Genomic DNA, 71,695 nt, shown 5'->3' on the forward strand with positions numbered 1-71,695 from the left:
ACCCACACCCCTAACCCCAGTCCAAGTCCCTCCCAACCCATTGTCTGTCCTTCATATCTCCTTCCAGAATCCACCCAGCATAAAGTGCATGGTGTTAGACCAATTTTTTTTTATCTTGATCCAAACTCCACCCTCCCCTCCACCCACCTTCCACCCATAGCTAGCAACAGATAGCTGAACTTTGCTCTAGCCAATACAAAACACAAACATTTATTCACTTAAAAATTCTCTTTTAAGTAGGACATAATTTTTCAGTTCTAAGTTTCTCTAAATTTCCTGATATAGTGACATAGTTAGTCAAACACTTCCTCTTCCTATTTCCATCTGAATCCCTCCCACAGCAGTTCTTTGGCTTCTTTCTATAACTCTGCTTTAATTAATCCCAATGAACTTCCTTCCTTCCTAGATTGTGTGATATAGAACAAGCTGTTTCAAGTTTTTATTGTATATCTTTGTAAGTTTTCTACTATGTCCCTGAAAATATCAAAAGACACTTCTACTCAACAACGGAAACAAAACAAAGCAAATCAGGAGTTTCTGGGCCTAATTATTCTGAAGATCTTATGATTCAAACAAGTTAGAAACATTTTCACAAGTGAACTACTGTTATATTTGTCAGGTTTCTGGGTGCAGTCCAGACCAGTGAGAGGTTGCGTTACCACCTGCCCTATAACTCTGGGTGCCTTAAATGCTTTGCTACTGTGGTTCACAGTTGGGTCATCAACAGTCAGCAGATGAGCATGCAGTTCCCTGAGTGTCTGTATGCCATGCAGCCCTGGTTCAGCACTTCTGAACACAGAGGTCTACTCACAACACAACATCCCCACTGAGGTCTCCAGAAGCCTTTGTTATACCTGCAGGGTGACCCCAACACACACCCTGTCCTGAATTTCCCCCAAACCATCTGCCCAGAAGTGTCCAGCCCTTTCCTGGAACACTCAGAGAATTAATAAGGTTGTTCCTCATCTAAAGAGACAAAAGCTCAACTTATTACTTTAACTGGAGTTACCAATCACTTCAAATAAGAGTAATATGCTTTCTAGTGGCTAAGACTTAACTTAACAAGCTACTGACTTGGTTCAAGATAGATTTCTTATCAATCTTTCTTCTTTCTAGCCATGGCTGACTTTCTCTCAGTCAGGTCTTTCCACAGAAGTACAAGGTGCTGGTTTTCTTTGTTTTCTTAGGTGAAAGGTCTTTGCCTAAGCAAGTTTTACATACATTCAGTTCCCAGAGACTTCAACCTCCATGACTGAAGGACCCATTGTTCTCAGCTTGCAAGAGGTCTGGCCCCTTGTGCCTGTCAGTTTTGTTCCCAGACTCTGGATGACCTCATGATGTTCTTCCCTTCCTGTGGACTTCCCGTGCCACTGAGGATTCATATGTAAATGGGAATTCAATTGTTTTTGGTCACACCTTGCTTAATTTCACTGAAGACAGGTAGTCAGCTGCCTTCCCGCCTGTCTGGGAGAAAACCTGTTTCTCCTTTTGTTGGACACACAATTTAAAGCATAATATCAGTGAATATTCATAATTCCTCATATAGTGTTAATACCTGCATTTTACAATGATATTAATCACCTGTGTGTCATTAGCTTCCATAAAACACCTTATCGGATACACTTTTATAATACAGTAATATTGTATACTATCAGATGATTCAATTTTTTGTCATCTGAGGTTAAGACCCCTATCTTTATAGTCCAGCAAACCATTTTCTCCTTCTGGGAAGAGACTCCATGCAGTCTGGTGAAGACTATGCTTGTTCCTCCCCTGCTGGTGATAGCTGAGTTTCTTCTTCCACTCCTTATTAGCTTGATGGCTTTGTTTACCTTCTATGTAAATGCGCCTTTATTGTCTCTGTATGAGGACCTAGATAGTCAGCCAAGCAAATACACATCCCATTGTCTAGGGCAGACTGGTCTTATGCATTTGTTGCCTGTGAAGGGACATGCCTTCTCACTGGCTGGGAGGAGGCTAAGGAGCTCCTCTGGGCCTGTACTGTACTAACAAGGTACACCTGCACAGCTTGTTCCTCCTCGAGGAGGAGGGTCTTATAAGGGGAAGCCTACCATAGGAAGGGGTGGTGACCAGGAAGAAAGCTGCTTCATGCAGAGACTGTGAGTTACAGAAGCAGGCCAGGTGAGGACAAGAAAGCCATGTGGACCACACTGCTTCCAGATTTCAGAGTAGCAGCCGTGTTAGTCTGTATCCGCAAAAAGAACAGGAGTACTTGTGGCACCTTAGAGACTAACAAATTTATTAGAGCATAAGCTTTCGTGAGCTACAACCCACTTCTTCAGATGCATATAGAGTGAAACATATATTGAGGAGATATATTATATAATATATATATAATATATATATATATATTGGCTGCTTCCAGAGCCACCCCAGCTAACAGCCAAGTAACACACCCCAGGAAGAGGGGTAGGAGGTAAACACCACAAAGGAGCAATAGACTTTCAGAGACTGAGCCTGTAAAGCCCTATCCAGGGGGCTTTCTGAGACACTGACTTCTGTTCCAGCCAGACCCTCCTCTCTAACAAGGGACAGGGAGAAAGAAGAACCAAGCCTCTGCCAAGAGGCAATTTCCCCAGGAAACTCCCCTGATTGCAGCCACTGGGGGAGTAGAGAAGGTGAATTAAGGACAGTGGGACCTGGGTGGGAGGGTTTAGGGAGTCCCACTACCTCCTACATTGCCCACATTTTAAGAACATAACACTAGCACATACCCATAACTCTTTGTACATACATCACATAAGAATATTGATAATTGAGTTATTAGTTTTCCAGTCATATATAACACACCACCTTTTGGGTATATATCATGACAACAGTGTGCTAGGTGTACTGAGTATGCCAGAGTTGCTGACACAGAACTGTGAACCACCAATAGGCCTCTGTGTCACAATATTGTAAAAACAAGATAACATTAAAATTAATTTTCTTATTTTTGCCACACTACACAGACATGCTTTACTATGGGGTGACATGTTTCATGGTATTTCAGGGAAATGGGTTTTCTTTTGAGGGAAGTGTAAGTGGGGTTCAATAATATGGTGTAAAAATAAAGCTATATTCAACTTTTAATATAAATTAGTTCCCACTATTCCATAAAAAATAACTCTTCACTTCAGTGACACATTCTACAACCTATTTTATCTTTCAGATAGTTAAAACTAGTCAAAATAAACCACTATATATTTGGTATATTTCAATAGACTTGTCTATTAAATGAGGGACATAAGTAACAATGATTACAAATTAAGAGGTATTCTTTGGGCTAAACAATGCCTTCCACCATGTTACCAATTTATTAATGTACACATTTCAATATATTTGTAACTTTCCAAGTCATGTAAAGGTGCATATGGGTGCAAAAATGAAGTGCCCACTTTAAAACTACAGCTGAGTAAATGCTTTGCATTGATAAAATGTGAAATGATATATATTACATTTCCACATGAAGGATGCAGAGAACTGTACAAATATATACATTTATATATTAGCCAAGGACAAACACTCTCACCTTCGTCTCTATTTCTCAGATGGAAAAGCAATACAGGGCATACAAAGCCCAAACCACACTATGTAAAGTGGCAGACTCACCTGAAAAAGTGGCTGATCCCCATTGCTCAAACTCAAATCCTCCGACATGAGGACGGATTCCTTTTTTTTATCAATTGACTGACATGTTAGGGTACTTGAATAGTTCAGTTTTGGTAGGGTAAATTGGCTCTTTCTGGAGTCCGTGGTTAGAGAAACCTCATGTGAGTAGGAGTGAAGAAAAGCTCTGACTCCATCGAGCCCCACAAACTGCGAGGCCGGAACCCCACTGAAAGTCACACTCGAGGAGTCAAACAGCTGCGAGTTTCTCCACCGGCGGAGCCTCAAGGCCAGTAACACTATGATAAAGGTAAAGAACAAGCAGGAAACGGAAGCCACAGCGATCACCAAATACAAGGTGAGGCTGGACTGGGGGTCTGCAGGAGCTGAGAGGCTGCTTAAATCGGAGAGGATTTCGGGGATGCTGTCAGCCACCACCACCGTGACAGTGGCCGTGGCAGAGAGAGGGGGCTGCCCGTTGTCCTTCACTAAAACCACCAGACTTTGCTTGAACGCATCTTTGTCGAGAAAGTAGCGCGCTGTCCTGATCTCGCCGCTGTGGAGTCCCACACAGAAGAGCCCCGGCTCTGTAGCCTTCAGCAGCTGGTAGGAGAGCCAGGCGTTCTGCCCGGAGTCTGCATCCACCGCCACCACCTTAGTGACCAGGTAACCCGGCTCGGAGGAGCGAGGGGCCAACTCCACTCCCGTGGAGCCATCGGTGGGAAAGGAGGGGTGTAAGATGTGCGGAGTGTTGTCATTCTGATCCAGTATAAAGAGAGTGACGGAGACATTCCTGCTGAGAGGTGGGGAACCCCCATCCTGAGCCTGCACTTGGAAACGAATCTCCCGGAACTGTTCGTAATCGAAGGAGCGCAGAGCGTAGAGGGCCCCAGTCTCGGAGTTAATGGAGATGGAGGAAGAGAGTGGAGCTTCCTGGATCTGAGTTCCAGTAATGGAGTAAGTGACTCTGGAGTTCTCCCCCCAGTCGGGGTCATTCGCTTTCAGGGAACAAAGGGAAGCTCCTCTAGGATTGTTCTCTGTGATGTACAAAGTGTAGGATGTCTGGTTGAAGATGGGAGCGTTGTCGTTTATGTCTGAAAGTTGCACTAAAATTGTTATTTTGGAAGCCAGATTTGGAGTCCCTCGGTCTGTGGCTGTGATCGTCACATTGTAATCCGAGACCCGCTCCCGGTCCAGGGGTCTGTCAGTCACCAAGCTGTAATAATTGTCAAATGATTTCTGTAACCGGAATGGCAGGTTGCCGGGTATGGAGCATGTGACCTCTCCATTCTCTCCAGAATCTTTATCTCTGATGTTTAATAGAGCAATCAGAGTCTCTGGAGGGCTGTCTTCGCTGACTGAGCTGAAGAGAGAAGCGATTGTTATTCTGGGAGCATTATCATTAACATCAATCACAGTAACCAGGACTTTAGACCTGGCCGAGAGGTCTCCAACGTCCTTTGCTTGAACCTCCATTTCATATGATGCGGCTTCCTCATAGTCCAGGTTTCCCACAGTTGATATTTCTCCCGTTTTAGAATCCACCTGGAATATCTGGGACGCTTTGTCTTTCATCTTCCGGAGTGAATATGTGACCTCCGAATGTATCGCTTCGTCCGGATCTGTGGCGTTTACTGTCAGCAGCAGAGACCCGACGGGCACATTTTCCAAAACACTCACTTTATAGACAGGCTGACTGAAAACTGGTGCATTGTCATTTGCGTCAAGGACGATAACGCGGATCTGCGCAGTGCCGGACCTGACTGGATCTCCCCCGTCAGTGGCTGTGAGGATTAGATCATGAACAGCTTGTTCTTCCCGGTCTAGAGATTTTTCCAGCACCAGTTCCGCATATTTGTCCCCGTCAGTTCCCGTTTGCACATCCAGAGAGAAGTGTTTGTTACTGCTGAGATAATAGCCCTGCACAGAATTGGCTCGCACATCTGCATCCTGCGCCTCCTCAAGAGAGTATCGGGTTCCCACAGCGGCTAACTCACTGATTCTAAATTCCAATTCATCTTCCTGGAAGCGGGGCGCATTGTCATTAATATCTGTGATTTCAAGTTCAACTATGAAAAGCTTCACTTTATCCTCAACAAGAACCTCAAGATGTAACAGACATGTCACTAGCTGGCCACAGATTTGCTCTCTGTCAATTCTTTCTGTGTTGATTAAATGACCGCTCTTAAGATTCAGAGCAAAATACGGAGTCCTACCTGTGGAAACAATGCGGACTCCCCGGTCTGAGAGTTCCTTTAGATCCAGCCCCAGATCCTTTAAGATATTCCCCACGAAAGAGCCTTTCTGCATTTCCTCAGGAATCGAATAGCGAATTTCCCCAGAAACTGTCTCCCAAGCGGAAACCAATGTAAAGCAGAAGAGAGCTAGTCCTTTGCAGCCGCGGAGCCTTGCTTTATCCGCCATTTCCAGATCTTTGAAGTAGAGGTGCAGGATCCTAATCTCGGGACGCTGTAGTTTAGTGTAATATTTATTGTTTTCTTTCCTGGGATACTAGTTTATATAATAATTATACTGCGGATATCATTCATGCAACCGTTTGTATGAAGGCTGAGTTACAGACTGTTTGAGCTCTCTGTGTTTTGTGCTGTGAAACAGACGGCTGGGCTGCCTGAATCTCTGATTGCATTTCTCTGCCTCACTGGTGAACAGCGGCACCCAGAGTCTCAACCGATAACTGCAACAGCTCCGATAAATACTTTTTAAATTGGCTTTCAATATGTTCTGGGTTTTTTCGGCACCATGTGCTTTATCGAGTCTTAAAACTACGTAATAAATCTACAAATTAAACAAATATTGCTGTGATGGCGTACTTACTGTTAGCTAGACTCCTCATCTTGATGCAATAATTTTATAAAAATGTGTCAAACGAACAAAACCATTCCGTTCTCTCTCTCTCCCCAAATTGGGGATAATTCACGACTATGTTTCATACTGGGACAAATCGACCTTGAATATAAATCATACTCGAATAGGACGAATCATTCCTATTTTTGTTGTTTTCTTAGACATTACTGCACATACGAATGCGTAGAGTACATTCTTTCATTCTCGCTCCATAAATATTTTTCTCCGACCTTCTTTTCAGAATGCAACATGCATTTATTTACTTTTTATTTGTATTTTATTTTTTCACGAGAACAAAAATGTCTATGCATCGCTCTAAGGAATTTTGCACATGTAAAATTCAGTATAAATAAAATCAAATCCAGCAGCCTGTCTCCTATCCCCAAGAGGAAGACTCGTACTCTCGGGAAATTAAAATATTGATAACGCTCCACATTCGTCAACAACAACAAGGTTCTTTCCTAAGAGCTCCTGAAAACAGATGTTTTTTGCAGCATGCCCTAAAGATCATCAGAGTTGGAGATTGATACTAGTTTCCAAAGTTAAGGACACTCACAGTAAAATACCCTGCCATCAGTTTCCCCCCTTCTCTAATTTACCCCGTTGTGGCTCCAGTTCCGGTGTTTCCGCCTATTCCAATTAGGCCAGTATATCACATGAACATAGGGGGAGAAAAGATTTCTCAGGTAGACTGGTCTCAAGTAATATAGGAATTTATAGTTGATTTTGAGCACCTTAAACTTCACTTAGAAATCAAAAGACAGCCAATGTAGATCATGGGGCACTGCTGATCCCATCTGAGACGAGACAAAAAATATGATCATATAGACTATTGTTGCAACCACTGTTATACATTTGCAGCAAATATTATAGGAAGGTAGTCCAGTGAGGTGTCTATGAAAAGGTTATGATTTGCTGGTTATAATTATGCTATCTGTATGCATGTATCATTTTTGTATTTAAAGTTATAAGTATTGGCTCTATACTTAGATTTCAAATGTTTGCTCCTGGGGTAATGCCCACAAGGTAACGCCCAGCACATCTTGGAGGGACTATTCAAATTAAGTGGCTCATCAAGAAACACTTGGTTGACAATGAACCATGGGAGATGCCCATCTAAACTGAGTGGACTATCATGAAAATGTGCTGTCTGTAGTGTAGGTAATAGCTTCCTGCAATAACTGAGGGAAATCGGGCATAAACATGTGACTTGCGCATGTGACTCCAAACTTCATCTTGTTGCTGTAATTTTCCACAGTAAGAACAATGGGATGTCCTCCACATGGCAAAAACTATAAAAGGCCCTTGAAACACCCCCATTTGGTCTTCAATTCTACTTCTTACCTCTGAAGGAATTTTGCTACAAACTGAAGTTCTGAACAAAGGATTGAATGACCCATCCAAGCTGTGGATGTATTCCAGAGCCTTTACCTAAGTCAGCAGTTTATTCGATAGCTGCTACAAGCCTGAACCAAGAACTTTGCCATTACTGTATGTAACTGATTCCTTTAACCAATTTTAACTTTCACCTTTCTTTCTTTTTATAAATAAACCTTTAGATTTTACATACTAAGGGATTGGCATCAGCATGATTTTTGGGTAAGATCTAATTTATATATTGACCTGGCTGTGTGGTTGGTCCTTCGGGATCAGAAGAACCTATTATTTGATGAGACTGGTTGTAAAGAACCACTCACTTCTGAATCCAGTGTTTTTGGTGGTGATAGAAATACTAAAATGCCTGAGGAAACTGCCTTTATGTTTTCTTGTTAGCCAGTGTGGTAAAACAGGAGTGTACTTTTGTGGCTGGTTTGGTATATCTTATAAAAGAATAACCACCAGTTTTGGGTTGTGTTTGCCCTATTTCTCAGCAGTTCATTGTGAATTTGACATCCTCAGTTGTGACCCACTGAGGCATGGTTACACTCCAGTTCTGGTGTTTCCGCCTATTCCAGTTAGGCCAGTATATCACACGCACATAGGGGGAGAAAAGATCTCTCAGGTAGACTGGTCTCAAGTAATATAGGAATTTATAGTTGATTTTGAGCACCTTAAACTTCACTTAGAAATCAAAAGACAGCCAATGCAGATCATGGGGCACTGGTGCTCCCTCCTGAGACAAGACCAAAAGTACCTTATTTATACAGGTGGGGATATTTAGTTATTGTAACTTAGCATTTCAATTTACTTATAAATCAAATAGTTTTTAATGATGTGTGAAAATGAAATACCTGTGAAATCATGTTATTGCATGGAAAAGGAGATACAGAAAATGTCTCCTAAAGGACTATAAAATAATATCTCATAGGTTCTGTTTACATCTCTTACCTCTATATGCAAAATTTGTGTCTTATTCCTTTGGGGTGACCAAGCATTTATCCCTAGTTGCTTTGTGTTAGATATGCTATTAATGCTTCAATCCTCAGAGACTGATGAACAGAAGGAAGAAGGGCAAAAGAAAGACAGGAATGAGAGGGAGAGCAAACTGTGTATCAGCCGAGAAATTAAAATGTTACCCTAGAATAATTTTTAATGTTTAGGGAATAATTTAATCATATTATCAGGAAATTTTCTATTTATGTAACTATTTTTATTTCTGTGCCACTTTATTCTCCCATGCTATGGATGAGGCACATTAAAAATATCTTTATGTTTATATTTATATTAATACCCATTCCATGTCAAAGGGAGAGAAAGATATAATAATGTGGAAATAAAGTAATGTCTTAACATGACAATTATTATAATACATTGAAACTACTTAGTGCTAGTCTATATCTCTTTTCGTATTTGTGCATCATGACATATTCCACACTTATCAGAAAACTATTGCTTTTCAACTTGTCTCATCAATGAACTTGGCACCAGAACATGAAACCACTTAAAAAAAAAGTTCTTTACGGAAAGCAAGCTGCATTATAGAAAATAAAATAAAAATGTACTCATAAGATAATTAGTCAAGCAACGCTTATAGCAAATAGTGTATTACTAAAAAGGTCCAAGAGCTCTAATTTTGACTAGAATTTAAACTGTTTCAAAACGCAGATACACTAGCGCTTCACGACAGAATCTCACCTCATGCAGTGTGTCGGCCTCGGACTTTGGGTCTCCAGGCGCAGATTTACTGCTCATAGGTAGCATTACAGAGTTGTCTCTGCAAAGAATGTTCTCTTCTATGAAATTCTGACCATTTGATTTTAGGAGACTAAACGCCATTATGCCAGAGTCTGCGGCTGAACGTTGATTATAGCTATACGGTAAAGTCCCATCGCAGTAGCTGGGGGTCAATCCGGGACCCGACTTGGAATAATCAGAACCGAGACATCGCAAAACTGGGGGATTCATCGACCTTCCACATTTCATCACAATGGCCAGTGCAACTGTCAGTAGGAACAAAAATGAGATCAAGGCTAAAGCCAACATCAAGTAAAACTGTAAATCAGACGGAGGTGCCGAGTCACCGGATTGGTCGCTCATTTCCGGAAGAGCCTCTTGGAAGTTCTCGGCAAACACCAGGTTGAGAGTCACTGTGGCTGACAGAGGCGGCTGCCCGTTATCCTTCACCAGGGTGACCAGCCTGTGCTTCACAGCATCTCTGTCCGCAAAGGCGCGGGCTGTCCGGATCTCCCCGGTGTGCAGCCCCATGCTGAAGAGCGCCGGTTCCGTGGCCCGGAGCAGATGGTAGGAGAGCCAGGCATTGTGTCCTGAGTCAGCATCCACCGCCACCACCTTAGTCACCAGATAACCTGCCTCGGCCGAGCGAGGGACCATCTCGAACAAGGCGGAGCCATCGGCTCCGAGGGAAGGGTACAGGATGCGAGGGGCGTTATCATTCTGATCCAGAATAAACAGCCTGACGGTGACATTGCTGCTGAGAGGCGGGAACCCGCCGTCTTGGGCCTTCACTTGCACTTCAAACTCCCGGAATTGCTCGTAGTCGAAGGAGCGCTGCGCATAGATAGCTCCGGTCTGGGAGTTAATGGAGATGTAGGAGGAGACAGGCAGCTCCCGGAGGTTGCTGCTCAGGATGGAGTAAGTGAGTCGGGCGTTCCGGTCCAGATCCCGGTCTGAGGCTTTTACACTGAAAATAGAGGCCCCCGAGGGATTGTTCTCTGGCACATAGGCGGTGTAGGAAGGTTTTTGAAAGACAGGGGCGTTGTCATTGATATCCGAGATCTGCAACAGGATGGTTTTCTGGGTGGAGAGAGGGGGAGAGCCTTTGTCTGTTGCTGTGATTGTGATATTGTACTCCGGGGTTCTCTCCCTGTCCAGGGTGCTGTCTGTGAGAATTTTGTGATAATTATTAGAGGACGACACTATTTTAAAAGGCAAGTTGTGTTGAAGATGACAGGTGACGTCTCCATTTTCACCGGCATCTCGGTCATAGACTTTGATCAGAGCTATCACTGTCCTGGGCACTGAGTCTTCGGAGATAGGACTGGACATGGATGTTACAGTCACTTCTGGGGCGTTGTCGTTCTCGTCAATAATTTCGATCTCTACTTTGCAGTGACCTATCAGATCACCGCCATCTCTGGCTTCTATCCCCAACATGTATTTATTTTTCTTTTCAAAATCCAGAAGCTCTGTACTTGTAATGTCTCCTTTCTCTGGGTCTAGGCTGAATAATTGGCGCCCTGTGTCTTGTATGTCGCTGAAGGTGTAGGTGATCTTTGCATTCAACCCTTCATCCTTATCCATGGCTTTCACCTGAAGAACAAAGGAGCCTTTTGGTAGATTTTCCCTCAGTCTGACCTTGTAGATCTCTTCAGTGAATATTGGAGGATTGTCATTGGCGTCAGAAATTTTAAAGTTAATTGTAACTGTCCCCGTTCTAAATGGATCTCCCCCATCCACAGCCGTCAGAATCAAGTGATGAGAACGTTGTTGCTCTCGATCTAAAGGTTTTTCTAAAATTATTTCCGCATGCTTACTGCCATCTGGGGTCTCCTTCACGGATAGGATAAAATGGGGGTTTTTACTGAGCTGGTAACTCTGCAGCGAGTTGATTCCAACGTCTGGATCTTGTGCAGATTCTACTGGGAATCGCGCGCCTGACAGTGTCGATTCACTGATTTCTAAATCAACGCTGTTTCTTTTGAACCGCGGGGCGTTATCATTAATGTCCCGTATTTCGATGTTCACATGATAAATATTTAAAGGATTTTCAACCACCGTTTCGAATGTCAGGACACAAAGGGGTGTCTCCCCGCATATTTCCTCCCGGTCTATCCTGCCATTCACATACAGGTTGCCGTTTTCCCCATTCACACTGAAATATTGCTTTTCCGAACTGACACGGAGCTTCCGCTGCTGCAATTCTCTGACATCCAACCCCAAATCCTTGGCGAGATTCCCCACAAGGGAACCTTTGGCCATTTCCTCCGGAATCGAATAACGAATCTGCTCCGAGACCGCCCGACAGAACAAAGAGAATACAAAGGGAAACAACAGTACCTGCCTTGTGACTGCCCGGCTCAGATCTCTGTGCCCGATTTCCATCTCAGTCACTTTCCGATACGATTTCCTGGCCTGTCTGGTCTGAATAGATTCTTTGTCTTAAATTCCCGTTACATTGAAAGGTTTTCCAGACTAGTCACTTTAAGGTAAACAAAATGAACTTCTCTGCCTAGTAACACACCACAAGTCCCGGAGAGGATTTATTTTCTCAGCAAGTGTGTGAGAGCTTTGCCCTGCTTTGTTTTCTCTCGGATCTGTGCTGTGTTACTGAGCAATCGCACTGCAGGAGACTCCTATGGATCTCCAGCAGCGGCTCCCGCACCGCGTTGGCCAACAGCGGCACTTTCAGTCTCGGCCGCAGAACTACAGCTAAATTGATCTCGTGTAAGAGAAAGTAGAATCGTAACTCATTTGGCAAATATAAACTGCATAATCTATACGAAAATGTAGAAACTGCTTGGCGTCAATTTTAATTTCGTTTTCTTTTGTTTTCTGTGAAGTTTTGTATGTTCAGGTTCCACAACTGTTTGATTCATTTTTTTAAACGACATTGTGTAGGATTAGATAGTCTCTCGTCAGGAAGAAAAAGTTTCCCTGAATTCCTAGATTTTGTGACCTATAGTAGCTGTATAGAGGGAGCCAGATTCTGATCTCAGTTACTGCAATGTAAATCTGGACACAGCTTGATCCAGTAAAACACGGTAGCGAGAATCATTAAACTGCGATTATATTCCACCTCGCCGTTGATTTGCTCCAGCCTTTGTCCAGTCACTTAAGCCCTCTGTGTTTCAGTTTTCCATTTTTGAAAGTGGTAGATAATATTGGCAACGTTACCTTTGCAAACTATTTGAAATGTCTGAATAAAAAGTGCTATTTAAATTATAAGTATTATTACTCTAAATTCGTATCTGTATAAATAAGAGCAGATTCTGGCCCAAAGAACATTATTTTTTATGTACAAAATGCAAAATATCAACAATTGAATGTGTTGGAACTGAAATTAAATAAGCAACTGTAAGTTTTGTTTAATGTATATGACCAATCAGTCACAGGCCTGGTCTACACTAGGCGTTTATGTCGAATTTAGCGCCGTTACATCGAATTAACCCTGCACCCGTCCACACCACGAGGCTATTTAGTTCGACATAGAGGTCTCTTAAATTCGACTTCTGTACTCCTCCCCAACGAGGGGAGTAGCGCTAAATTCGACATGGCCATATCGAATTAGGCTTGGTGTGGATGGAAATCGACGCTAATAGCTCCGGGAGCTATCCCACAGTGCACCACTCTGTTGACGCTCTGGACAGCAGTCCGAGCTCGGATGCTCTGACCAGCCACACAGGAAAAGCCCCGGGAAAATTTGAATTCCTTTTCCTGTCTGGGCAGTTTGAATCTCATTTCCTGTTTGGACATCGTGGCGAGCTCAGCAGCACTGGCAACGATGCAGAACTCTCCAGCAGAGATGGCCGTGCAATCCCAGAATAGAAAGAGGGCCCCAGCATGGACTGATCGGGAAGTCTTGGATCTGATCTCTGTGTGGGGCGATGAGTCCGTGCTTTCCGAGCTGCGCTCCAAAAGACGGAACGCAAAGATCTATGAGAAGATCTCTAAAGCCATGGTAGAGAGAGGATACAGCCGGGATGCAACGCAGTGCCGCGTGAAAATCAAGGAGCTGAGACAAGGCTACCAGAAGATCAAAGAGGCAAACGGACGATCCGGATCCCAGCCCCACACATCCCGTTTCTACGAGGCACTGCATTCCATCTTAGGTGCGGCCGCCACCACTACCCCACCACTGACCGTGGACTCTGAGGATGGGATATTGTCCACGGCCGGTTCCTCGGACATGGTAGCGGACGGGGAAGATGAGGAAGGAGATGAGGAGGACGAGGCAGTCGACAGCGCTTACCAAGCTGATTTCCCCGACAGCCAGGAGCTCTTCATCACCCTTACAGAGATCCCCTACCAACCCTCCTCAGCATTTAACCCGGACACAGAGTCAGGGGAAGGATCAAGCAGTAAGTGTTTTAAACATCTAAACATTTATTTTTAACAAAACTGGAATATTAAGAATAATAACAATGTGTTCTTCATGATTTCTTTACCCTGGGCGCTTAAGTATTCAGTTCCAACTATTTAAAAAAATCTAACAGTGTCCGGTTGTGCATGATTCTGCTGCCCAAGCTGCTCCACTCTTTAGTCCCTGCCACTGCAGCTATATTAAAATGCGGTCTATATGTCCGGGGATAGAGCTGAAATCCTCCACGGACATCTCGAGGAAGCTCTCCTGGAGGTAATGGGAAAGCCTGTTCATCAGGTTCCTGGGGAGAGCGGCCTTACTGGGTCCTCCGAAGTAGGAGACGTTCCCGCGCCAGGAGATCCTCAAGTACTCCGGGATCATTGCCTTGCACAGCATGGCGGCATAGGGCCCTGGTCTTTGCAGGCTTTCCCGAAGCATCCTTTCCTTATCGCTGTCCGAGATCCTCATTATTGTTATGTCGCTCATGATGACCTGCTTTAAATTAGGTAGGGGACTGTTAGTATTGGGACTGCTTGCAAGTTCCTTTACAGAACTGTAACTGCTGGTTTACAGCCACGCGGTGGAGGCGGGAGAGGGGCAGCATACAGGGATCTTTCCCTGGGACATCCGCGAGGGGGTGGGACAGGGCCAGAGTTCATGCTTGGCTGATTGCTGGCAGCAGAGACTGGCATTGCTTTCAATGTGAAAGGAGGCCAGTGGTACTACTAAAGTTTTAAGCAGCCACAAGTCTATGGCTTACCATGTTTGCCTGCTACAGAAATTCCGGTGTCCCGCTTCCCAGATCGGCAGTGCAAGACCCCAGGCACTGAAGGCGAGGTCCGAAAATTCGACCTTGTCCTGAGTGCGCATGTGATAGGTGCGGTGCATGGTCTTGTTCACAGAGAAAGACTATGTTCTTTGTTCACAACTACATTTCTGTTTCGGAGGAATTCACTACCTTTTTCTCATTCCCACAGCCACATCTGCAACTGTCTCCCAACCCAGCCTGGCATCACACTCCCAGAGGGTAGCGCACATTAGGCGGAGGAAGAAGAAGACGCGAGAGGAAATGTTCTCAGAACTAATGGGCTGCTCCCGAGCCCAGGCAGCACAGCAGAACCATTGGAGGGAGAATTTGTCCCAAATGCACTGGACACACATGGAACGTGAGGAGAGGTGGCGGCAGGAAGACCAGCAGGCGACTCAAACGCTGCTTGGACTTCTGAGGGAGCAAACGGACACGCTCCGGTGCCTTGTTGATGTTTTGCAGGAACGGAGGCAGGAGGACAGAGCCCCGCTGCAGTCTATCAGTAACCACACTCCCCGGCCACCAAGTCCCATACCCCCCTCACCCAAAGTCCAAAGAAGGAGGGGCAGCAGAGTCCGTGAAAACTCTCACTCGACCCCTGCAGACTGCTCAAGCACCGGAAGGCTGTCATTCCCCAAAATTTGAAAAGTCCTTTCCTGCCCGCCTCACCCAAGCCCCCGTCCAAGTTTCACCCCCCAGTTTCATGTGTGGTTGTTAATAAAAAATACGTTTCTGTTCATTACTGTTTCAATCATGTTCTTTTGTGGTAGAGTCTGTCTCAAGGGGGGGAAGGGGCTTCGTAATTGGACAGGACAGTCACCTTTAGCAGGGTACAGAGGCGGGGGCAGGTCCAGAAGCAGGGCACATACACAGTGCAGTGACTAGTTACCCTGGTCAGTCTGGGAGGTGGTTTTCATGTTCTGTGCGTGGGGGGGGGGGGGGTTGCTCTGTGACTTTGTGGCGGGGGAGGGCAGTTACAGATCTTATGCAGCGGTCCTTGTCCTGGATCACAGAGCCACGCAGCAGGGGATCTGTAACCCTCCTCCCCCTGCCATAAAGTCACATAGCCCCCACATACACACAGTCCTGCTCAGGAGGGCTGGCAGGCTCCGTTGAAACAACCAGTCCGCCACTGCGAATCCTGTCATTCCTGGAGTTTAGAAGGATCATTTGCATCAGTACACTACACCCTCTCCCCACCACAGTCTGCGTCCCAGGTTTAAAACATTCCCGCGAAAACAGTAATAAAGACAACGGTGTTCATTAACAAAATAAAACTGATTTTATTTTTTTGGAAGGGGGTGGAGGGGGTCTGTAACTGGAGAGGATAGTCAACATTAACTGGGTAAAGAAATGGGGGCAGGTTCAGCTTCTCTGTACAGAAACTTAAAAGTCACTGGTTACCCTGCTCACTGTGGAACCTAGCTTTCAAAGCCTCCCGGATGCACAGCGCGTCCCGCTGGGCTCTTCTAATCGCCCGGCTGTCTGGCTGGGCGTAAGCAGATGCCAGGCTATTTGCCTCAACCTCCCACCCCGCCATAAAGGTCTCCCCCTTGCTCTCACAGAGATTGTGGAGCACACAGCAAGCTGCTATAACAATGGGGATATTGGTTTCGCTGAGATCACAGCGAGTCAGTAAGCTTCTCCATCTCCCCTTGAGACGGCCAAAAGCACACTCCACCACCATTCTGCACTTGCTCAGCCGGTAGTTGAACAGTTCTTTTTCAGTGTCCAGGGCGCCAGTATAGGGCTTCATGAGCCAGGGCATTAGCGGGTAGGCTGGGTCCCCAAGGATCACTGTAGGCATCTCCACATCCCCAAGACTTATTTTGTGGTCCGGGAAGTAAATACCTTCCTGCAGCCGTCTAAACAGACCAGAGTTCCTGAAGACGCGAGCGTCATGAACCTTGCCCGGCCATCCGACGTTGATGTTTGTAAAACGTCCCCGATGGTCCACCAGGGCTTGCAGCACCATTGAAAAGTAGCCCTTTCTGTTAATGTACTGGCTGGCCTGGTGCTCCGGTCCCAGGATAGGGATGTGAGTTCCATCTATAGCCCCACCGCAGTTTGGGAATCCCATCGCGGCGAAGCCATCTATGATGACCTCCACGTTTCCCAGGGTCACTACCTTTGAGAGCAGTACCTTAACGATTGCGTTGGCTACTTGCATCACAACAACCCCCACGGTAGATTTGCCCACGCCAAAGTGGTTCGCGACAGACCGGTAGCTGTCCGGCGTTGCAAGCTTCCAGAGGGCTATGGCCACTCGCTTCTGGACAGTCAGGGCTGCTCGCATCCGGGTGTCATTGCGCTTCAGGGCAGGGGACAGCAACTCACAAAGTTCAAGGAAAGTCCCCTTCCGCATGCGAAAGTTTCGCAGCCACTGGGATTCGTCCCAGACCTGCAGCACTATGCAGTCCCACCAGTCCGTGCTTGTTTCCCGTGCCCAGAATCGCCGTTCCACAACATCCACATGACCCATTGTCACCGTGATGTCCTCGGCGCTGGGTCCCATGCTTTCTGACAGGCCTGTGCTACTCTCAGACTTCAGGCCCTCACCGCGGTGCCGTAGCCTCCTCGCCTGGTTTATCTGCATCTGCCTCTGGGAAAGGTGGATGATAACCTGCGAGGCGTTGACAACGGCCACAACTGCAGCGATGGTCACAGCGGGATCCATGCTCGCAGTGCTGTGGCGTCCGCGCTGGCACTGACCGGAAAATTGCTCGAACTGATTTCCCGCCGGCGCTTTCAGGGAGGGAGGGAGGGCGGTAGTGACGGACGGATGACGACAATTACCCAAAAGCACCCTCGACCCTTTTTTTTTACCCAGAAGGCATTGGCGGCTCGACCCAGAATTCCAATGGGCAGCGGGGACTGCGGGAACTGTGGGATAGCTGCCCACAGTGCACCGCTTCCAATGTCGACGCTTTCCCCATTAGTGTGGACTCACAAAGTTGAATTACTGTCCTTAGTGTGGACACACACGTTCGACTTTGCAATATCGATTCTACATTTTCGATTTAAGAGAAATCGAACTACCCTCGTAGTGTAGACATACCCACAGATTTACAATTTTTAAGGCCGTCAAGAACTTCTAATAGCATCTAGTCCAACCTACCACACAACACCGGGCAGATAATTTCACCCAATAATGCCTGCAGTGGGGAAACTATTTCCCCCTAATGTGTAAGTGGCATTATTAAAGCATTACAAGTGGTGGTTCAATCATATTTTTTAGAAAGACAGCCAAACGTTTTTTAAAGACTCCAAGTGATGATGAATTAGCTACTTCTCTTATCAAAGCTTTTCTAGTAGTTAATTACTATCACTGTCAAAAAGTTGCCTAATTTCCAATTTGAGTTTTTCTAACTTTAGGATCCAGTTATTGCCTCGTCATATCTGTCTGCTATATTAAAGTTCTCTTAAATCAAGTATGTTTTCCCAGTGTAGCTACTTATATTCCATGATCAAGTTGCATGTTAATCTGCTCTTTAATAAACTGGATAAATTGAGCTCACTAAGTCTCTCACTATAAGGTATGTTGTCCAGTCTTCTAATCATTTTTGTAGCTATTCTCTGAACCCTTTCCATTTTGAACATCTCTTTCAAAGTGTGGACACCACAAATGGACACACCATTCCAGGAACAATCTCACCAGTATAGTATACTGAGATAATACCATCTCTCTATTCCTATTCCATATCCCCATAGGTGCTGAAAATAGCTGTGCTGAGTGTGCTGCTACACTCCCTGTCTTGAAGTGGTTTCCATCATATACAGTGTTTACAGTTTGGTTCAATGGCTATATACAAATTGTTCCAGTGCCAATGCCCACTCCTGTTCCATATCCCCCAGATTATACATCCAGTGATGCTGCTATCCCTTTTGCAGCAACATCACATCGAGAGCTCATTCAAATGTTTATACACCCTGACGGTACAACTCTCTCTTCCCCTGTCAAATACACAAAAGTTTCTCATCGTTTCTCCTCCTCTAACATAGGAACATAAGAAGGGCCATAATGGGTCAGACCAAAGGTCCATCTAGCCCAGTATCCTGTCTTCCAACAGAGGCCAATGCCAGGTGCCCCAGAGGGAATGAACAGAACAGGTATGATCAAGTGATCCATTCCCTGTCATTCATTCCCAGCTTCTGGCAAACAGGCTAGGGACACCATCTTGGCTTATAGCCATTGATGGACCTATCCTCTATGAATTTATCTAGTTCTTTTTTTAACCCTGTTATAGTCATGGTCTTCACACAATCCTCTGGCAAAGAGTTCCACAGTAACCCCTCCATATGTCCCAGTGACCCCATCTCCTGATAGCCCTTGTGTCCACTCTCATCCTCTCCCTCCCTCCCTCTCCTCTGGCTCTTTCCCCTCACACAAGCATGTTTTACTCTCTACCATTAAATAAACAAACAAACCACTCCACCCTTGTCCCTACTTGCCTCTCCAATCACCACCCCATTTCACGTCCCCCTTTAATCTCTGAGCTTGTTGAATGGACCATTTAAAATCACTGTATGGAGCCTCTCTCCTCCAATTCTACCCTAGACCCTCTCCAATATGGGTTCCTTCCCGTGGACTCCACTGAAAGTATTCCCACCAAAGCCTCTAATGAATTTTGCTAGTCAAATGTTAGAATCAGTATTCAGTCCTCAGCTTGTCAACTGCCTTTGAGACTGTCAGCCATACTCTTCTTCTTACAACATTGTCCTACCTTGCATTCTATGACTCTATCCTCTCATGGTTTTCCTCCCACCTCTCTAATGGTTCCTTCAGAGTATCCTTCAGAGACCCCTTCTCATCCACCTTCCATCTTTCAGTTGGGATTCCACATGGTTTTGTCGTTTGTCCTCTTCTCTTCACCCTTCCCAGCTTATCTCTGGGTAATCTCACCCATAAATAAAAATTAAACTATTATCTCTGTGCTGGTGACTCACAGATCTACCTCTCTACTCCAAACCTGTCTTCATCTGTCTAAACTAAAATCTGAGCTTGTCTCTTGCACATCTCATGAATATCTAGCTATCAGCCCAAGCTGAGAATGACTAAAACAAAGCTTTTCATCTTCCTTCCAACCTGTGCTCTCTGCCTACTTTTTATCATTCTGGACAATACCACCATCCTGTCTGTAGCTCACACCCATAATCTGGGTGTCATCTTTAATTCACACCACTCTCTAGGTCCTCACTTCCAGGTTATGACTAAATTTTGCTGATTCTTGCTGCATAATATCTCTAACATACGGTATTTGCTAACCATCCAAACAGGTATAACTCTCATCCAGGCTCTCATTGTCTCATGTGTTGAGTACTGCAACATCTGTTTCTCTGGCTTTGGCAAATGAAATCTTGTCCTGCTAATATTCATTTTCTTCTGCTGAAAATATCATTGTTCTAGGCCATTTCTTTGGCTACACCACTGTTCTTTTTGCATCCCTCCACTAGCACCTCTTCTCTGTAACATCAAACATTAGCTGCTTGTCTTCAATTTCAAGCCCTTCCTGTCCTATCCCCTATCTATCATCTCTCATTCACTATTTAGATCTCACCTACCACCTCCAATCAGCTAATGATACCAGCCTGCTCTACCCACTTTTTAAATTTTCATACAAGCACCTACATGCTTTTTCCCATGCTGCCCCAACACTTGGGGTGAGCTACCATACACATCAAATTACTGCTTAAACTGTCTTTGCCAAGGTGTCTACAAAAGACTTAATAATACAGGTTTTAATGCTGCAGGATTTAATCATTTTCTATCATGCTGACCAACATTGTTTCATTGTTTCCTAATACTCCCCCATCTACCTGTCTATATCTATCTGTGTCTCCTGTTTTATAGTTAGATTACTAGCTGCCTTTGGGGCAGGAACTGTCTTTTTTCTGTATTTGTACATCACTCAGCACAATGGACTTCTGGGCCACGGCTATGACTCCTAGACACTATGGTAATACAAGTAAATAAATAATAGAGCCCTGACCAGTACTTCCATATATGAAATTTGTAGACCAGCAAAGACTAGATGATATCATGTATGTATTGAATGTAGCGCTCCTGGAAGCTTTAAGTACAATAAATATTAGACAATTGAAAGATATAATTGATGCTACAGCAACAGTAGCAGCTCATCAGTTTAACGTCAAGCCAACTCAGAAAGTGAACCACCAGAAAGCTCCCTATATTAAAGAACCTCTATGGAAATGAAGGTTAGACCAGAAGATTAAGATTTTACACCAAGATATTTTCCCATTGGATAATTGGAGAAAAAATCATTTGAAGAGAAAAAGGAAGTGAATGGCCCTGCAGATGAAATATCAGCTGCATAAAAGGGATGTGAGAGTTGTGAAGGAGCAGTGTAAACAGAAGCTGATTGCAGTAACTCATAGATTTGAAAGCTGTTCAGTACGAAGCTGTCAGTATCAAGAGACCAGGTTCTTCATGAGAGACGCTAAAAGATTATTTGACCAGACTGAGAGTAAAAGCAGAATAGGGGGAAAAAATAGAGCCAATAAATAATGTGGAATAGTTCCAGTGCTAGTGGAAAGACATTGTGGTCTGAGAATAAACAGCATAACCAACAAGAGACTGGATTAAAAATGTGTGAGAGAAATTTAGAAATCACAAATACACAGGAATATCAAAGAAAGAAACAGGTGAGATACTGACAGGAATGAAAAATAGGAAAGCCCCTGATCTAGATGGGGTGTGTGGATTCTGACCGAAACACCTCTCTCCGTTGTTTACTTGAAAAAATAAATACATGTTTGAAGAAAGGGTGTTCAAGATGGACAGAGACAGGAAGGACCATCCTCGTGCAAAAAAAAAAAAAAAAAAAAGAAAGAAAGAAAGAAAGAAGGCCACAGTGATCTTATGAATTATGGCTGATCACTTTTGCCAGCTATGTGGGAACTTCTAACGGCAATTCTGGCGAAGAAGATCCAAATAGTGCTAGCTCACAATGGAATGCTTCCTCCTGAGCAAAAAGACTGCACAGTAAACATGAAAAGGGACAAAGGACCGTCTCTGGCTGAACAAAAGGATCAAAGAAGATTCAAAACACAAAAAGAGAGAGAAAATGAGAGATGGTGTGGACAGACAATCAGAAAGCATGTAACATCATCCCACATGTATGGACCACTAGGACAATGAAAATGCACAAGGTTTATCCAAATATTATTTTCTTTTTGTGGCAATCTCTGATTAACTGGAACATTCAACTCTACCTGGAATGGACTCTCACTGATGAGATCTAAATTAGAAGAGGAATCTTTCAAGCAGATTCCTTTTCACCAATGCTGTTCATGGTAGCAATGGTTCCAGTGTCATAGATGCTTCGTGAGATAAATTGTGGTTATCATAAGAGCAGCAACCAGTTAACCATTGTTACACATGGATGAGCTGAAGCTATATGGACAGTCACAAAAGGCAATACTGAGATTGGTTACATGTAGAAAAGTTTGGTGAAGATATAAAGTTATGGGTTGGCCTGGCATCTGTAAAGACAGGCAAACTGGTACACTCAGAGTGCATACAAGTTAACAAAGATGCTATCGAACATATCTCTCACCATGGCCCCTGCAAATACCTTCGAATCAGAGAACTGTCTGAGTTGCAACCTAATAAAGTTAATGAAGAGTGCGGAAATAATATTACAAATGAATAAGAGCTACTATAATGAGAAAACTCAAATAATTTGATGCAAACCATTACTATGTGGGTAATGCCTGTAGTACGGTACACCGCCAGTGTGCCCAAGTGGAATCAAGAGAGAAGAAAGAAATCGACAACCAAACAAGAAAGCTCTGGAGATGCATAAAGTATGAATATCAATCAAGATGTGGACTGGATGTACATCTGATGATGCGATGGAGGAAAAGGTTCGCTATCTGTGGAAGAAGCAATTAACAATGAAGAATATAACATGAAAATATAAGAGGAGGCAACCAGAGTAAAATATCATCTGGTCGTTATAACACGTGATGGCTGAGCATGCATCCCAGCCCAAGAAAGTAAAAATGAAAGGAGAAAACAAATTGCCGAAGAAATATTCAAAAGATTTACACAGAAATCAGTGCGCAGACAGTGGTGGAGAGATAAAACCCACAACTGATTGAAGATTAAGAAACTCATGGTTTGCAGAAGGATACTTCAAGAGAGCGAGCGAGACAGAGAGAGAGAGAGAGAGACTCAGCAGTGCACAAGAGCAGTACTTAAGGCTTTATTATGTTCTAAACAAAAGTGACCAACAGAACTGTTCCCCAAACTGCAGCATGTTTTCTGAAAAGAGAGAGAGGTGGTGTAGCATGTGTTGAGCATCTCTAGGAGCCTAGCTGGGAAAGAATATATGAACACACACAATTAGGTCACCAAGTGTATGAACTGGAGCCCCTATCTCAAGTACGGATTTCAGCTAACCATGTTGTGTTATGACTACCAAATTGAAAACACTCTAGAGAATGGAGAGGCTAAGATTTCATGGGATCTGGCAATTGTCACAGACCAAATGGTGCAGGCAAACAGGCTGAACATAGTTGTAGAAAAGAAGACCAATAAGAATGCTAATAGATATTACCATACCAGCAGACAGAAACATTAAAAAGAAACAAGAGAAGATAATGAAGTATGAAGAACTCTGCCATGTCGTGGAATAATAATGGAAAACTAGAACAAAGACAATGTCACAGATATTTGGAGCGATCCCTAAGGGTATGCATGAGTAATTCAAGAACGCATAAAGCGTGCAAGACATTATAATCAGTGACCTCCAGAAAACAGCGCTCCTAGGCACTGTGAGAATTTTAAGGAAAGTCGAAGAACAGGTGCATTTGAGCACCTAAAATGCAGGAATTCTGGTGAGGTTTCAATCAAACCTATGGTGACAAGGTGGGTGAGGTAATATCTTCTATCGGACCAACTTCTTGAAGTTGGTTCTTATTACCTCACCCACCTTGTCCCTCTAATATCCTTGCACTAACATGACTACGACAGGGCTACACTGCATAAACCTATGGAATCCGTTCATGGTCAGGATTTATTGGTGACTCACGGGGATAAATTTTAGAAAGTAGTTTCCCCCTTTTTATGCTTAAAGATTTTGTACGTTGTGAAGGCTAATTGTTTTTGTTAGTTTGTTTTTTAATTCTCATGATGTAATACTCAGGGATGCTGCTGCTGATGATATAACAACCCTTAAATCTTTTTTTCAGATTCACTGCTTCCAAGATTACAGTCCCATACTCCCCCAAAACAAAAGTATGGCCGATAATGTTTGTCTGTAAAGGTATGACATTGCATTTGTCTTATTAAAACACATGGCGTTTGACTGGTCTCATATTATACAGCGATCCAGATTACTCGGTGTCAATGACCCGCATTTACAATTATTTACCTTTCCATCAATCTCTCTGTCATCTGCAAATTTTTATCAGCACCTATTTTGTATTTTCTTCCACATCAATTACAAAAATATGGAATAGCACCAGAATGAGATCTGATTCCCGTGAGATTCCAAAATAATCACACAGTCATTGGTGAGTCAAATTTGTAATCTTATAAAAAAAAGATGTCAAAGCTATTTAATAACAGTTGTTTTCCATGAAAACATATTGATTTATACTAGCAACTGGACCTATAAATGTTATTGATAAAGTCCTGTATCAGGTACTACGACTGTTTTCTCTTGGATTTATGTCAGGCTAACTGGCTAATTTCCTGGGTCATTCCCATTTACACTATAAAATGTCCCTTTGAGTAAGGTTTCACAGGGTGATGGGAATCTTTCTTTCTTTCTTTCTTTCTTTCTTTCTTTCTTTCTTTCTTTCTTTCTTTCTTTCTTAAATGAAGTCTTCCGACAGAGACTAGAAAATGCTTAACATATTTAAGAATATCCTTTTTTATTTTGAAAAACCAATGTGTAAAAACCACATGAGGTTCCCTCCTAGGATTCTTACTATTGATCAGTGATAAAAGATCTCTTGAACAATTATTAGGTGTTGAAAATGAAAAGCATCTCACAGGACCATGGACAAATTCCTCTAAATATACTTTCTACATAAGAATTCAACATATGCAAATCAATCTATTTTATAATTTTTTAAAAAATTGAAGTAAATTTCGTTACCTCCTGCACACACGGGTGCACACATACACATGCACGCACGCATACACATACAGAGTCACTCCCAGTTTAATTTCATGACACTTCAATCACTTTCAGTACATAAGATATCAAAAAGTTAAGTTAAACATTAACTATAAGCATGCGAATTTGTCTACTTATACAAAAGGGCCAAATTCGGACATGATTTTAAACTCATGCAGCCCTATTAAAATCTATATTGTGGCCCAGGTGCTCTTGGCTCACCTATCCTTCACTACATAAGACCACACCACTACCACCAAGATGGCAGTGCTTAGATGAAATCAGCTCCTGGACGAAGAATAGCTCGCTGAAGCTGGAACTGAACAAAACAGAGGTGATGCTGGTGGGAAGAGGAAAGTATTTTGAGGAGTTTGTAGTCACAGTGAAGTCTCCTTTACCTGAAATTTCACATCTACACTTGATAAATTCAATCTGTAGTCTAGGTGTACTATTGGATTTCTTGCTGATGCTGAGGTCTTACAAACAACAGCTGTGATTAATGATTTATTTCACCTCCACCAGTCTATGAGACTCCATCCCATCCTGGTAATGAAGACCTGGCCTCAGTTATTCATGCCTGTATCACCTCTTGACTGGATTACAGCAATGCAATATATTTTGTCATGAAACCTTCAGCACTTTGAAAATTCCAACTAGTACAAAATACTGCAGCTCATCTCCTCAACAACATAGGTTGCCTGTCCTCTACTGTCTACACTGGCTTCCAATACAATTTCAAATTTTGTTCAAGGTGATGGTCCTTATTGTCCAAGTGCTCACTTCCTTGGGCCCAGAACACCAAAAAGACTGTAATGCTTTGGGACAAAGACCGTGGTCAACCACTTTGCTCCTTTGGCAAAATGGAATTCTGAACAATAAGATTAAAACCATTTGTTTGGGGAAAGAACTCTCTCTGGGAGCAGAGACTGTGGAATGAACTCTCTCAGGAACTAAGGACCATCACAAACATCACCACTTTCTGTTCCAAATGCAAAGCACACTTATTTGACCTTGGCTTCTCTAATCTAGATGGCAGATGTGTACTCACATTGCTTAATGCACTACTGGGAGGAGCTCAGACATTATGGTGAAGAACGAGGTATAAAAACCTACATAGCATAGAACAGACTAGGAACAGAGAAAACTCTCAAGGCAGTATATGCATTGTAGATGCAAGCATGTATTTGAGTTTTAGCTGTTTTCATATATATAAATGTATAATTTTGTTTTATACCTAAATTATTATAAATTTAAGTATACCTATATAATACCTGTGCGTATAAATTTTATGTGTATACACACAAACTGACAATATATGCTCATTTTCAAATGCTACAAGGAAGCTACTCCTAAAGAAAATTATGTTTCACAATGTATCTCATAATTTAAAAACAAAACAAAACGCTGATTCATTTTACTTTGACACACCGAAGAAAATTCAGACACTCTACTGAAAAAAAATCTATGTATTAGACCCCCTACCCTAAAGCGATAAAAGTTGATGATACTAGAAATAACTAATCCAAATAACAATATTTTTAACTATTAAGAACTCTAATTTTGAGTTAAAAGAAATGGATTTTAAAAAGCCCTGATATACGAGCGAATCTATACAAAGACTCACGTCTCCAAGTGCTTCAGCTTCAGACTTTGGGTCTCCAGGCGCAGATTTACTGCTCATAGGTAGCATTCCAGAGTTATCCCTGCAAAGAATGTTCTCTTCTATGAAGTTCTGACCATTTGATTTTAGGAGACTAAACGCCGTTTTACCAGAGTCTGCGGCTAAACACAGATTATAGCTATACGATAAAGTCCCATCGCAGTAGCTCGGGGGCAATCCTGGACCCGACTTGGAAAAACGATCAGAACCAAAACATCGCAAAACTGGGAGATTCATCGACCTTCCACATTTCATCACAATGGCCAGTGCAACTGTCAGGAGGAACAAAAATGAGATCAAGGCTAAAGCCAACATCAAGTAAAACTGTAAATCAGACTGAGGTGCCGAGTCACCCGATTGGTCGCTCATTTCCGGAAGAGCCTCTTGGAAGTTCTCAGCAAACACCAGGTTGAGAGTCACTGTGGCGGAGAGAGGCGGCTGCCCGTTATCCTTCACCAGGGTGACCAGCCTGTGCTTCACAGCATCGCTGTCCGCAAAGGCGCGGGCTGTCCGGATCTCCCCGGTGTGCAGCCCCATGCTGAAGAGCCTCGGTTCCGTGGCCCGGAGCAGATGGTAGGAGAGCCAGGCATTGTGTCCTGAGTCAGCATCCACCGCCACCACCTTAGTCACCAGATAACCTGCCTCGGCCGAGCGAGGGACCATCTCGAACAAGGCGGAGCCATCGGCTCCGAGGGAAGGGTACAGGATGCGAGGGGCGTTATCATTCTGATCCAGAATAAACAGCCTGACGGTGACATTGCTGCTGAGAGGCGGGGACCCGCCGTCTTGGGCCTTCACTTGCACTTCAAACTCCCGGAATTGCTCGTAGTCGAAGGAGCGCTGCGCATAGATAGCTCCGGTCTGGGAGTTAATGGAGAGAGGCAGCTCCTGGAGGTTGCTGCTCAAGATGGAGTAAGTGACTCGGGCGTTCCGGTCCAGATCCCGGTCTGAGGCTTTTACACTGAAAATAGAGGCCCCCGAGGGATTGTTTTCTGGCACATAGGCGGTGTAGGAAGGTTTCTCAAAGACAGGGGCGTTGTCATTGATATCCGAGATTTGTAACAAGATTGTTTTCTGGGTGGAGAGGGGGGGAGAGCCGTTGTCGGTGGCTGTGATTGTGATATTGTACTCCGGGGTTCTCTCCCTGTCCAGGGTGCTGTCTGTGAGAATTTTGTAATAATTATTAGAGGACCACACTATTTTAAAAGGCAAGTTGTGTTGAAGATGACAGGTGACGTCTCCATTTTCACCGGCATCTCGGTCATAGGCTTTGATCAGAGCCGCCACTGTGCCGGCTACTGAGTTTTCTGGAATGGGACTGGATATAGATGTGAACGTCACTTCCGGGACGTTGTCGTTCTCATCAAGAATTTCTATTTGAACTTTGCAATGAGCAGATTGTCCTCCCCCATCTCTGGCCTCTATACGTATTGTGTATGTATTTGTTTTCTCAAAATCCAGAATCCCCGTATTTGTAATTCTTCCATTCACAGGATCTAAATGAAATAATTTACGAGCATTTTCTTTAATGTTGCTAAACATGTATGTGATTTGGCCATTTAACCCTTCATCCTGATCCGTGGCTTTCACCTGAACCACTAAGGAGCCATTTGGTAGATTTTCTCTCAGGCTTACTTTGTAGATCTCTTCAGTAAATTCGGGGCGATTGTCATTGGTATCAGTGACATTAATCCTAATCTGAACCGTCCCAGTTCTGACTGGATCTCCCCCATCCACAGCCGTCAGGATCAAGTGATGAGAGTTTTGCTTTTCCCGATCCAAAGATTTTTCCAAAATTAACTCAGCATATTTGTTTTCATCTGGACTCTCGTTTACTGACAGGATAAAATGCGGGTTCTTGCTGAGTTGGTAACTCTTCAGTGAGTTGACCCCAACGTCTGGATCTTGAGCAGATTCTAGTGGAAATCGCACACCAGGCAGTGTGGATTCTATAATTGCTAAATCAATGTTGTTTGTCTTGAACCGCGGGGCGTTATCATTAATGTCCTGGATTGCTACATTCACATGGAAAACATTCAGAGGATTTTCCACCACCGTTTCGAGTGTCAGGACACAAAGGGGTGTTTCCCCGCATATCTCCTCCCGGTCTATCCTGCCATTCACATACAGGTTGCCATTTCCCCCATTCACACTGAAGTATTGCTTTTCCGAATTGACACGGAGCTTTCGCTGCGGAAGCTCTCGGATACTCAACCCCAAATCGTTGGCGAGCTTCCCCACAAGGGAACCTTTGGCCATTTCCTCCGGAATCGAATAACGAATCTGCTCCGGGACCGCCCGGCAGAACAAAGAGAATAAGAAGGGAAACAACAGTACCTGCTGTCTGACTGCCGGGCCGCTCAGTCTGTGCCTGGTTTCCATCCCATGCATTTTCACGTACGCTCTCTTCTTTATTCTGTACAAAAAGTGCTTATAAGTCCAGATATATGGTAAATATCCCAGGTAATGAAGAGAAAATGGATTCAATTGCTCAGGCTAATTGAACATCAGAGTCCGGAGGGAGGCTTTCTCTGAGCAGCAAGGCTGTGTGCGCGTTTCTCGGGTTGTTTTCTCTGCGATCTGCACTGTGTGATTGAGAAATCAGGCTGCAGTCGGCTGTAATGGATCTCTGGCTGTAGCTCCGCACCGCATTGGCCAACAGCGGCACTCTGAGCTCAGCCGGAGAACTGCAGCACACAAAACTAATGAAGTCACCGATAGAGATCTAGACACGAGGAAAGGTATTCTAATACATTTAATATAAATGTTTTTAAATTATTCTCAATCCAGTCTGCTCTAGCCTTAATTAAATTTTAAAAGGTTCCTCCAAACACCCACGGACATCTCTATAGTTTACAGTAGTACTTTCTTTATCCTTTATCAAAGTTGTTTGCTTCAAAATAAAGTGTAATTGTATTTTTATTACTATTATTGCATTTTCCTCCTAAGAGCCAGAGCCCTGATGGAAGACATGGGGATTCTGTTTATGCTTTAATTCAGGTATCATTTTGAAAATAAAATACTTATTCTTAGATTTTGTGAAGTTTATATATTCTGGAGAGAGAAGATGGGTTTTGCATTCATTATTTCAAGAAATAGAGTTGTGCTTGTGACCTGGTGTGCCTGGGGTAGCCCTCACTGAAAATGCTAAGGTCAGGGCAGGCTGCAAAAGGGAGATCAGATACTCCCAAAACTGGTGGGCAACACTGAAGTTAAATTTACCAACCAGTCACAAACCATGCTTCTGATCCTCCACACTGGTTATCAAGAAACTAAAAAGAGAAACCACACGGCCCCCTTTATTGCATTTAAGTTCCCTGGCTCCCAATCAGCACATAGATCCAGTACAGTGAGAAGTTATTTACAAACTGCTCACTATACAAAATGTTCTTCTGACCCCAAAGGGCCAGTCATCTTACCAGGTCAATATTATTTTGGATCTTACCCAAAATATCACACTGCCAGCCAATCCTTTAGTGTCTAAAACTAAAGGTTTATTATAAAGAAAAAAGAAAGAACAAGAAGAGAGTTGTTAAATGATAAAGCACTCAGATACATACAGAGACTTCAAAGTCCATATATCAGATTCTGAGCAGTATTGGTGAGTTTTCTGGCTTGAAAGTCCCTCTGGAATACATCCACAGCTTGGATGGGTCATTCAGTCCTTTGTTCAGAGTTTTATTTGTGGAAAAAGTTACTCCAGACGTAAGAAACAGGAATGAAGACAAAATGAAGAAGATGCAGCTGCCTTTCATATTCTTTTGCCTTGTGGCTAGTACTTCCTTTGTCCCAAACACAAGTTTCACAGCACATGGCATGGAAAAGCTCTAGAGTTCTCTGTCCGCAGGCATGCCCTACATGTCTTGCTGACTCATAAGGTGTAGCCCCTACCTTCTCTCAATGGGTTCATTGTACAGCTGATGTCCCTTGATGGGCCACCAAGCAGGCTTAGTGCTGATGCCATTCTATCTGGGGGTGTCACCCAGAAACACAGCACAAGTTTTGAAATACAGATATATCATACATATCTATAACTCACAATACAAAGGTGATACAAACATATAAACAAGATCATCATTCCTGGCAAATCATAACATTTTCACAGACACCTTACATGGCCTATCTGGTCAGATTCCTTGCAATTTTATAATATTGATATAAATATAATAAAGCGTCTCCCATATTCCATACAGTGTCACAGTGCTTTCCCTCACCTCTCAAGAATGAGTTCTCTAGCTGTGAGTCAGTTGTTACAAAACTCTGCCCCCTTCCCCCATTTTGGAGCCTGACTTTTTTGTGTGTGGAGATAATGTCACAATTACTGGATAATTTTATTGTTATGAATAACCATAGCCAGAGTGAGTGAAACTGAAACGGATCCTCTAACTTAGGTTTATCCTACAGAGAGCCTTGAAAGTGAGTACAAGTACTATGAATTTGATTTTCCATTGAATAGGTATCCAGTATGTCATTGGGATGATGGGTTCAGGTTGATGTGAGCTGCTTAAACATGTTAGAGTATCTGTGTTAACTAGTCTTATCTTTTTTAAATGGCACATGGTTCTTAAATATAGAGAATTGCAGCAGTTGATCCTGGAGCTTACAAATGCATGCATCCCTGTGGCTAAGTCTTGGTACTATCTGTTGGATGCAGCAATCGGGCTAGCTATAGGTGGCAAGAAAGTATTTTTAGCGTCCACTGCTATTTGGAAACCTCCTAGACGTATTGAGAAGTCTTGCAGGACCTTGAGACTACATAGTGTCTTTACAATCGTAAGGCAGGGCGTGAAGTATTGATGCTAACCAAGCCTCCCAAGTGCTTCCCTTTCCCTACTACCAATATTTTTATTCTGACCAGATGTAACGTCACTTAACATAAATGAGCCAAATTATGAGAAAACGGGTGTAATCGTTTATGTCCTGAAACAAAACTGAACGTCTAGGCACGGAATTAAATAAATAATGTAAAATAAATTTAACTGTCCTAAGTAATTTCTTATTCAAAGATATTTTTCAAAGTTGGATTTAAAGATATTTTCCCTCTTCCATTCTAATTTTGTAATAAAAAGAGAAATTTACCTTACACAGAATATACAAACTTTACTAGATCGAAGGATATTTTATTTTATTCTCACAAACACTGTAATGCAAAACTTAAAAACCTGAACAGGTTCCCTATGGAAGCCTTCCTTAAGGAGAATATTCGGTGTTAGAAATATAGAGATTCCTAAGCAGTTCCGGTGAATTCTTGATAAAAACCCATTCTAGAAAGGTATAATAATTTATTTTTCTTCGGCTCATGCCCTAATAAATTCGGTTTTAAAAATGTGAACTAGAGTTTGTCAGACTTGAATAACAACAACAAATTGTTTCATCTCCTATTAATGCATGAGTGTAGACGATTTGATTCTAATCCTGCCTTCTCCGACTGTTTACGAGATTCTGAACCAAGATCGCAGGAAGAGAGACAAGCAGGGGTTCCCCGCATGTTTGCTCTGCACAAGAGCTGCTTCCAATATCCACTGAATAAAACTATATAATTACACGTCAAAGCATTTAAAAAAGGAACTAAAGAAAACTTACCTGACCAAACACATCATTCCCGTCATTATTCTTCGAGTTTTCAATCGGCCCATTAGTGAGAGTATTTGAATAGTTTAATTCTGACTGGATACACTGGCTCTTTCTGGAGTCCGTGGTGAGAGAAACCTCATGTGAGTAGGAGTGAAGAAAAGCTCTGACTCCATCGAGCCCCACAAACTGCGAGACGGGAACTCCACTGAAAGTCACACTCGAGGAGTCAAACAGCTGCGAGTTTCTCCACCGGCGGAGCCTCAGGGCCAGTAACACTATGATAAAGGTAAAGAACAAGCAGGAAACGGAAGCCACAGCGATCACCAAATACAAGGTGTGGCTGGACTGGGGGTCTGCAGGCGCTGAGAGGCTGCTTAAATCGGAGAGGATTTCGGGGATGCTGTCAGCCACCACCACCGTGACAGTGGCCGTGGCAGAGAGGGAGGGCTGCCCGTTGTCCTTCACCAAAACCACCAGACTTTGCTTGAGCGCATCTTTGTCGAGAAAGTAGCGCGCTGTCCTGATCTCTCCGCTGTGGAGTCCCACAGAGAAGAGCCCCGGCTCTGTAGCCTTCAGCAGCTGGTAGGAGAGCCAGGCGTTCTGCCCGGAGTCTGCATCCACCGCCACCACCTTAGTGACCAGGTAACCCGGCTCGGAGGAGCGAGGGGCCAACTCCACTCCCGTGGAGCCATCGGTGGGAAAGGAGGGGTGTAAGATTTGCGGGCTGTTGTCATTCTGATCCAGTATAAAGAGAGTGATGGAGACATTACTGCTGAGAGGTGGGGAACCCCCATCCTGAGCCTGCACTTGGAACCGAATCTCCCGGAATTGTTCGTAATCGAAGGAGCGCAGAGCGTAGAGAGCCCCAGTCTCGGAGTTAATGGAGATGGAGGAGGACAAGGGCACTTCGCTTCTGTCTTCTTCAAGAATTGAGTAAGTGACTCGGGCGTTCTCCCTCCAGTCAGGATCATTCGCTTTCAGGGAACAAAGGGAAGCTCCTCTGGGATTGTTCTCTGTGATGTACAAAGTGTAGGATGTCTGGTTGAAGACAGGAGCGTTGTCGTTTATGTCTAAAAGCTGTACTAAAATTGTTGCTGTTGAGGATAAAGGAGGAGTCCCTCGGTCTGTGGCTGTTACAGTTACATTGTAATCCAAGACCTGCTCCCTGTCTAGGGGTTTGTCAGTCACCAAACTGTAATAATTATCGAATGATTTCTGTAACCAAAATGGGATGTTTCTGGGGATGGAGCACGTGACCTCGCCATTCTCCGCTGAATCTCGATCGTGTAAATTTATTAGAGCGATCACAGTCCCTGGAGGGCTGTCTTCACTCACCGATTTGATTGCAGACGTGACTGTAATTTCAGGAGCATTATCATTGACATCAATAACAACTATCAGAACTTTAGACCTGGCCGAGAGGTCTCCAACGTCCTTTGCTTGAATCTCCATTTCATATAATGCAGCTTCCTCATAGTCCAGGTTTCCCAAAGTTGATATTTTCCCCGTTTTAGAATCCACCTGGAATATCTGAGACGCTTTGTCTTTCATTTTCCGGAGTGAATATGTGACCGCCGAATTTATCGCTTCATCGGGATCTGTGGCGTTTACTGTCAGCAGCAGAGACCCGACGGGCACATTTTCCAAAACACTCACTTTATAGACAGGCTGACTGAAAACTGGTGCATTGTCATTTGCGTCAAGGACAATAACGCGGATCTGCGCAGTGCCGGACCTGACTGGATCTCCCCCGTCAGTGGCTGTGAGGATTAGATCGTGAACAGCTTGTTCTTCCCGGTCTAGAGACTTTTCCAGCACCAGTTCGGCATATTTGTCCCCGTCAGCTCCCGTTTGCACATCCAGAGAGAAGTGTTTGTTACTGCTGAGATAATAGCCCTGCACAGAATTGGCTCCGACATCTGCATCCTGCGCCCCGTCAAGAGAATATCGGGTTCCCACAGCGGCTAACTCACTGATTCTAAATTCCAATTCATCTTCCTGGAAGCGGGGCGCATTGTCATTAATATCTGTGATTTCAAGTTCAACTCCGAAAACCTTCATTTTGTCCTCTACTATAATTTCAAAATTTAACAGACACGTCTCTAGCTGGCCACAGATTTGCTCTCTGTCTACTCTTTCCGTGGGGTATAAATGGCCGCTTTTAATATTCAAAGTAAAATACTGAGTCCTACCTCTGCCAACAATGCGGACTCCGCGGTCTGAGAGGTCCTTTATATCCAGCCCCAGATCCTTTGCAATATTCCCCACATAAGAGCCTTTCTGCATTTCCTCAGGAATCGAATAGCGAATCTGCCCAGAAACTGCCTCCCAAACATTAACCAATATGAGGCAGAACAGGGCTTGTCCTTTGTTTCCCAGCAGCATGTGTGCATTCGCCATTTCCAGCTCTCTAAAGAGACATCTGAGACGGAACCAGCACACAGAGTTCGGAGACAGGCTTTCTTCTATTGGGTTTATAATCCAAGCCGAGTGCAGAGTATTTATTCAGCGATGCTGCCGTTTGAAGAGGATTTGATCTCTGTTCTGTGCTGTGAAACACTGGTCCGTCTGCTCCATTTCTCATGGCGTCTCTCTCCCCGAGTGGTAAACAGCGGCACTCAGAGTCTCAACTAATAATTACAACTGCTCAGATAAATAAAGCGGTATCTGTTTTTCTGTGTGACAGCTTACTTTTTCAGCACTGTATATAATCGTGATGTCCTAATTAAGGTATGTTTTAAAACTGAACACACAAAGCAAAACTATATACTTTTTGAAGTCATTATCAAAACACAGGATGGTTTTCTGGGTGGAGATGAGGATGTCTTTGTCTCTGGCTATAACTGTAATTCATAGATTCATAGATTCTAGGACTGGAAGGGACCTCGAGAGGTCATCGAGTCCAGTCCCCTGCCCGCATGGCAGGACCAAATACTGTCTAGACCATCCCTGATAGACATTTATCTAACCTACTCTTAAATATCTCCAGAGATGGAGATTCCACAACCTCCCTAGGCAATTTATTCCAGTGTTTAACCACCCTGACAGTTAGGAACTTTTTCCTAATGTCCAACCTAGACCTCCCTTGCTGCAGTTTAAGCCCATTGCTTCTTGTTCTATCCTCAGAGGCTAAGGTGAACAAGTTTTCTCCCTCCTCCTTATGACACCCTTTTAGATACCTGAAAACTGCTATCATGTCCCCTCTCAGTCTTCTCTTTTCCAAACTAAACAAACCCAATTCTTTCAGCCTTCCTTCATAGGTCATGTTCTCAAGACCTTTAATCATTCTTGTTGCTCTTCTCTGGACCCTTTCCAATTTCTCCACATCTTTCTTGAAATGCGGTGCCCAGAACTGGACACAATACTCCAGCTGAGGCCTAACCAGAGCAGAGTAGAGCGGAAGAATGACTTCTCGTGTCTTGCTCACAACACACCTGTTAATACATCCCAGAATCATGTTTGCTTTTTTTGCAACAGCATCACACTGTTGACTCATATTTAGCTTGTGGTCCACTATAACCCCTAGATCCCTTTCTGCCGTACTCCTTCCTAGACAGTCTCTTCCCATTCTGTATGTGTGAAACTGATTTTTTCTTCCTAAGTGGAGCACTTTGCATTTGTCTTTGTTAAACTTCATCCTGTTTAACTTAGACCATTTCTCCAATTTGTCCAGATCATTTTGAATTATGACCCTGTCCTCCAAAGCAGTTGCAATCCCTCCCAGTTTGGTATCATCCGCAAACTTAATAAGCGTACTTTCTATGCCAATATCTAAGTCGTTAATGAAGATATTGAACAGAGCCGGTCCCAAAACAGACCCCTGCGGAACCCCACTCGTTATGCCTTTCCAGCAGGATTGGGAACCATTAATAACAACTCTCTGAGTATGGTTATCCAGCCAGTTATGCACCCACCTTATAGTAGCCCCATCTAAATTGTATTTGCCTAGTTTGTCGATAAGAATATCATGCGAGACCGTATCAAATGCCTTACTAAAGTCTAGGTATACCACATCCACAGCTTCTCCCTTATCCACAAGACTCGTTATCCTATCGAAGAAAGCTATCAGATTGGTTTAACATGATTTGTTCTTTACAAATCCATGCTGGCTGTTCCCTATCACCTTACCACCTTCCAAATGTTTGCAGATGATTTCCTTAATTACTTGCTCCATTATCTTCCCTGGCACAGAAGTTAAACTAACTGGTCTGTAGTTTCCTGGGTTGTTTTTATTTCCCTTTTTATAGATGGGCACTATATTTGCCCTTTTCCAGTCTTCTGGAATCTCTCCCGTCTCCCATGATTTTCCAAAGATAATAGCTAGAGGCTCAGATACCTCCTCTATTAGCTCCTTGAGTATTCTAGGATGCATTTCATCAGGCCCTGGTGACTTGCAGGCATATAACTTTTCTAAGTGATTTTTAACTTGTTCTTTTTTTATTTTATCTGCTAAACCTATCCCCTTCCCATTAGCATTCACTATGTTAGGCATTCCTTCAGACTTCTCGGTGAAGACCGAAACAAAGAAGTCATTAAGCATCTCTGCCATTTCCAAGTTTCCTGTTACTGTTTCTCCCTCTTCACTAAGCAGTGGGCCTACCCTGTCTTTGGTCTTCCTCTTGCTTCTAATGTATTGATAAAAAGTCTTCTTGTTCCCCTTTATTCCCGTAGCTAGTTTGAGCTACTTAATATTATACTCCGGTGTCCTTTCTCTGTCCTGAGTGTTCTCCGGGACCAGCTTATGATAATTATTAGGAAAGGATATTATCTGAAACAGAAAGCTACCCTTTATATGACATTTGACCTTGCCATTTTCTCCTGCATCTCAGACGGATACACAGATCAGAGCTGTCACTGTTCAAGGGAGACAGTCTTCGAGAATTGGGCTAGACACTGCTGGGGGGCGTTGTCCTTCCAATCAACAATATCCACTTCTACCTTGCTGTAGGCAGCTATTTCCCTCCATCTTTGGCTTCCACTCCGAAGATGTATTTATCTGCTCTTCAAAGTCCAAAATTCCTTTAGTTGTAATTTTACCGTTTTCGGGATCCCGTGTTAACATTTGCAGACCATTTTCTAGTATGATGCTGAATGTATGATGCTCAATGTGAATCGTTCGTTAAGACCTTCCTCATTATTCCTGGCTTTCACCTGCAGTACAAATAATTATTTTGGTAGATTTTCTCTCAGGCTGACTTTGTAGATCTGTTCAGTGAATACAGGGGGATTCTCATTGGCGTCAAATTAATCCTAATTTGAGCGGTCCAGGTTCTGACTGGATCTCCCACTTCCACAGCCATCAGGATCAAGTGATGAGTTACTTGCCATTCCCCATCCAAGTGTTTCGCTAGGAATAGTTCTGAGTATTTACTGCCATCCTGTCTACCCTTCACTGCTAGAGAGAAACGTTGGTTCGGGCTTAACTGGTAATTTTGTAATGAATTCATCCCAACATCAGTATCTTGTGCAGAATCCAGTGGAAATTCGGCACCCGACAATGTTTATTAATCATTTCTAGATCAGTGTTATTTCCTTTGAACTGCGGTGCATTACCATTTAAATCCTGGATTTCAACATTCACATGGGGAACTTTCAAAGGGTTTTCAACTACAGTTTCCAGTTTTATAAGACAGACTGGAGATTTCCTGCATGTTCCCTCCCGGTCTATTCTGTCATTTACATACAAGTTTCCATTTTCTACACTGATAACGAAATATTGCTTTTTAGCCATAGCAAGAACAAAGAGCTTTCGCTGAGGCAGCTCTCTGACATTCAATCTCAAATACTTGTCGAAATTCCTCACAAGGAGCCTTTTGCCATTTCCTCAGGAATCGAATCTGCTCAGAGAGCACTCGGCAAAGCAAAGAGAATAAAGTATTGGGAAAACAGTACTTGCGGTCTGAGTCCCCAGCCTGTGCCTGTCCCACTGTGTTTGAGTCCCATCCCTTTTGCTTTCATTTTAGCTGAGGCCTGGTCTACACTACAGAGTTGGGTTGAAGGAAGCCGCCTTAAGATGACCTGTTAATGTATGTGTCTACACTACCGGGTCCTTTATGCCGACCTAAGTCACCTCTAATGTCAACTTCTGTAATTCACCTCTGCGAGAGGCATAGCACTTAATTTGATTTTCCTGGGTCGACTGCAAGGTAGTGCAGATGTAGCATTGTGTAATTCAACTTAATTGGCCTCCAGTAGTGTCCCACAATGCTCATCTGTGACAGCTCTGGAGATCATTCTCAACTCTGCTGCAGTGTAGCCAGGTACAACGGAAACAGCCCCTCCCCTGCTAAAGCCCCGGGAATTTTTGATTTCCCATTTCCTGTTTGATCAGCATTGGGAGCATGCCAGCTTGAGCACAGCTGATCAAGGAGACTACACGCCCCAAATGCGCTCCAGCCTGGTCTGCACAGGAGGTGATGGAGCTCATTGCTGTGTGGGGAGAAAAGTCTGTGCAGGCAGAGCTCTGACCCAGCAGAAGAAATGCTGACATCTATGCAAAGATCACTTGTGGAATGGGGGAGAAGGGCTACACAAGGGACACACAGCAGTGCCATATGAAAATAAAAAACAGTCGCCAAGCATACCAGAAGGCAAGGGAGGTGAACAGTCGTTCTGGTGATGAACCCCACACATGCCGGTTCTACAATGAGCTGCATGCAATTCTTTGGGGTGACCCTACCAGTACCCCCCAAGCAATGTGGACATCTCACAGGTGTGTGAGTCTAGGGACAACAAGGAGGATGATATGGTGGATGAGGAAGAGGAGGAGGAGGAGGAGGAGAATGGGAGACAGGAGAGTGGTAGATCCATTCTCCCTGAGAGCCAGGAAATATTTTTAACCCTGGAGCCCTATGGGTTGCAGGACATCGTAGTGGCTGACTGTGATGCTGGGGAAGGCACCTCTGGTGAGTGTACAGTTACAATCAAAGTCCAGTTAAACTTTAGCGGGCACATACATTCGGTGATATTGCATGTTTATTGTGAAGAAAAAGCGAGGTGCTGTGGTTCTCTGCTTACAAGAGGCCGCTCCACCTATGCAGATGGAGACCCCTGGAAAAGAATGTTTACGTGGACTGGGATAGCACAGGAATCCTCCATGGATATCTCTAGGAAACTTTCATGGAGGTACTCTGCAATCCTTTGCAGAAGGTTTCTGGGCAGGGCAGTCTTATTTCCTCCACCATGGTAGGGCACTTTCCCACACAACTCCTGAATTAATTCTGTTGTCATCATTGTGATACACAGCATAGCAGCATAAGGATCAGGTCTATACCCAGACACTTGCAGCATCTCCTTCCTTTCCGCCTCTGTTACTCTCAGGAGACTGATATCACATAGGGTCGCCTAGGGGAAATGGGGGAAGTTCTCATTAAAAGTGCTCTTACAAGAAAAAAAAGAGCATGTAGACCCATCCCACACTCCCACATTCCAGATTGCCAAACCACGCGGCCGCTAATGTGCCTTTACTGTGCTTGGCATGGGTCAGCAACTAATTTAAGTGGCTGATAGGGGACTGTGGCCCCACATGTGAGATTCTGTACTTTGGGAGTGAAAACGTTCCCCTCACCCCCGCCCTGTTCATAAACTGCTTCCTGTGGTGCTATGGGGGAGGGCCATTGTTCAACTAGCTATCTCTGCTCCCGACATAAGCCTGCCATAAACTTCATTAAAAGTGGGCCTATCCACCATGGTTGGAGCAGCAAAATAGTGCAGTGAACGGTTACAGATTCTGATTATGTTATGGCTTGCATGTAGTGTAATAAGTTTTTTTTTTTAATGAAAACAGCCTTGCTATGAAAACATTTTATTCATGTACAATGGCTCCTTTATTTTTTCCCATGACTGACAGCTGGAAATGTGTCCTTCAGAGTATCATCAACACCTGAAAGCAGACTTTCGCTGATTAGAAGGAGGAGAAAGAGAACATGGGAGGACATGTTCTCCGAGATAATGAACGCCTCTGGGACAGCTGACACAGAGCTGAGAGCATGGAGGATTTCACTGTCTGAGAAGTTAGACATGGACATGGATAGCAGGAAAGCCTCCCATGAGCAAGAGTGTGCAGCACAGGATGCAATGCTTCAGATTATGAGGGACCAAGCAAACATGTTGAGGCATCTGGTTGAACTGCTGGAACAGAAGCAGGAGGATAGAGTTCCTTTGAAGACCCTGGTGGACCGCCAGCCAGCATTGCCTGGTGCAGAATCACCCTCCCTCAAGAGTTCCATGAGGCGTGGATGAAAAGTCCATTATCCCTTTCACTTAACTCGGTGGGAGGGTACAAGGAATAGAAGGCTCCCATTCACAGACCTTTGATGGTTTAGAATGCGGTGTTATGTTACACAGCTGAAAATATTTCTCCCGTTCTAACTTTACAACCCCCTTTCCCCAAGGTTATCTTTTTTTTCTGTTCTCCCTCTTTACTTATGTTTGTTAAATAAAGTAAATGGATTGGAGAAATAAATGTTCTTTATTGAGTAAAAGCAGTGGGCTTGGGCAGGGGGTTGGCTTTACAGGGACAGTGATACAAGCCAGATGAAGGTTTGGGAAATCACAATGCAGACAAGCAGCTCACATTACTGTGACTCATTACTGAAATGGCTTTTCAAAGCCTCGCAGATATGCAGTGCCTCTTGTTGTGCTCTTATTGCCCTGGTGTCTGGCTGCTCAAAAATGGCTGTCATGCGATCTGTCTCAACTGCCCACACCTGCAGAAAAATTTCCCCCTTTTTTCACAGATATAATGGAGCACACAGCAGGCAGCAATAACCATGGGGATGTTCTCTTCACTAAGGTCCCACCCTGTTAGTAAACTTCTCCAGCGCCTTTTTAAATGACCAAAGGCACATTCAACCACCATTCTGCACTTGTTGAGCCTACAGTTGAATGGCTCCTTACTGCTGTCCAGACGGACGGTGTATGGCTTCATGAGCCATGGGAGCAAAGGGTAGGCTGGATCCCCCAGGATAACTATAGGCATCTAAACATCGTCAATGTTCATTTTGTCGTCTGGAAAGAAAGTTCCTGATTGCAGCTTTTTGAACAGACCCGGGTTCCTAAAGATGTGCATGTCATGAACCTTTCCCAATCATCCTACACTGATGTCAGTGAACCGCCCCCTGTGATTCACCTGCACTTGCAACACCATTGAAAAGTATCCCTTTTGGTTTATGTACTCTTTGGAAAGGTGGTCTGGTGCCAAGATGGGGATATGCATGCCATCTATCGCCCCACTGCAATTAGGGAACCCCATTGTGGCAAAACCATTCACTATGTCCTGCACATTTCCCAGACTCACTACCCTTCGTAGTAGAAGTCAATTAATAGCCCTGTACAATTAGAACACAGCAGCTTCCATGGTTGATTTACCTACTCCAAATTGATTCCACAATGACTGGTAACTGACTGGCATTGCAAGCTTCCAAAGAGTGATTGCCACTCGCTTCTCCACTGTCAGAGCAGCTCTCATTTTTGTGTTGCTGAACTGCAGGGCAGGGGAAAGCTCTGTACAAAGTTCCTGGAGGGTGGCTTTCCACATTTGAAAGTTCTGCAGCCACTACTTGTCATCCTATACCTGCAAAACGATGCGGTCCCACCAGTCACGAGACCAAAAACGGCACTCAATAGAGTGCAGTTGCTCTGTGACTGCCAGCAGCAACTGTGAATTGTTTTTTTCAATGGCTTGCAGGAGGGCTGCTTGCAGGACATCGCTATGTTCCACACAGCGAACCTAACTTCGGCTCTGGAAATACTGCAGGAGAAGGCGTGAGGTGTTTGAGATGCTCACAGCAAGAGTGCACAACTGAGCAGGCTCCATGCTTCTGTGGTTATGGTGTATGCATGGCGGTTTTAAGGCGTGAAAACCACTGGGTTGTTTGCCATTGATATGAGGGAGGGAGCACAGTGCATCATGGGATGTCGACGCAATGTCCGCATTCTCCCCTGCGACAATGTTTTGATCCCATGCGGCATTGCACAAACGTCTGAAAACACACTGCAGCAAGTTGCACTTTGGGATAGCTACCCACAAAGCACTGCTTTGTGCATATCGATGCAGGCACTGTTAGTGAGGACGCACTCCATCAAGACAATAGGCATGGTGTGGCCACCCACAATCAATTTAATTAATTTGGAGGCTCGAGGTCAAATTAGATAAAGTCAACTTAATTTTGTAGTGTAGACAAGCCCTGTCTAGTATATTCAACTGCTGAATCTCCCACACAATTAGAAATATCACAGCCAAAACACTGAAGCATTTGCTCCTTAATGATCCATTTTCTCCTGTAATGAGGATTTATGGTAGTGAATGTGTGTGCTTGTTCCTCTGCTCTGTTTCCTCTCTGATCTGCACTCTGAGTAGAATATGTGACTTTAGCGTTCTCTTCCCAGTCGGGATCATTTGCTTTTAAAGTGACAATGGAAGCCCCTTTGGGATTGTTCTCTGTGATACAGGAAGTATAGGATGATTGGTTGAGGACCGGCAAGTTGTATTTTTTGTCCAACATAATCAGTGGAAGGAAGGTGGTTGCAGAGAGGAGTCCCTCGGTCTGTGCCTGTGATATTTACATTGTAATCTGACTCGAGACCTACTCCCTTTCCAGGGCTCTGTCAGTCACCAAACTATAGTAATTGTCAAATGATTACTTTAGTATAAAAAGAAGGCTGTCTGTGATGGAGCACCAGACCTCCCCATTCTGTCTGTAATCTCTAGATAGCCCAGTATCCTGTCTTCCAACAGTGGCCAATGCCAGGTGCCCCAGAGGGAATGAACAGGCTTATGTTTGTTTTAAACCTGCTGCCTATTAATTTCATTTGGTGATCTCTAGTTCTTCTGTTACGAGAAGAAGTAAATAGCACTTCCTTATTTACTTTCTCTACACCAATCATGATTTTATAGACCTCAGTCATATCCCCCCTTAATTGCCTCTTTTCCAAGCTGAAAAGTCCCAGGCTTATTAATCTCTCCTCATACAGAAGCCATTCCATACCCCTAATAATTTCTGTTGCCCGTTTCTGAACCTTTTCCAATTCCAATATATCTTTTTTGAGATAGGGTGACCACATCTGCACCCAGTATTCAAGATATGGGTGTACCATGGATTTATATAGTGGCAATATGTCTTATTATCTCTCTCTTTCTTAATGAGAAACATTTGAAAAAATCTCCAAGGCCATGATGGACAGAGGCCACAACAGGGACTCAACACAGTGCTGCGTGAAACTTAAGGAGCTGAGACAAGCATACCAGAAAGCCAAAGAATCAAATGGACGCTCACGGAGGGAGGGGCGACTGACAACTGTAGCTATCCCACAGTTCCCGCACTCTCCGAAAACCATTTGAATTCTGGGTTGAGCTCCCAATGCCTGAAGGGTCAAAAACATTGTCACGGGTGGTTCAGGGTATATGTCGTCAGGCACACCCCCCCTGTGAAAGCAAAGGGAAAAAAATCGTTTCTCGCCTTTTTTCACTGTCACCGTATGTCTACTGGATGATGCTGGCAGACACAGTGCTGCAGCGCTACACAGCAGCATCCCCTTGCCTTGCCTTGCGGATGGCAGATGGTGCAGTATGACTGGTAACTGTCATCGTCGTCCAGTGGGTGCTCCTGGCTGGCCTCGGTGAGGTCAGTCAGGGGCGCCTGGGCAGACATGGGTCCTCCTGGCTGGCCTTGGTGAGGTTGGTCAGGGGCGCCTGGACAAAAAAGGGAATGACTCCAGGTCATTCTCTTCTTTAAGTTTTGTGTCATGGAGATTCAGTCCTGCCTAGAATATCATCCCAGCTGGAGGCTTCTGCCTCAGGCTGCTCTCCCAGTCGGCAGCACCGCACGGTCGCACCTACCCAGCCTACCCCTTGCTCCCATGGCTCACAATCAGATACTTAGACCTCTACATTTTGCTGCAAATAAAAAAATAAAGCTGCCGTTTAGAACTGTCCCCCAACATACATATCCTGGGACATTTTGTATTTTACCAGTGTCAACCAAAGGCCCACACACAAATGGAGATTCAGTCCTGCAAGTGCTTCTATCCTAGTGCTTATCACAGATTCCCATTTTCAGCTATAGGCTGAGCAAGTGCAGAATGGTGGTTCACTCTACTTCGCTGTAAGCCAACCGCCCTCCCCTCCCCCCTTTGATCTCTGCTTGCAGAGGCAATAAAGTCAGTGTTGTTTCAAATTCATGCATTCTTTATTACTTCATCACACAAATGGGAGGGATAACTGCCAAGGTAGCCCGGGAGGGATGGGGGAGAAGGGAAGCAACGGGTGGGGTTGTTGTAGGGGCACCCCCTAGAATGGCATGCAGCTCATCATTTCTGTGGGATGTCTGGGGCTATGACCCGGAGCGGCCGTTTGCCTCTCTGGTTCTTTAGTAGATTTGTCAGATATTCTAGGCAGGACTGACTCTCCATTAGACAAAACTTAAAGAAGAGAATGACCTGGGGATTCATTCCCATTTTTGTCCGAGGCCAGCCAGGAGCACCCATGACAGCAGCAGACGGTACAGTATGACTGGTAACCGTCTTTGCCAACTTGCAAAGCAGCAGACGGTACAGTATGGCTGGTAACCGTCTTTGCTAACGTGCAAAGGCAAGGGGATGCTGCTGTGTAGCGCTGCAGTACCGCGTCTATCAGCAGCATCCAGTAGACCTACTGTGACAGTGAAAAAAGGCTGAACGGGCTCCATGGTTGCCGTGCTATGGGGTCTTCCTGGGCAATCCAGGGAAAAGGGTGCGAAATGATTGCTGCCGTTGCTTTCACGGAGGGAGGATTGACTGACGACATTTACCCATAACCACCCGCGACAAATTTTTGGCCCCATCAGGCATTGGGATCTCAACCCAGAATTCCAATGGGCGGGGAAGACTGCGGGAACTATGGGATAGCTATGGGATAGCTACCCACAGTGCAACGCTCCGGAAGTCGACGCTAGTCTCGATACATGGACGCACACCGCCGAATTAATGTGCTTAGTGTGGCCGCATGCACTCGACTTTATACAATTGGTTGCCAAAAATCGAATTCTGTAAATTCGGAGTAATCCCATAGTGTAGACATACCCTTATAATCCAGTCATTATAAGTCGGAAATGCTTAAAATGTCGAGTTCTGTCTTTTTGCTTGTCTGTTTCTCTCTTACTCTCTGTTTATCTATCATTCAAGTCTCAACTACAACGTTTTTCTTCATGATGCAAATTAAAGAATTATTGTTCTTTGGCTTACTGCTCTTTGACTTTTTTGTATAATTTAATAATAATACTCTTGAGTACCAGCCCAGTAAACTTGGCCATGTGAGAAGTTCATACATCTCAATAATCTCAGTGACTTTATAAACACAAGCATAAGTGATCTAATGGCCAGAGCCATTGCTGTTTAGGATTTAGATTCATATGTTCTGCAAACACATTAGCCGTTAAATTAGTAATCAGTTTTGCTATATTCTTTTATTACAATATATTTATTATCTTTGATAGTCAGAATCCATACAAAATCTATTTTAACAGAATGTTAAGGTTGCAAATCTAAGCACTCACCTTTCAGTAAATCCCAAAAATAAGATTGTGCATACAACTTTAATTACGCCTCTTTGTGGTTACACATGATAATACAGTTTTAAATAACATATTCAGCTACTTGTGTTTCTACAGGAATTCTGTCTCATTCTGGGGCTGATTCAACAGCCAGTTTAGTCAGTGGAGACATTCATATGGGTGAAACTAGTATTCATTCACTCATTCAGAAATTGGCTAATGTTCGGTGAACATATAAAGGGTATGAAACTTATCTTTAAACAACTTATTAAGCAAAAAAGAAGAAGGCTAAATATTGTGTATACACAATAATGTAATTAATTCTATGAAATTAGAGCTGGTAGCAATGCCTATTTGGGAGTGCTTAACTTTTGCCATTATAAAACTCTCTTTTCAGTTGCTTAAACGTTGTCAAATTTAAGTCTTTGGACTCACATTTTCCATGCTGCCTCAGGCTGAATGTTTTTCAACCTTCAGCTAAAACAGTTCATCCATTTCTGAGAATGGAATTAGGGGAAAACATATTGTTTTTCTCATATTGAAAAAATTCTTAGAACCATTTAATTGAGACGCTCTCCTGACCCGATGCTTTTGATCAGGTATATGAAAATTTACTGGGTAGGCACTGTAGTATTAAGATTGTGCCTTTTGCAGTTCCTCTGAAGATTTGCAAGCATTTAACTGAGTTATAAACTTATGAAAAATCAGAGTTTGCACATTCTCAGTAGAGGTTTAGAATCAGGCGGCTCTATTCTCTAAAGATTCTGTCTGAATGGAGAACGATCTATCCCCACAGATATTCTACATGCAATGGGACTGCACATGTGCCACCACCACAGCTTGACTATGATAGAGTGCTAGGTATGAAACCCTGAGTCATCACTCTGTTCACAGCAGCTCCAATCAGGCATAGCAGATTGGAGTTGAGGAGACAGACCTGTGCTTCATTTATGGTTGGGACAGGGCAGAAAGGCTAATAAAGCCATTAGCCAGGGCCCACGAATAGGCACAGGAAGGAAATGAAAAGGGGGAAAGCAGGCAGTGAGAAGGAGAGAGATATTGCTCTCCCCTATGCTTGGAAAGGTGCCATGTATGTGGTGAAGGTGGTGGGACTCATATATAAATAAACTGCACAAGGTGTTGGACCAGCACAAGGGTCTCCGCTGTGCAGATGGAGATAGAAGTGGGACTGAGGAGGCCCTGTTACAGTGACTAAGCATGCTTCTCTGCAGGGCTGCTGGTGCTCATCAGACCTTTCCTTCCTCCTGTTAGTTAGGGGATGTTTGGAACCTTACACTAGAACTGAGAGAAAGGAGACTGTCTCTGTTGTGATCTTATGGCCCCTCTTACAAGCACCCACACAGATTGAAGAAGGGATAGCCTCACTTGAATACACAGGGATTGTGGGAGACTGAGATGAGAACAGGGCTTTGAGAATGACTGGGAGAAGTACAGGCTGGAGGCGAAAAGCTCAGAAAGGGTTTGCTTGGGGAAAAACAGGGAGGAAGGGTCTGTAATCACTACAGCATACTTTTCTTCAGAAGTTGGAACCAAACACAGAATTTCTGAGTCTCAGCAGTCCTCTGCTGTCTAGCAAATAGCTGTGAAACCCACTGGGGAAATGTTTGTCTCTTCCCTCTTTAGTGGTTGGTCCACAGAGAGGATAACATTGTGGCTTTGAAGGTCCCAACCCTGCTGATGACCCATGTGGCAGGGTAATATGGTTCCACACAACAGAATTTCTGATTTTCCCCCAAAATTAGTTTTTTAAAAACCTAGGAATATACACTGAGAAATGGAAACACCAAAAGCTGAACCCTACATTAAAGGAATGTTAAAGTTGTGAAATCAAGCACTCAGAAGACCTCCCCCACTGCAACTTGAGACCATTGCTCCTTGTTCTGTCATCTGCCACCACTGAGAGCAGCCTAGATCCATCATCTTTGGAACCCTCCTTCAGGTAGTTGAAGGCTGCTATCAAATCCCCCCTCACTCTTCTCTTCTGCAGACTAGATAAGACCAGTTCCCTCAGGCTCTCCTCATAAGACATGTGCCCCAGACCCCTAATAATTTTTGTTGTCCTCTGTTGGACTCTCTCCAATTTGTCCACATCCTTTCTGTACTGGAGGGGGGGGGAACTGGATGCAATACCCCAGATGTGGCCTCACCAATGCCAAATAGAGGGGAATAATCACTTCCCTCAATCTGCTGGCAATGTTCCTACTAATGCAGCCCAATATGCTGTTAGCCTTCTTGGCAACAAGGGCACACTGTTGGCTCATATCTAGCTTCTCGTCCACTGTAATCCCCAGGTTTTTTTCTGCAGAACTGCCACTTAGCCAGTCAGTCCCCAGCCTGTAGCAGTGCATGGAAGTCTTCCATCCTAAGTGCAGGACTTTGCACTTGTCCTTGTTGAACCTCATCAGATTTCTTTTGGCCCAATCCTCCAATTTGTATAAGTCACTCTGGACCCTATCCCTACCCTCCAGCAAATCTACCTCTTCCCCCAGCTCAGTGTCATCCACGAACTTGTTGAGGGTGCAATCCATCCCATCATCCAGATCATTAATAAAGATGCTGAACAAAACTGGCCCCAGGACCAACCCCTGGGGCATTCCCCTTGATACCGGTTGCCAGCTAGACATGGAGCCATTCATCACTACCCATTAAGCCCGACGGTCTAGCCAGCTTTCTATCCACCTTATAGTCCATTCATCCAATCCACACTTCTTTAACTTGCTGGCAAGAATACTCTGGGAGACTGTATCAAAAGCTCTGATAAAGTCTAGATATATCATGTCCACCACTTTCCCCATACCCACAGAGCCAGTTATCTCATCATAGAAGGCAATCAGGTTGGTGAGGCATGACTTGCCCTTGGTGAATCCATGTTGATTGTTCCTGATCACCTTCCTCTCCTCCAAGTGCTTCAAAATGGATTCCTTGAGGACCTGCTCCATGATTTTTCTGGGGACAGAGGTGAGGCTGACCGGTCTGTAGTTACCGGATTCTCCTTCTTTTCTTTTTTAAAGATAGTCACTATATTTGCCTTTTTCCAATCATCCGGGACCTCCCCCATTCACCACGAGTTTTCAAAGATAATGGCCAATGGCTCTGCAATCATATGAGTCAACTCCCTCAGCACCCTCGGATGCATTCCATCTGGCCCCATGGACTTGTGCATGTCCAGTTTTTCTAAATAGTCCTTAACCTGTTCTTTCATGACTGAGGGCTGCTCACCTCCTCCCCATACTGTGCTGCCCAGTGCAGCAAACTGGGAGTGGACCTTGTCTGTGAAGACCAAGGCAAAAAAAGCATTGAGTTCTTCAGCTTTTTCCACATCATTTTTCCCTAGGTTGCCTCCCCCATTCAGTAAGGGTCTCACACTTTCCCTGACCTTCTTCTTGTTGCTAACATACCTGTAGAAACCCTTCTTGTTACCCTTCACATCCCTTGCTAGCTGCAACTCCAATTTTGCCTTCCTGATTACATCCCTGCATGCTTGAGCAATATTTTTATACTCCTCCCTAGTCATCTGTCCAAGTTTCCACTTCTTGTAAGCTTTCTTTTTTTGTTTAAGTTCACCAAAGATTTCACTGTTAAGCCAATCTGGTCGCCTGCCATATTTGCTATTCTTTCTGCACATCGGGATGGTTTGTTCCTGTGCCCTCAATAAGGCTTCTTTAAAATACAGCCAGCTCTCCTGGACTCCTTTCCCTCTCATATTAGCCTCCCAGGGATCCTGCCCAGTAGTTCCCCGAGGAAGTCAAAGTCTGCTTTTCTGAAGTCCAGAGTCCGTATTCTGCTGCTCGCCTTTCTTCCTTTTGTCATGATCCTGATCTTGACCATCTCATGGTCACTGCTGCCCAGGTTGACAACCACTTCTACTTCCCCTACCAATTCTTCCCTGTTTGTGAGCAACAGATCAAGAGGAGCACGGCCCCTAGTTGGTTCCTCCAGCACTTGCACCAGGAAGTTGTCCCCAACACTCCCCAAAAACTTACTGGATTGTCTGTGCACTGCAACATTGCTCTCTTGGCAGATGTCAGGGTGATGGAAGTCCCCCATGAGAACCAGGGCCTGTGATCTGGAAAATTCTGTTAGTTGTTCAAAGAAAGTCTCGTCTACCTCACCTCCTGGTCTGGTGATTTATTGCAGACGCCCACCACGACACCACCCTTGTTGCTCTCGCCTCTAAATTTAACCTAAAGACTCTCAACAGGCTTTTCTCCAGTTTCATACTGGAGCTCTGAGCAATCATACTGCTCTCTTACATACAATGCAACTCCTCCACCTTTTCTCCCCGGCCTGTGCTTTCTGAACAGTTTATACACATCCACGACAGTGCTCCAGTCATATGAGTTACCCCAGCAAGTCTCTGTTATTCCAATCACATCATAGTTCCTTGACTGTGCCAGGACTTCCAATTCTTCCTGCTTTTTTCCCAGGCTTCTTGAGTTTGGGTACAGGCACCTAAGGTAACTAGCTGATTGCCCTACTTTCTCAGTATGAATCAGGAGGCCTCCCCTGTTCCTGCATGATCCCACCATATCATTGCCACCTTCACTGCACATTGTTCAACTTCTGCACTCAGTGAGTCCTTGCTTAGTTCACTGCAGAATTCTGACTCATTCACTGTTCAGTTTACAGGTTCTGACTGAGGCATGGTCTCTTAATAAAATGTAGCATATGACCATGAAATAAAATGCTGTACCATACTATATTTTCACAACAGGGTTGCTTTGGCAACCTTAACTTTGACATTTCCAGGCTATAAAATGTGTCACTTGGCAACCTAATTTATTTTTAATATATTCTTTTGTATGACAAAACAGATTTTTGAATTTCCTTTTTTATGAGAGAACAAAGAAATTAGAGCTATTTCTGAGGGAGAAGTGGAATGCTCTGCCCAGAAAATACTGTGACATAATTGAGGGAATGGTCTTATAAATATATTTTCTCCCATTTAATGTACTGTCCATATCACACAAAGTGCAAAAAGATAGATCAAATAGAATGAGCCAGGGCTCCTCTGGATCCAAGTTTCACTCCATAATCATATTTACATATGATATGGAACGAGGAACACCTCATCCACAAACATGCCAGTTCCATATGTAACATCACTTACCATGGAATGAAGCACCTGCTACAATTAATGAACAACTTTATAGATAGTATTCCTCATGTAAATACATATAAAATGATATTCCACGCATTCTGAGAGCTAATCAAATGCTGCTAGGGAACATTGAAAGCGAATATCAGGTTATGTGTGCACATGTGCAGAGCCACTGGAACACTGGTACATCATGAATAATCATCTGTTATCATGCAACAAATACCAGTGCAAATGCGTTAAGTAATAAACCTTTAGAACAAAAGAGATATCCACTAGACTACTTAAAGCCACAGTCCAGCACATTTCTATATTATGGCACTTCTTGCTGAGATACTAGGATACTAACAAATAAAGGACACAATTGTATAAAGGCCAAAAGTACATTTTTAAAAGATCTATTTTTCTATAAAAAGGATAAAACACTTTAGCTTAAACTTTAAAAAAGTACTAATTAAAGAATAAATAGGAACATGTACGTCCAAAAGGCGGAGGTTTCACACAGTAACAGAGCTCCTTAAAATGACCCCTTAGAATGTCTGATATCCCTGGGTCTCCTCTTTAAAGATGGGCATAATTACTGTACAAGAGACCCTCTTCACACTAACTGATGTCCCTCTTCCACGTGGCAATTCATACCGTAACAGAGGCTCACGATACAACGGCTCAAATATTACCTTATAATATGGAACATAGATATAACAAGTAAGATTAATGCAGACAACAACTCACAAGCAGTCAATACAGTCTAAACACTTTCTTTTAATTCTAATACCTACTTTATCAATATTAACCCACAGATTCCAGCTCTGTATCTGTCAGGTCTCAGTTAAAACATGGAACCTTGGCATGAGCTGGAACTTGGCATGCCAATATCATATCAAAATACACTTCTCAAAAAATCACAACCTCCAACTAAATGCTACGTCAACATAAATCAAAAACACAAAACTAAAAATACTTCTTTGGGATTAACACACGATCTTTTAGATACTAAACATTTTAATTAAGATAATTAATAATCAGGTTTCCTTTAAAAATACCGAGACATGGCAAATATTAAGAAGAACACTAATGGATCAGTTCATTCGCTCACCTTCGGTAGAGTTTCGGACTGAGAATTTGGGTCGTTACTGTTGCTGCTCAGATACAACATTCCAGAGTTATTACTGCAAAGAATATTACCTGGTGCATCATTCTGACCATCGGTTTTCAAGAACATAAGGCCACTATCACTGGTAGTTGTGGCTAAACAGAGATTGTAGGAATAAGGTAAAGTACCATCGCAGTAGTTCGGTGCATAACTGGGATGGGCCTTGGAATAAATGTCAGAATTCAAACATCGAAGAACAGTGGGTTTTCCTGACCTTCGCAATTTCATCACAATTGCCAGTGTAACTGTCAGGAGGAACAAAAATGAGATCGAGGCTAAAGCCAACACCAAGTAAAACTGTAAATCAGACGGAGGTGCCGAGTCACCCGATTGGTCGCTCATTTCCGGAAGAGCCTCTTGGAAGTTCTCGGCAAACACCAGGTTGAGAATCACTGTGGCGGAGAGAGGCGGCTGCCCGTTATCCTTCACCAGGGTGACCAGCCTGTGCTTCACAGCATCTCTGTCCGCAAAGGCGCGGGCTGTCCGGATCTCCCCGCTGTGCAGCCCCATGCTGAAGAGCGTCGGTTCCGTGGCCTGGAGTAGATGGTAGGAGAGCCAAGCATTGTGTCCTAAGTCAGCATCCACCGCCACCACCTTAGTCACCAGATAACCTGCCTCGGCCGAGCGAGGGACCATCTCGAACAAGGCGGAGCCATCGGCTCCTAGGGAAGGGTACAGGATGCGAGGGGCGTTATCATTCTGATCCAGAATAAACAGCCTGACGGTGACATTGCTGCTGAGAGGCGGGAACCCGCCGTCTTGGGCCTTCACTTGCACTTCAAACTCCCGGAATTGCTCGTAGTCGAAGGAGCGCTGCGCATAGATAGCTCCGGTCTGGGAGTTAATGGAGATGTAGGAGGAGAGAGGCAGCTCCTGGAGGTTGCTGCTCAGGATGGAGTAAGTGATTCGGGCGTTCCGGTCCAGATCCCGGTCTGAGGCTTTTACACTGAAAATAGAGGCCCCCGAGGGATTGTTCTCTGGCACATAGGCGGTGTAGGAAGGTTTCTCAAAGATAGGGGAGTTGTCATTGATATCCGAGATCTGCAACAGGATGGTTTTCTGGGTGGAGAGGGGGGGAGAGCCGTTGTCTGTGGCTGTGATTGTGATATTGTACTCCGGGGTCCTTTCTCTGTCCAGGATGCTGTCTGTGACGAGTTTGTAGTAATTATTAGAAGAGGATAGTATTTTAAAAGGCAATTTTTCTTCTAAATGACAAATGACCTTTCCGTTTTCAGCAGAATCTTGATCAATGACATTGATCAAAGCTATCACTGTCCCCGCCAAAGAGTCTTCGGGGGCTAGACTGGACACAGATGTCAGCGTTATCTCTGGGGCATTGTCATTCTCGTCAAGAATTTCTATTTGAAGTTTACAGTGAGCAGTCAGACCTCCGCCGTCGGTCGCTTCCACATCCAATAAGAAGTTGTTTGCCATTTCATAATCCAGATTCCATTTAGTTATAATTTCTCCGTTATCAGGATCCAACTTGAATAGTTTAGAAATACTGTCGGGTATGTTACTAAAAGAGTAGACAATCTTTGCATGTAACCCTTCATCTTTATCCGTGGCTTTCACCTGAAGCACTAAGAAGCCCTGTGGTAGATTTTCACTCAGGCTGACTGTGTAGATCTCTTCGGTAAATACGGGGGGATTGTCATTGGCGTCAGTGACATTAACCCTTATCTGAACAGTCCCAGTTCTGACTGGGTCCCCCCCATCCACAGCCGTAAACATCAAGTGATGGTAACTTTGCTTCTCCCGATCCAAATGCTTACCCAGAACTAATTCTGCGTATTTATTGCCATTTGTGCTCTCCTTCACCGACAAGACAAAGTCCTGATTCTGGCTGAGCTGGTAATTCTGTACTGCGTTGATCCCAACATCGGGATCTTGCGCCATTTCTAATGGAAACCGAGCACCGGGTAGTGCGGACTCACTTATTTTAAAATCAACATTGCTTCTGGTGAAATACGGCGGATTATCGTTAATATCTTGGATTTCTACAATCACATGAAACACGTTGAAAGGGTTTTCAATTACCGTTTCGAGATTTAGAACACAAAGAGGAGATTTTCCACATATTTCTTCTCGGTCTATTCTGTCATTTACATTTAGGTTTCCAGTTTCTGCACCAATGGCGAAATACTGCCTTTTTGAACTAGAGACAATACGGAGGCTCCGGAATGACAATCCTCTGACATTCATCCCCAAATCCTTGGCAAGGTTCCCCACAAGGGAACCTTTGGCCATTTCCTCAGGAATCGCATAGCGAAGCTGCTCAGAGAGCGTCGGGCAGAACAACGAGAATAAGAAGTGAAAAAACAGTACTTGCCATTCGTATCTCCGGCCCCTGGTTCTGTCGCTTGTTTTTATCCATGTCCTTCTTAATTTCACAGCATTGTTCTCCTCGTCCATTCCGAACGGACCGGGAGTTTTAGATTCCAAGTAAATTGAAACCTTCTGCGATAAGGTTGAATAAATAAAATTCTTTCTCTTCTCAATATTTCATGGAAACGCCTGTCAGAGACTGATGTTTTCAGCGAGTCTGTGTGGATATGTCTCTGCTTTGTCTCCTCTCCGCTCTGCACAGGCTGACTGCGATACTGCCTCGGAGTCTGCAATGGATCCCCAACTGCCGCTCTCTCATCGCACTGGCCAACAGCGACACCCTGCGTCTCAGCCGGAGATCTGCAGCTAGGCGCATCTCGATAATGCAAATATATGGCGCTGAATAGAGACTAACTCTGACCCCGAACTTATTTGAATAAATATCGAAGGTAAAATAATGTAAAGAACTACTTAAAACAAAAATGTCTTTGGCAAACCAACCGATACAACAGTGCTCGAAATACAAGCAAATTTATACCGATAAACTTACTCATCGTATTTTCATTTGGGGCATAACTGGACAGTTTGATTCAACGTAGAAAAACGGAGCTTCTGAAACAAATGCTCTCGCTTTCTGAATATTCCAACAAGTTCCCATTCAGGAATAAGACCCCGTTTACCCATATTTCTTTGAGATCTTGTCTATGCCTATGAAATATTTTCTCGGAGGTAAGATAATCTATTTCTGGATATCGAAGAAAATAGACTCCAAACATTATAGCTAATACAGATACATTAATACTCTTCATTACTATAACCAAACCCTTACTCAGAACTTAATTCCTGGCTTTAATATGGAACTATGACATTCATTTTAAATAACTTAAACTCTTTATACTCTTGTCTAAGCAGATCACTCTATCTCAGAGAAAAGAGCAAGTTTAAAAATAATTAAAATGCAATTATACATCGGAAGTGGCAGTCAATTAAAAACTAAGGCATAATCCACCGGAAACTAGTTTTAGAAAGAAATGTTTAAAATTCAGTTGACATCCTTAGAATGCATGTCATGGTGTTCTCACAAGGAGACCTTTAGCCCCTAACCCCCGCCCTTTTTCCAATAGATATAGATATAATTACAAAATTCTCTTATTACTACTTGGGGATAAAGAGAATATATAGCGAAGATCAGGAGTGTTAAGTTATAGCTTATTAATTGTTACTGGAAAATTCACCTAACTGTATGAGTAGATACTTCACCCTTCATTTAAACACAACGGGGGGGGGGGGGGGGGGGGACACACACCTCTTTTTCTCATTTGCTTATGAAAAGAAAGTTGGCAGAAACTCTCACCCAAGCGGTTTGATAACTAACTATTACTAAGAATTTTACTTGTATACTTAACCCCAGATTTGTTAATACATTTGGCAGTTCGGAGATCATCTCGAAGGGATCCTCAGACACTCAGGTTATTAGAGGAGGCGAAGAAAATGCCTTTCCTGTCATGTCTGTATGGCAAGGAAGTGAGGCATGTTTGTTTCCGACACAGACCTCACAATTATCCATCCCTTCGTCATCTTCTGCTTGGATTATGACAGTGTTTTCTAGATGGAGTTATTCGTAAAGGCAAATGTAAATTTCATCTAATATCTAATTTTATCTAATTAGTTAATTTAGCTTTAACTCTCACCTTTCTTTTTATAAATAAACCTTTAGATTTTAGATACTAAAGGATTGGCAACAGCCTGATTTTTGGGTAATATCTGAGTTGTATATTGACCTGGGTGTGTGGCTGGTCCTTTGGGATCAGAAGAACCCTTTGCTTGATGAAACTGGTTTTAAAGAACTACTCATCTTTAAGTCTAGAGTTTTTGGTGGTGATACAAGGATTGGAATGCCTAAGGAAACTGCTTTTATGACTTCTTGTTAGCCAGTGTGGTGAAACAGAAGTTTACTTTTGTTGCTGGTTTGGTATATCTCATGGGAGAATAACCATTAGTTTGGGGTGTGTCCTCCCTATTTCTCAGCAGTTTGTCCTGAATTTGGTATTCTCAATTGTGATCCACAAAGGCAAGATTACAGTGTTTAATCCAGATTTTATTGTAAGAAGACATTTAATTTTTTTCAGATTATTCTGAGTTTGGGGAAATATTTTGATATATTATTTGAGTTGAGCTTTTTACAATTCACATTGGTATGAAAATAAATACTTCTCAAGCTGATGGTTGGACCCCAGATACCGCCATAAGTAAAATATTATAAAGTAGAAGTCAAATAAGTATAGATATAATAGTATATTGGTTTTCACCCACTGCATGTAAGTGCTCATTGACGTTTTGAAAAGTAATACTGTACAGAAAAATTAAAGGCATAGCCTTTATATTACAAATCAATTATCGGAAAATTATTTATAATTGCATAGTGTAGTAAGTAAAAGTTCATTAATTTATAGGATACTCCGATGAACTGTTGCTCTACAGGAACTATTACATATAAAACACACCAGGAAATAAGCCTTTCCACATGAAAGAGAAAGTTGTGGTTTAAGAAACTCACCTGAAGGGAGACTTGATCGTCAATATTGATCTTTGAAACTTCTGCGACTAAAAGAGGACCTGATTTCTCAGAAGGATGCTGACCTGTGAGGGTATTTGAACAACTGCCATTAGGAAAGGCCAGTTGACTCTTTCTGGAGTCCGTGGTTAGAGAAACCTCATGTGAGTAGGAGTGAAGAAAAGCTCTGACTCCATCGAGCCCCACAAACTGCGAGACGGGAACTCCACTGAAAGTCACACTCGAGGAGTCAAAGAGCTGCGAGTTTCTCCACCTGCGGAGCCTCAAGGCCAGTAACACTATGATAAAGGTAAAGAACAAGCAGGAAACGGAAGCCACAGCGATCACCAAATACAAGGTGAGGCTGGACTGGGGGTCTGCAGGAGCTGAGAGGCTGCTTAAATCGGAGAGGATTTCGGGGATGCTGTCAGCCACCACCACCGTGACAGTGACCGTGGCAGAGAGAGGGGTCTGCCCGTTGTCCTTCACTAAAACCACCAGACTTTGCTTGAACGCATCTTTGTCTACAAAGTAGCGCGCTGTCCTGATCTCTCCGCTGTGGAGTCCCACAGAGAAGAGCCCCGGCTCTGTAGCCTTCAGCAGCTGGTAGGAGAGCCAGGCGTTCTGCCCGGAGTCTGCATCCACCGCCACCACCTTAGTGACCAGGTAACCCGGCCCGGAGGAGCGAGGGGCCAACTCCACTCCCGTGGAGCCATCGGTGGGAAAGGAGGGGTGTAAGATGTGCGGAGTGTTGTCATTCTGATCCAGTATAAAGAGAGTGACGGAGACATTCCTGCTGAGAGGTGGGGAACCCCCATCCTGAGCCTGCACTTGGAAACGAATCTCCCGGAACTGTTCGTAATCGAAGGAGCGCAGAGCGTAGAGAGCCCCAGTCTCGGAGTTAATGGAGATGTAGTAGGAGAGCGGAGTTCCTTGAATTTGACCTTCAGTAACAGAATAGGTCACCCTGGCGTTCTCTTCCCAATCAGCATCGTTTGCCTTTAATGTGAAAATAGGAGCCCCTTTAGGATTATTCTCTGTGATGTAAGAGGTGTAAAGTGTCTGGCTGAAGACAGGCGGATTGTCGTTTTTGTCTAAAACCTTCAACAGGAAGAACGTGGTTGTGGAAAGAGCAGGAGTTCCTCGGTCTGTGGCTGTGATCGTTACATTGTAATCCGAGACCTGCTCCCTGTCCAGTGCTCTGTCTGTCACCAAACTGTAGTAATTGTCAAATAATTTCTGTAACCGACAGGGGAGGGTGACTGGGATGGAGCACGTGACTTCACCATTCTCTCTTGAATCTGCGTCTCGTACTTTTAAAAAGGCGATCACAGTTCCTTCTGAGGAGTCTTCGGGGATCGAGCTGATGAGAGTTGTGATTGTAATTTCCGGTGCGTTATCATTTACATCCATAAGAACTAACGAAACCCTTGTGCGAGCAGATAGTCCTCTCCCGTCGCGGGCTTGAACCTCTATTTCATATAATTCACTGTCTTCGAAGTCTAAGTGCCCCGTCAACGTCAGTTTCCCGGTTTTAGAATCCAGCTGGAATATGTCTGAAGCTTTCTCTGATATTTTCCGGAAGGAGTATGTTACCTCGGAGTTCATTCCTTCATCCAGGTCAGTGGCGTTCACTGTAACCAAAAGGGAACCTATAGACACGTTTTCCAAAACATTCACCTTATAAACAGATTGTGTGAAAACTGGCGTATTGTCATTTGCATCCTCAACAATAACGCGGATTCTCGCAGTGCCAGACCTGACTGGGTCTCCTCCATCAGTGGCTGTGAGGACTAGATTGTAAACGGCTTGTTCTTCTCTGTCTAGAATTTTTTCTAGCACCAGTTCAGCGTATTTTGCACCATCAGTTCCCGTTTGCACGTCCAGGGAGAAATGCCTGTTGCTGCTGAATTGGAAGCTCTGAATAGAATTACTTCCTATATCTGGGTCCTGGGCGTCTGGCAGAAGAAAGCGCGACCCAGTGCTTGTGATCTCACTGATCTTTAACTCTAATTCCTCTACTTGGAAGCTTGGCGCGTTATCATTAATGTCGGTGATTTCAATTTCAACTGTATAAAGTTTAACCTGTTCCCGAACAAAAATCTCCAATTGTAACAAACATTTTGAGATCCGGCCACATATTTCTTCTCTATCCACTTTTTCACTAAGATATAAATAGCCGTTCTGCAAATTGAGAGCAAAATATTTCGTCCTACCTTCTGCAATAATTCGGACTCCACCGTCTGAGATTTTTTTTGTATCGAGCCCCAGATCCTTTGCGATATTCCCCACGAAAAAGCCTTTCTGCATTTCCTCAGGAATCGAATAGTGAATCTGGCCAGCAACTACCTCCCAAAGGAAAAGCAACGTAAAGCAACACAGCAACCCTCTACAATCCCGGAGTCTTTGTTTATCGGCCATTTCCTTCCCTAGTAAATAGTATACTCTGATTCCCCGTCACCGATGTGACTATTGTGGTATTATATCCAGTCCTTTGTCTCCTCAGCAACTGATGTTTGCATCGAGACTGTTTCAGAGATTATTCCACTAGCAAAGTTCTCTTTAGAATCTCTCTGACTGATCGTGAATCTGATCTCTTTGTTATGCGTTCTGTAAGCTGTTATGGGCTGTCTGGGTCTCTCATTGCATTTCGCTCTCTGATCGGTGAACAGCGACGCTCAGAGCCTCAACCAATAACTGCACCAGCTCAGATAAATATCCCTCTTGTTTTCCCTGAGTTTATTTTGCCTATTTGTTTTAATCTTTTAGGTGTGCTCCTCCCTCTATTTTTTTTTAATGAATACGCCACAAAAACAAACAGAACTAAACATTTAATCGAATTAATTAAATTCGGGAACGTTTTTTCTTAAAATCCATTAATTATTCACTCACAATACTCAAAACATCATCTTGAAATGGAAAATAATCGTTTCCCCTGATTTTGAGTTGCTGTAATGACCTGAAGATTCGAGAAAAAAATATATTTGAAATAAAGTTATAAGCGAAATGTGGCTATTCATTGTGGACAAAGACTTTTTGCTTCTCCATTTCCAAAGAATCATTATATCGTAAAAATGTTATTGCTACATGCCGAAGCAGGACTGGCCTTACCATGAGGCGAACTGAGGCCACTGCCTGAGGTGCCAGACTGTGTGGGGGGTGCCACTAGGACCCAGAGTGTAGAAAATTGTATCTGCTGCTAGTGCATATGTATTCTCTCTGCTCTAGATCCACAGAGTGGAGTGCTGTGCTGGAGGAAGGAGGGCACAAGAGACATAACAGGCAGGCAGGAGAAAAGGTGAGAGGGAATAACAGAAAGCAGCAGGAGCTGCAGAGAGAGAGAGGAGGAGGAGCCTCTTATGTACCTCTTTAGCACCCCCAGGAGCCTGGACTGATTAACACCAGCTTCTTAGGGAGCTTCCTGTTTCCTGCTGCTTCCCTGAACCCACTTGAAGAGAACAGGCAGTCAACTGAAGTAGTAGGAGCCAGTTAGGCCCTTAAGACACTGATATCTTCCCTCACTCAGGCCCAGCTACCAGCCTGCTTATTTGTCCCCTTCAACTGAGTGTTGAGAGCCACTATAGCTGGCACAGAACAGCAGTCATGAGTGAAAGAAGAAAACGCCCCTCTGGGGGCAGCATTCAGAAAAAGTAAGAAAGCAAAGGAAGCTTTTCTAGCTAAGCAGGAAGGAGCTCTCCTGAGATACATAGAGACAAACGTTCACGGTGAGCCTTCCGGCCCCAGTGAGGATGTGAGTGGTGAGGAGATGCCTGATCTTCCAGTTAGTCAGAGTGCAGGTGACCTGCAGGGCCAGCTCCAGGCACCAGCCCAGCAAGCAGGTGCTTGGGGCAGCCAAAGGAGAGGGGCGGCACGTCCGGCTCTTCGGCGGCAATTCGGCAGCAGGTCCTCAGTCCTTCTTGGAGGGAAGGACCTACCACCGAATTGCCGCAGAAGAATGAGCTGGGTGGCAAAAACCCTGGAGCCGGCCCTGGTGACCTGGCAGCTACTGCAGCATCCATATCTCCATATCAAATGGATGTAACCATGCACATTCCTGAAGAAAAGTGTAGATTAGAGAAGAGTGTGGTGGAGGCGCAAGAAACAGCTGCTGCTGAGTTTAGTTCCTTAAGTCTAGATCAGGGATTGGCAACCTTTGGCATGCAGCCCGCCACAGTAAGCACTCTGGCGGGCCGGGCCAGTTTGTTTACCTGCCGCATCCACAGGTTTGGCCTATCGTGGCTCCCAGTGGCCGCGGTTCACCATTCCAGGCCAATGGGCGCTGCGGAAAGCGGCGGCCAGCACATCTCTCAGCCCGCGCTGCTTGTCAGAGAGGTGATTAAGAAAAAGCAGAAAGCCTACAAGGAGTGGAAGATGGGAGTGATCAGCAAGGAAAGCTACCTTATTGAGGTCAGAACATGTAGGGATAAAGTGAGAAAGGCCAAAAGCCATGTAGAGTTGGACCTTGCAAAGGGAATTAAAACCAATAGTAAAAGGTTCTATAGCCATATAAATAAGAAGAAAACAAAGAAAGAAGAAGTGGGACCGCTAAACACTGAGGATGGAGTGGAGGTTAAGGATAATCTAGGCATGGCCCAATATCTAAACAAATACTTTGCCTCGGTCTTTAATGAGGCTAATGAGGAACTTAGGGATAATGGTAGGATGACAAATGGGAATGAGGATATGGAGGTAGATATTACCACATCCGAGGTAGAAGCCAAACTTGAATAGCTTAATGGGACTAAATCGGGGGTCCCAGATAATCTTCATCCGAAAATATTAAAGGAACTGGCACATGAAATTGCAAGCCCATTAGCAAGAATTTTTAATGAATCTGTAAACTCAGGGGTTGTACCGTATGACTGGAGAATTGCTAACATAGTTCCTATTTTTAAGAAAGAGAAAAAAAGTGATATGGGCAACTACAGGCCTATAAGCTGGGGACACATCAGTTGGAAGTAACAGAGGAGGAGAAGGACCTCAGAGTATTGGTTGATCACAGGATGAGCCACCAGTGTGATATGGCCGTGAAAAAAGCTAATGCGGTCTTGGGATGCATCAGGTGAGGTATTTCCAGTAGAGATAAGGAGATGTTAGTACCATTATACAAGGCACTGGTGAGGCCTCTTCTGGAATACTGTGTGCAGTTCTGGTCTCCCATGTTTAAGAAGGATGAATTCAAACTGGAACAGGTACAGAGAAGGGCTACTAGGATGATCCAAGGAATGGAAAACCAGTCTTATGAAAGGAGACTCAAAGAGCTTGGCTTGTTTAGCCTAACCAAAAGAAGGCTGAGGGGAGATATGATTGCTCTCTCGAAATATATCAGAGGAATAAATACCAGGGAGGGAGAGGAATTATTTAAGTTCAATACCAATGTGGACACAAGAACAAATGGATATAAACTGGCCATCAGGCAGTTTAGACTTGAAATTAGACGAAGGTTTCTAACCATCAGAGGAGTGAAGTTCTGGAACAGCCTTCCAAGGGGAGTAGTGGGGGCAAAAGCTATATCTGGCTTCAAGACTAAGCTTGATAAGATCATGGAGGGGATGGTATAATGAGATTGGTCTTTGACTATTAGCGGTAAATATGCCCAATGGCTTGTGATGGGATGTTAGATGCGGTGGGATATGAGTTAATACAGAGAATTCTTTCCTGGGTGTTTGGCTGGTGAGTCTTGCCCACATGCTCAGGGTTTAGCTGATCGCCATATTTGGGGTCGGGAAGGAATTTTCCTCCAGGGGACATTGGCAGAGGCCCTGGGGGTTTTTCGCCTTCCTCTGCAGGGTGGGGCACGGGTCACTTGCTGGAAGATTCTCTGCACCTTGAAGTCTTTAAACCATGATTTGAGGACTTCAATGGCTCAGACACAGGTTTGATACAGGAGTGGGTAGGTGAGATTCTGTAGCCTGCGTTGTGCAGGAGGTCAGGCTAGATGATCATAATGGTCCCTTCTGACCTTAAAGTCTATGATTCTATGTATGAAGAAGAGAGATGTAATATTTTGTTGTTGTTTTATATTAGGAACTCAGTTCCTTCTTACACTGTAAGACTCAGGAGAGCTACTGTAAAGAATGACATCACGAGAGGAAAGAAAGTGAAAGTTGACTCGTCAAGGGGGGAAAGGATTTTTTCAGTTAAACTGTATATATCTTTGTCTTTTATGTTAGCAATGGCTAGTTAACATTTTGATTAAAGGAAAACTTTGATAAAAGTTCAGCACCTTTTTCACCATGATCACTACCACAATAATAAAATAAATAATAAATTAATTATTAATAAATATGTCCTGTATCTTCCTCTGATGCTCCAGCCAACAAGAGGAAACCTTTAAAGTCGTTCAGTATTCATCGACAATCCTGTGCAGATCATCGTAAAATTTCTCTCTCTTTCTCTCTGATTCCAAAGTTCAGATTGTGGTTTAAAGTATCTTACTTTTCTTTAAACGTTTCCATCTTTTATTCTATTTTTCTTTACTTAAAAAACCTTCAGAAAAGTATATTTGCATTCTACCATAAATGTGTTAGCATCCCTACTTCAGTCCTGACAATACTTATCTGCACTGCAATACAGTCTGTAATTATATTTTCCCATACTATTGTTTCTACAGGACCTTTGCTTCATTTGGGGACTGATTCAGTCCCTATTGATTTTAGATGGTTTTGGCCTACGCCATCAATTCACAATAACTTCAGTGGAGTTACTACAGATTTGTGAACAGTATTTTGCCTCAGATCCGTTCCTCATTTACTGTAGCCTCCCTTATTCAGGTCCTGCTTCATCAAGGCCTAGAAACATACCTACTTATTTGTAAGCTAGTGGCTAGTACCTTTGAATGTGCTTAACAGTAAGTACTAATAGTTAATATTAGGCTGATGCTTAAGTCCCTGGAAGAGTCCAAGCATCATGAGCATCTTCCAACCTACAATCTGAAAAAGGAAGAGTTCTGGCAAATATCACTGTATGTGATCCTACTAATAAAAACTGTTCATAAGGCTTATAAATAAAGAAGAGAGAGTAAATATTGTGGCTGCAATCTTAATTTACTTAGGCATTTATTGACTCTTCAGTGCTTACCTTAATGTTAACCTTAATGTTATTTGAACATTTTCAGTAGTCTAAATATTGGAACATAGTTGTTAAAAAGTGTTAATGTTTACAATCAAACAGTACCGTGTATAAACAAGCTATTACTTAAAAACCCTTTTAAATTGACCAAATGGAAATAATTTTAATCAGAAGGATAAAATAATTTAATCTATCTAAAGACAATCTGCCTGCAGGCAGTCAGCTTTCTAACCTTTTCATTCAGTGCTAGAGATGTTCGAAAGGGCATTGAGATTATTTTTTATAATAGAAATATGAGGGTTTGGGTTTTTTGTCATCCTCAGCCTCAAAAGTGGCTCAAGTGTTTTTGCCCCAACTTTTTAGAAAGATTCAGTCTCAGCTAGAAGCAAAGCCTTCCAATTTTCAGCACAAAATTTGTAAGATTTAAAAGGTTGTGAGCCTCTGAAAACAAAGTCTTGTAAAGACTTGTATATAACTTGTATATTGCAGAAATTATAAGAACCTAAGAAACTTGAACAGCAGCAAATTTTCTTTCCTAAATATACAATTTTGTAAATTCCACAATAAACAAGACTAAAAGGTAATTAAAATTACAAACCAAAATACTTAAATATCTAGAATTTTTTAAATTGTCCATTCAACCTTAACTTTGCCACTTGTGTTTGTCTGTCTAATCTATCTATTTACTTATCTATCTGTCAATTCACTGTTTAACGGTATGATCATATATGATTTACCACATAGGGTAAATCCATTAAAACATAAGAATGGCCACACTGAGTCATAACAATGGTCTTCAAACAGTGGCAGGTGCCAAATGCTTCAGAGGGAATGAACAGAACAGGGCAATTTATCAAGTGATCCATTCCCTCTCATGTACTCCCAGTGTCTCATAGTTTTAGGTTTAGGGACACCCAGAGCACAGGGTTGCATCCCTAATTAGCTTGGATAATAGTTACTGATGGACATATCTTCCATGAATTTATCTAATTCTTTGTTGAACCCAATTATACTTTTGGCCTTCACACTTTTGGACTATAAGGTGGATAGAAATCTGGCTAGATCATTGGGCTCAGTGGGTAGTGATCAATGGCTCCATGTCTAGTTGTCAGGTATCAAGAGGAGGGCCCCAAGGGCTGGTTTTGTTCAATATCTTCATTAATGATCTGGAGGATGGCATGGATTGCACCCTCAGCAAGTTTGCAGATGACACAAAACTGGGAGGAGTGGTAGATATGCTGGAGGGTAGGGATAGGACCTAGACAAATTAGGGGGTTGTGCCAAAAGAAATCTGATGAGGTTCAACAAGGACAAGTGCAGAGTCCTGCACTTAGGACGGAAGAATCCCATGCACTGCTACAGACTAGGGACCGAGCGGCTAGGCAGCAGTTCTGCAGAAAAGGACCCTAGGGGTTACAGTGGACAAGAAGATGGATATGAGTCAACAGTGTCCCCTTGTTGCCAAGAAGGCTAACAGCATTTTGGGCTGTACAAGTAGGAACATTACCAGCAGATCGAGGAACGTGATTATTCCCCTCTATTTGGCATTGGTGAGGCCTCATCTGGAGTTCTGTTTCCAGTTTTGGGCCCCACATTACAAGAAGGATGTGGAAAAATTGGAAAGAGTCCAGTGGAGGGCAACAAAAATGATTAGGGGGCTGGAGCACATGGCTTATGAGGAGAGGCTGAGAGAACTGGGATTATTTAGTCTGCAGAAGAGAAGAATAAGGGGGGATTTGATAGCTGCTTTCAACTACCTGAAAGGGGGTTCCAAAGAGGATGGATCTAGACTGTTCTCAGTGGTACCAGGTGACAGAACAAGGAGTAATGGTCTCAAGCTGCAGGGGGGCGGGTTTAGGTTGGATATTAGGAAAAACTTTTTCACTAGGAGGGTGGTGAAGCACTGGAATGGGTTACCTAGGGAGAAGGTGGAATCTCCTTCCTTAGAGGTTTTTTAGGTCAGGCTTGACAAAGCCCTGTCTGGGATGATTTCGTTGCGGATTGGTCCTGCTTTGAGCAGAGGGTTGGACTAGATGACCTGGCTTCCAACCCTGATATTCTATGATTCTATGATTCTATGATCACATCCCCTGGAATACATTTTCATGGGTTGACTGTGCATTGTGTGAGGAAATACTTCTTTATCTTTGTTTTAAACCTGTCTATTAATTTCATTGGGTGACACATCCTTCTTCAGTTTCTCCACATATATTATTATTATTGACTTTTTCTGTACTTTTCCCAAAGCTAATATATCTTTTTTGAAATGGGGTCACCAGAACTGCACACAGTATTCAAGGCATGGGCATACTATGGATTTATATGATTGCATTATGATTTTTTTGTCTTATTATCTATCCCTTTTCTAATGGTTCCTAACATTGGGTTAGCTTTTTTGACTGCTGCTGCACATTGTGCAGATGTTTTCGGGGAACTATCCATCATGATTCCAAAATCTCTTCCTTGAGCTAATTTAGATCCCATCATTTTGTATGTATAATCTGGATTATGTTTTTCAATGTACATTACTTTGCATTTATAAGCATTGACGTTTATCTGCCATTTTGTTGCCCAGTCACCCCGTCTTGTGAGATCCCTTTGTAACTCTTCACAGTCAGCACTGGACTTAACTATCTTGAGTAATTTTATATTGTCTGCCAATTTTGCCATCTTACTGTTTATCCCTTTTCCAGATCATTTATGAATATGTTGAACAGCACTGGTCCCAGAACATATCTTTGGGGGATCCCTCTATTTAACTCTCTCCACTGTGAAAATTTATCTTTTATTCTACCCTTTGTTTCCTATCTTTTAACCAGTTACTGATCCAGAAGAGGACCTTCCCTCTTACCCCATGACTGCCAATTTAGCTTACGAGTCTTTGGTGAGAGACCTTGACAAAGGCTTTCTGAAAGTCCAAGTACACTATATCAACTGGATCACACTTATCCATATGCTTGTTGACATCCTCAAGAATTCTAATAGATTGGTGAGATATGATTTTCCTTTACAAAAGCCATGTTGACTCTTCCCCAACATATCATGCATCTGTGTGTCTGATAATTCTGTTCTTTACTAGTGTTTTAACCAATTTCTCTGGTACTGAAGTTAGGCTTATGGCCTGCAATTGCCGGGATCACCTCTAGTGCCTTTTAAAAAAATTGTTCTTACTTTAGCTACCTTCCAGTCACCTGGCACACAGGCTAATTTAAGGGATAAGTTACATACCACAGTTAGTAGTTCTGCAATTTCATATCTGAGTTCCTTCAGACTTCTTCGGTGAATATGGTCTGGTCTTGGTGACTTATTAACATTTAATTAATCAGATTGTTCCAAAACTTCCTATACTGACACCTCAATCTGGGACAGTTTCCCAGATGTATCATCTAAAGGTGTGGGAATCTCCTTCTCATCCTCTGCAATGAAGATTAATGCAAAGAATTCACTTAGTTTCTCCACAGTGGCCTTATCTTATGCTCTTGTAGCACTTTGATCATCCAATGGCCACACTGATTGTTTGGCAGGCTTCCTGCTTCTGACTTAATTTTATTTTATTTATTTATTTTGCTATTAGTTGTGTCTTTTTCTAGTTGCTTTTCAAACTTTTTTCTGGCCTGACTAATTATATTTTTACATTTGACTTGCTAGAATTTATGATCCTTTCTATTTTTCTCAGTAGGATTAGATTTCCAATTTTTAAAGGATGCCTTTTTGTCGCTAACAGCCTCCTCTTCTCTGCTCTTTAACCATGGTGGTATTTTTTGGTCCTCTGGGGGTTTTTTTGGGGGGGAGGAAGGATATACGTTTAGTTTGAGCCTCTATTACAGTATTTATAAATATTTTCCATGCTTTACTCTCGCGGCTGTTCCTTTTCATTTCTATTTAACTAGCTTCCTCTTTCGAAGTTATATGCTAATATGGTGCGTTTCTTTGTTATTTTCCCTCCTACAAGGATGTTAAATATAATTACGTGATGGTTGCTATTACCAAGCGGTTCAGATGTATTCACCCCTGGGACCAGATCCTGTACTACACTTAGGGTATGTCTACACTACGAAATTAGGTCGAATTAATAGAAGCCGGTTTTATAAAAATCGGTTGTATACAGCCGATTGTGTGTGTCCCCACATAAAATGCTCTAAGTGCTCTAGTCGGCGGACCGCGTCCACAGTACCAAGGCTAGCGTCGACTTCCGGAGCATTGCACTATGGGTAGCTATCCCACAGTTCCCGCAGTCTCCGCCGCCCATTGGAATTCTGGGTTGAGATCCCAATGCCCGAATGATGCAAAACAGTGTCGCGGGGGGTTCTGGGTACATGTCGTCAGGCCCCTCCCCCTCCGTCAGAGCAACGGCAGACAATAGATTCGCGCCTTTTTACCTGGGTTACCTGTGCAGACAACATACCACAGCAAGCATGGAGCCCACTCAGCTCAGCTCACCGTCACCATATGTCATCTGGGTGCCGGCAGACGTGGGACTGCATTGCTACACAGCAGCAGCAGCTAACTGCCTTTTGGCGGTAGACGGTGCAGCATGACTGGTAGCCTTCATCGGCAATCTGGGTGCTGGCAGCTGTGGGGCTGGCAGCCGTAAGGCTGCATTGCACCAGCCCCTTGCCTTTTGGCAGAAGATGGTGTATTACGACTGGTAACCATCATCATCGTACAGCAGTGGCTGGAACTCCATATATCCCCCAGTCCCCCATCCCCCCAGTCATATTCTGCTGCCTTCACAATGACGATGATGGCTATCAGTCGTAGTTACCTATTACAAGTTGGATCATCGCACATTAGCAGAGTCTTCCCTGAGCAGCAGATTGTGCAATAGGCCTGAAGGTCATTGTCATCATACAGGAAAAATGTGGCTATCAGTCTTAGTACACTAACTGCCAAGCGCCCAGTATTTGCTGCCAAGCACCCAGAAGATGCCGAGGGCTATCAGTCATGCTGCACCATCGTCTTAAGATGTAAAAAATAGATTTGTTCTGTATTCATTTGCTTCCCCCTCCCTCCGTCAAATCAACGGCCTGCTAAACCCAGGCTTTTGAGTTCAATCTTTGGGGGGGGCCATTCTGTGTGACAGTTGTTTGTGTTTCTCCCTGATGCACACCCACCTTTGTTGATTTTAATTCCCTGTACCTGTACGCCATGTCGTCACTCGCCCCTCCCTCCCTCCCTCCCTCCCTCCTTCCCCTGGTCCGTCAGATACTAGTTTCGTGCCTTTTTTCAGACCAGACGCCATAGCTAGCACTGGGATCATGGAGCCTGCTCAGATCACCGCGGCAATTATGAGCACTATGAACACCACGCGCATTGTCCTGGAGTATATGCAGAGCCAGAACATGCCAAAGCTAAACCAGGACCAGCCGAGGAGGCGATTGCAGCACGGCGATGAGAGTGATGAGGAAATTGACATGGACATAGACCTCTCACAAGGCACAGGCCCCAGCAATGTGGAAATCATGGTGTTACTGGGGCAGGTTCATGCCGTGGAACGCCGATTCTGGGCCCGGGAAACAAGCACAGACTGGTGGGACCGCATCGTGCTGCAGGTGTGGGACGATTCCCAGTGGCTGCGAAACTTTTGCATGCGTAAAGGCACTTTCATGGAACTTTGTGACTTGCTTTCCCCTGCCCTGAAGCACCAGAATACCAGGATGAGAGCAGCCCTCACAGTTGAGAAGCGAGTGGCGATAGCCCTGTGGAAGCTTGCAACGCCAGACAGCTACTGGTCAGTCGGGAATCAATTTGGAGTGGGCAAATCTACTGTGGGGGCTGCTGTGATCCAAGTTGCCAGGGCAATGAAAGACCTGGTGATATCAAGGGTAGTGACTCTGGGAAACGTGCAGGCCATAGTGGATGGCTTTGCTGCAATGGGATTCCCAAACTGTGGTGGGGCCATAGACGGAACCCATATCCCTATCTTGGCACCGGCGCACCAAGCCACCGAGTACATAAACCGCAAGGGGTACTTTTCAATGCTGCTGCAAGCCCTGGTGGATCACAAGGGACGTTTCACCAACATCAACGTGGGATGGCCGGGAAAGGTACATGATGCTCGTGTCTTCAGGCACTCTGGTCTGTTTTGAAAGCTGGAGGAAGGGACTTTCTTCCCGGACCAGAAAATAACCATTGGGGATGTTGAAATGCCTATCGTGATCCTTGGGGACCCAGCCTACCCCTTATTGCCATGGCTCATGAAGCCGTACACAGGCAGCCTGGACAGGAGTCAGGACCTGTTCAACTACAGGCTGAGCAAGTGCCGAATGGTGTTGGAATGTGCATTTGGATGTTTAAAAGTGCGCTGGTGCAGCTTACTGACTCGCTCAGACCTTAGCGAAAAGAATATCCCCATTGTTACTGCTGCTTGCTGTGCGCTCCACAATATCTGTGAGAGTAAGGGGGAGACATTTATGGCGGGGTGGGAGGTTGAGGCAAATCGCCTGGCCGCTGATTACGCGCAGCCAGACACCAGGGCGGTTAGAGGAGCACAGCATGGCGCGGTGCGCATCAGAGAAGCTTTGAAAACGAGTTTTGTGACTGGCCAGTCTACGGTGTGAAACTTCTGTTTGTTTCTCCTTGATGAACCCTCCGCCCCCCCCCCCCACCCGGTTCACTCTACTTCCCTGTAAGCCAACCACCCCACCCTCCCCTTCCCCCTTCGAGCACCGCTTGCAGAGGCAATAAAGTCATTGTTACTTCACATTCATGCATTCTTTATTAATTCATCACACAACTAGGGGGATAATTGCAAAGGTAGCCCGGGATGGGTGGGGGAGGAGGGAAGGAAAAGGACACACTGCAGTTTAAAACTTTAACTCTTATTGAAGGCCAGCCTTCTGATGCTAGTACAATCATCTGGGGTGGAGTGACTGGGTGGCCGGAGGCCCCCCCACCGTGTTCTTGGGCGTCTGGGTGAGGAGGCTATGGAACTTGGGGAGGGGGGCTGTTGGTTACACAGGGGCTGTAGCGGCGGTCTCTGCTCCTGCTGCCTTTCCTGCAGCTCAATCATACGCTGGAGCATATCAGTTTGATGCTCCAGCAGCCGGAGCATCGACTCTTGCCTTCTGTCTGCAAGCTGACGCCACCTATCATCTTCAGCCCGCAACTTGCTCTGTTCATCCCGCGATTCAGCACACCACCTCTCCTCTCGTTCATATTGTGCTTTTCTGTAATCAGTCATTGACTGCCTCCACGCATTCTGCTGTGCTCTGTCAGCGTGGGAGGACATCTGTAGCTCTGTGAACATGTCATCACGCATCCTACGTTTTCTCTTTCTAATCTTCACTAGCCTCTGTGAAGGAGAAACATTTGCAGCTGGTGGAGGAGAAGGGAGAGGTGGTCAAAAAGACACATTTTAGAGAACAATGGGTACACTCTTTCACGTTAAATTTTGCTGTTCACATTACACAGCACATGTGCTTTCATTACAAGGTCGCATTTTTCCTCTTATATTGAGGGCCTGCCGGTTTGGTGTGAGAGATCACTCACGCAGTGCCAGGCCACAGATTTCAGCTTGCAGGCAGCCATGGTAAGACACAGTCTTTTGGCTTTTTTAACCTTCTTAACATGTGGGAATGGTTTCAAACAGTAGTGCTCTCATTTCCCATACCAAGCACCCGTTGGGTTGGCCATTTAAAATGGGTTTGCAATGTAAAAGGAGGGGCTGCGGTTTCAGGGTTAACATGCAGCACAAACCCAACTAACTCCCCTCCCCCACACACCCAATTCTCTGCGATGATCACTTCACCCCTCCCCCCCACCGCGTGGCTAACAGCGGGGAATATTTCTGTT

The 71,695-nt window shown here is 44.0% G+C and overlaps 6 protein-coding genes across 6 annotated transcripts; all 6 read right to left on the reverse strand.

The window, feature by feature from the left end:
* Window positions 1-3,540: 3,540 nt before the first annotated feature.
* Window positions 3,541-6,033, reverse strand: LOC135882927 (protocadherin gamma-A12-like). Its single transcript, XM_065409956.1, has one exon. It carries the CDS (start codon window positions 6,031-6,033, stop codon window positions 3,541-3,543), a length of 2,493 nt encoding a protein of 830 aa, XP_065266028.1.
* Window positions 6,034-9,498: 3,465 nt separating this feature from the next.
* Window positions 9,499-11,976, reverse strand: LOC135882928 (protocadherin gamma-B5-like). Its single transcript, XM_065409957.1, has one exon. It carries the CDS (start codon window positions 11,974-11,976, stop codon window positions 9,499-9,501), a length of 2,478 nt encoding a protein of 825 aa, XP_065266029.1.
* Window positions 11,977-26,420: 14,444 nt separating this feature from the next.
* Window positions 26,421-28,928, reverse strand: LOC135882929 (protocadherin gamma-B1-like). The gene has a single exon (XM_065409958.1). It carries the CDS (start codon window positions 28,830-28,832, stop codon window positions 26,421-26,423), a length of 2,412 nt encoding a protein of 803 aa, XP_065266030.1. The 5' UTR covers window positions 28,833-28,928.
* An 863-nt stretch (window positions 28,929-29,791) lies between these two features.
* On the reverse strand, window positions 29,792-34,433 carry LOC135882930 (protocadherin gamma-A5-like). Its single transcript, XM_065409959.1, has 2 exons — window positions 32,157-34,433; window positions 29,792-29,845 (listed from the first exon to the last, which is right to left on the reverse strand). Exons 1-2 carry the CDS (start codon window positions 34,431-34,433, stop codon window positions 29,792-29,794), a joined length of 2,331 nt encoding a protein of 776 aa, XP_065266031.1.
* Window positions 34,434-51,879: 17,446 nt separating this feature from the next.
* On the reverse strand, window positions 51,880-54,273 carry LOC135882931 (protocadherin gamma-B5-like). The gene has a single exon (XM_065409961.1). It carries the CDS (start codon window positions 54,196-54,198, stop codon window positions 51,880-51,882), a length of 2,319 nt encoding a protein of 772 aa, XP_065266033.1. The 5' UTR covers window positions 54,199-54,273.
* A 2,386-nt stretch (window positions 54,274-56,659) lies between these two features.
* LOC135882932 (protocadherin gamma-A12-like) lies at window positions 56,660-59,251 on the reverse strand. The gene has a single exon (XM_065409962.1). It carries the CDS (start codon window positions 59,249-59,251, stop codon window positions 56,660-56,662), a length of 2,592 nt encoding a protein of 863 aa, XP_065266034.1.
* Between the last annotated feature and the right edge of the window lie 12,444 nt (window positions 59,252-71,695).

The sequence above is a fragment of the Emys orbicularis genome, chromosome 8, assembly GCF_028017835.1.
Source record: "Emys orbicularis isolate rEmyOrb1 chromosome 8, rEmyOrb1.hap1, whole genome shotgun sequence".
Lineage (NCBI taxonomy): Eukaryota > Metazoa > Chordata > Testudines > Emydidae > Emys > Emys orbicularis.

What these genes read in the sequence shown, in the direction of transcription:
- LOC135882927 (XM_065409956.1), bottom strand. Translation starts at nt 6,033, where the DNA reads ATGGCGGATAAAGCAAGGCTCCGCGGCTGCAAAGGACTAGCTCTCTTC.
- LOC135882928 (XM_065409957.1), bottom strand. Translation starts at nt 11,976, where the DNA reads ATGGAAATCGGGCACAGAGATCTGAGCCGGGCAGTCACAAGGCAGGTA.
- LOC135882929 (XM_065409958.1), bottom strand. Translation starts at nt 28,832, where the DNA reads ATGGCCAAAGGTTCCCTTGTGGGGAAGCTCGCCAACGATTTGGGGTTG.
- LOC135882930 (XM_065409959.1), bottom strand. Translation starts at nt 34,433, where the DNA reads ATGCAGAAAGGCTCTTATGTGGGGAATATTGCAAAGGATCTGGGGCTG. An exon ending in GGAATGATGTGTTTGGTCAG is followed by an intron (nt 29,846 to 32,156) that starts GTAAGTTTTCTT and finishes TTCTCTTTTTAG; the next exon opens with TTTCTTGATAACCAGTGTGG.
- LOC135882931 (XM_065409961.1), bottom strand. Translation starts at nt 54,198, where the DNA reads ATGGCCAAAGGTTCCCTTGTGGGGAACCTTGCCAAGGATTTGGGGATG.
- LOC135882932 (XM_065409962.1), bottom strand. Translation starts at nt 59,251, where the DNA reads ATGGCCGATAAACAAAGACTCCGGGATTGTAGAGGGTTGCTGTGTTGC.